General features: G+C 33.1%; 4 protein-coding genes and 1 long non-coding RNA gene across 8 annotated transcripts; 4 read left to right on the top strand and 1 right to left on the bottom strand.

Moving 5' to 3' along the window:
- Positions 1 to 25,845: 25,845 nt before the first annotated feature.
- LOC115718707 (uncharacterized) lies at positions 25,846 to 26,313 on the top strand. The gene is made up of 2 exons (XR_004012009.2): positions 25,846 to 26,109; positions 26,201 to 26,313. It is a non-coding gene; the product is annotated as an uncharacterized LOC115718707 (long non-coding RNA).
- Positions 26,314 to 31,948: 5,635 nt separating this feature from the next.
- On the top strand, positions 31,949 to 35,564 carry LOC115711948 (uncharacterized). 3 transcript variants are annotated; one of them, XM_030640145.2, is made up of 8 exons: positions 31,949 to 32,285; positions 32,785 to 33,082; positions 34,081 to 34,152; positions 34,240 to 34,307; positions 34,443 to 34,596; positions 34,694 to 34,774; positions 34,892 to 34,987; positions 35,139 to 35,564. In XM_030640145.2, the coding sequence occupies exons 2-8, from the start codon at positions 32,840 to 32,842 to the stop codon at positions 35,244 to 35,246; spliced, it is 822 nt and encodes a 273-aa protein (XP_030496005.2). In that variant the 5' UTR covers positions 31,949 to 32,285; positions 32,785 to 32,839; the 3' UTR covers positions 35,247 to 35,564. The 3 variants fall into 3 exon arrangements, with proteins under 3 accessions (XP_030496005.2, XP_030496006.2, XP_030496007.2); XM_030640146.2 differs by having other exon boundaries at positions 32,025 to 32,694; XM_030640147.2 differs by lacking the exon at positions 31,949 to 32,285 and adding an exon at positions 32,287 to 32,382.
- Positions 35,565 to 38,980: 3,416 nt separating this feature from the next.
- Positions 38,981 to 39,899, top strand: LOC115713420 (rhamnogalacturonan I rhamnosyltransferase 1-like). The gene is made up of 2 exons (XM_061113423.1): positions 38,981 to 39,312; positions 39,529 to 39,899. Exons 1-2 carry the CDS (start codon positions 39,239 to 39,241, stop codon positions 39,692 to 39,694), a joined length of 240 nt encoding a protein of 79 aa, XP_060969406.1. The 5' UTR covers positions 38,981 to 39,238; the 3' UTR covers positions 39,695 to 39,899.
- Positions 39,900 to 40,235: 336 nt separating this feature from the next.
- On the bottom strand, positions 40,236 to 45,692 carry LOC115713008 (sulfhydryl oxidase 2). Of its 2 annotated transcripts, XM_030641471.2 has the most exons (12): positions 45,145 to 45,692; positions 44,307 to 44,331; positions 44,131 to 44,223; positions 43,520 to 43,701; positions 42,910 to 42,979; positions 42,748 to 42,816; positions 42,585 to 42,658; positions 42,356 to 42,506; positions 42,041 to 42,081; positions 41,490 to 41,636; positions 40,976 to 41,410; positions 40,236 to 40,770 (listed from the first exon to the last, which is right to left on the bottom strand). In XM_030641471.2, exons 1-12 carry the CDS (start codon positions 45,360 to 45,362, stop codon positions 40,749 to 40,751), a joined length of 1,527 nt encoding a protein of 508 aa, XP_030497331.2. In that variant the 5' UTR covers positions 45,363 to 45,692; the 3' UTR covers positions 40,236 to 40,748. The 2 variants fall into 2 exon arrangements, with proteins under 2 accessions (XP_030497331.2, XP_060969405.1); XM_061113422.1 differs by having other exon boundaries at positions 40,236 to 41,410; positions 45,145 to 45,684.
- LOC133036863 (uncharacterized protein At3g17950-like) lies at positions 45,442 to 46,721 on the top strand. Its single transcript, XM_061113626.1, has 3 exons — positions 45,442 to 45,589; positions 46,052 to 46,146; positions 46,221 to 46,721. The coding sequence occupies exons 1-3, from the start codon at positions 45,442 to 45,444 to the stop codon at positions 46,719 to 46,721; spliced, it is 744 nt and encodes a 247-aa protein (XP_060969609.1).
- The last annotated feature ends 25,368 nt before the right edge of the window (positions 46,722 to 72,089 follow it).

Genomic DNA, 72,089 nt, shown 5'->3' with positions numbered 1-72,089 from the left:
ATTTAATTTAATTATTAATTAGACATGTAAAGTCCATTAATAAATAAATAAACCTAGAAACTCTTTTCTTTACAATTTCACCCCTGCTTAGTGAAAATTCATAAAATTAGACATAGTCTAACTTTAGAATTATAATTGATCAATCACGAATCAATTAATGAGTCTTACAAGCAGAATGTTCTCAACTAGAATGGGGACCATGGATCTATATGCTGAGCTTCCAATAAGTGAACCAAATTTACCAAGTAAATTCCTACTTATTAATTCTTTGTTGAATCCACTCTTAGAACTTAGAATTGCACTCTCAGACTTATATAGAGCATATTATATGTTTCACGATATCAATATGCTATCTCATTTAACCATTGTTATAATCTTATTGTGATTTAAAGATCCTCTATATAGATGATCTACATCGAGATGGGATTTCTTTACCGTTCTCACCCCTCAATGTATTTTGCCCCTTAAAACACTTAGCTACCTGTAAATGGTGTTTAGTGATCTAATAATTAGTCAGTTAAACAAGAGCTCATCCATTTACTTCTATTTGCTAAGCTCGAAGGGAATCATCACTTTACTTCTATACACCAGTAGAAGCTATAGATTCCATATTTATGTTCAGCACTCCCACTCAATCATACTATCATGTTTCCAAAATATACGTATCTCCCTGACCTAAAATTAGGCTTAACTAATAAATCAAAGAACATGAATAGCACTCCCGAGTTGAGCCTAAGCATATCAGGATTTAGATTCTTTTAATCTTAAGATCAACTACTGATATTGACTTGGAAAGATATGTATAACGGTAAGTTTGTAATATCTTAACTTAGTTGTAATATCGGTCCAGTCCAATGTATAGTCCATACATTTGAAACTAGTATACTTTACTAATGTCCTGGAAAGAACACAACACTTACTCCAAGTGTAAGTACACATCATCGCTAATTATCACATTAGTGTAAATCCAATAACACTGATGAAACAGGGACCAAGTCTTTTGATTCATATGATCACAATCACATTCCACTGTGTGGACGATACTGTAATTGTGAATAAACATATGATCTAGATTTAATTGATTTTGAGTGTAAATGTAACAAACATATTTAAAATATTAGCATGTAAAATTCATGCAAACATCAATCACTTCAAATTTCTTATATTGATAACTAATCAGATTGTAAAGAGTTTTATTTAGGGCATAAAATCCAACAAACTCCCACTTGCACTAATATAAAACAAACTGTGCAAATATGTCAATCTAATGTCTTGATCTTCAGATCAAGTGTAGTATATTTGAATCCACCCAAACTTCTGGAAACTAGTTCATAAATACTCTTATGAAACATCCTTTACTATATGGTTTACTCATCAAGGGATACTGAAATCTTTACTGTTTTAAAAGTACATCTGAATAAACAGAAGACATATGTCTCATATTTTAAAATATGTAATTGAGATAATACAGTGTAGACTTTTCTTCAGTGATATAACTTTCTGGTATTTTCGAATAGACAAAGTTATAATTCTTCTCTGGTAGAGCTTGAATTATTACTCAATAATTCCTCCACCCCCAAAGTAAGCACCATCTCAAAGATCTCGAAATGAGTTGGTGAGATACTAGGACAACTGATACACAGTTCCTTAATATCTAACATGTAGATCACTTTCATAAATCTTTCTTGAATATCATCTAATGTTCCCTATTTGATTACATCTCAGATAGCTCCCACTCAATAGCAGATGTCTGGTTAAATGATACTTTTAACCTCTGATTATTTGGAGAGTTACCTAGTTGTGACTTTTGTGTTAGTCTGAAACTTTAAGTTAAGACTAAGTCATCAACATAGCAGACCAGTATTTGAAGTGAAAAATACATGCCAGAGATAAAGTAATCAAAATTAAGATACCATAAAATTTTATGAGGATTAAGAATTCTTGGTTCAAGTCATTCGAATAGACTGAACTAGAGTTCTTTATCTTATTCTCATAATTCTGATAAGCTATTCCTATCCATGTGAATGGTTAGATTTGCTTTTCAGTAGTGTTCTTAAGTACCTATCACAAGTATCAACCTAATGAAGATGGGTATAGAACTTTAAAATTCTCCCACTCAATTAAGGTAGTGTGAAACTTTAACAAAGAACTTTCAAAGGTATCAAACTTTTACTTACAACAGTAAAATCGAAATGGAACATACAATCAAGATCAAGAATTTATATTGATAATAGCTGACTCATTATATTACTTCCATGTTTAAAGAAGATATGTGTTACATAGGGAATTGTGGAATAGACTCCACCCCTAAGAATATACATATAAGGTACTTGTGGATAACCTCCACCCCTAAGTATATAGAGATTATGATCCACCCCTAAGGGTTGTAAAGATCATTATACTCTAAGTGTGATAGAGCTGACTCATTATATTACTTCCATGTTTAAAGAAGATATGTGTTACATAGGGAATTGTGGAATAGACTCCACCCCTAAGAATATACATATAGGGTACTTGTGGATAACCTCCACCCCTAAGTATATAGAGATTATGATCCACCCCTAAGGGTTGTAAGGATCATTATACTCTAAGTGTGATAGAGCTGACTCATTATATTACTTTCATGTTTAAAGAAGATATGTGTTACATAGGGAATTGTGGAATAGACTCCACCCCTAAGAATATACATATAGGGTACTTGTGGATAACCTCCACCCCTAAGTATATAGAGATTATGATCCACCCCTAAGGGTTGTAAAGATCATTATACTCTAAGTGTGATAGAGTTTATGTGGAGTTGAATACTATCCAGAGTTCATTAGATATAAAAGATCGTTGAACTGCATAGTTTTCTTAACTTTTCTCCACCCCTATCAGATCAAAAGATCTTTTTATTAAACAAATTCTTAATAATTGTATTAGAATTAACAATTATTAATAAACATAGAATTAATTTCTAGTGTTTATTTAATATAACTCTATGAAGAGCTGTAAATATTATAGAATTTGCATCAATAATAAAAACACTTACACATACAAACATACAAATATAATGTGGTAATAATTGATGAAGATAAAATAAATGAAGCTCAGTCTCTCGAAAATCAAAGAAACTTTATTAATAATAAAAAAAATGTATTGCAAAAATATGAGAAAAACAGGGATAAATATCCCTAACTAAAATTTGAAATCCAAATTGTCTTCAAACTAAAACAATTAATTCAAAAAATAAATTGAAGAGCTTCATCTTCATCTCGACGATTTCACCCTTTGGCCCAGCTTTCTGATCCAACTCAATTGAGTTCAAGTAGCTTGGCATATAAGAAGAAGAAAACAAATAAACAAAGTTAGTCCAGAATCATAAATCTAATTGGATAATAATTAACTAAAACTCTTAAAGTTTATAAAGTGAAATACCTTGTTTCTTTGCAAGAAGTTTAGGACATTGGGGTTTCCAATGACCTTTTTCATTGCAGTAGAAACACTTTCCTTTAAGTGTAGCATCACCAGAAGGAGCAGCCTTTTTATTCTTCATGGCTTTTGTTCGCTTCTTGGTGTTCTTCCACTTCTTCTTCGATTTGGGCTTCGGCTGCAGGCAACATTTGCTTCAGGTTTCATCGTCCCATTACCATTCCCAGGATTGTGAGGTTTACTCCCTTTCTTCTTGGGTCCTCAAATCAAATTTTCATAAGTTTGAAGGTCATTGACTAATTCATGAAAGTCAATTTCCTTCTTGTTCATGACATAATTTGAAGTGTATGGTAGAAATGCTGGAGTCAGGCTATTCAAGATAAGACTTACTTGAGTAGCACTGTCCATTTCAGCACCATGATCCTGGGCTTCTTGGAAAAAACTTGACATGAGGAGAACATGGTCACGCACGTTTTGATAAGGTTCCATCCGTGCATTAATGTACTTCTTAGTCGCGTCAAAGCGTGACTGAAGTGATGCCTTACCGAATAGCTCATTTAACTTCGTCATAACTTCAGCATCCTTCTCGGTTTTAGAAAACCGAGTTTTGAGGGTGTCAACCATGCTAGAAAGCATAAAGTATAGAGCTTTGTCATTTGCTTTCTGCCAACGCTCATACTTTTCTTTCACAGCTTTGGAAGCATTGTCCCCAGGCACTTCAGGTGACGGCTCAGTTAAAACAAACAAGGCACTTTCTCCTATGAGAGCAATATTAATGTTCTCATTCCACTTATTAAAGTTAGATCCATTCAGCTTGTTTTCAGTCAACAGTGATAACATGGGATTCATTTTGATAATACAGGATACTACAAAATAATAGAAATCAACAAATAGAAATTAATAATGGTTTAACACAAAATCAATTCAAAATTTATAAGCACATAGCAAGTAGGAATGATATGAGAAAATACTTAAAAAATTCAATCCTAAATAATTTCCAAAGTTTTTCAATAAACTGATATCAGTGTCCCGTTTAGACGAGAGTCAAAGCTATCATCTATTGAATAGAGTTGTCAGCTCATCTAAAATGTTAAACATTCTAGCAACCTTTTATTCGACCAAGATTGGAATCCAGCGTTGTCCCGTTTAGGCGAGAGTCAAGGCTATTCTATCTCATGAGCTTCTCCCATTGTTTTGCAATTTGCAAGTCAAATATGGTCGCCACCATTAGGGTGATCTATACCATATAAAACACTTACAAACTACTTATCATACGAGATTAAACAGTGCAAAATTGCTAATGAACGTTCCTCCATTAGGGAGGATTACTCACTAAAAAAAACGCGGTGTAAGACCCACAATGGAGATCGAATATCTTAATAATAATAAAGATCATTCTTTAAAATGTATTTTCTTTATTATTCTAATAAATATACTCTCATTAAATTCAAAATTTAGAATTACAATTCAAAAATAAGAATTTAATATAATATTTATAAAATTATACTTAGATGGTGATTGAAATAAAATTAATTATTTCCATCTTAGTAATAATCTTAAATATAAATATTAAGGAAATTAATTTAAGTTGAATTAATTAGATTAATTAGCAACTTAAAAATTTCCTTGAGAATATATTTATTGAGTTCGAAAATTTAAAGTATAAAAAAAAAAACTTATACAAATTTCAAAAAAATAATAAAAAATAGAAAAGAAATACTTCAAGCAAAAAATATCACCTATCTAGATTTTCTTTTGACTAATTAATTCAATTTCTAATAATATATATATTTTAAATTAATCAATTAAATGAAAAAATCATTGATTGAAGTTGGCCCAAGAATTAATTAAAATAAATAATTAATTTACAACTCAATCTATTTTTCAAAAAAAATAAATTCGAAAAATATTGCATAAATAAAATGCAAATTTTCGAAATTGATTAAGAAAATAAAGAAAAAATATATATCGAAAATTATTTAAATTTAAGTTGAAAAATTAAATTTCAACCTAAAAATAATTTTCTATTTAATTAAGTGTCATGAAAAATAAATAAATATTTAAGTATCATGATGAAAATCAACTTAGATATTTAAATTTTTTCAAGTTAATTAAATGTATTAAATTCAAGAAATAAATAATTAAGTGTAGAGAATGCTTAATTATTTAATTTCTAGTTTAATACTAGGAAAAATATACTTAAAAAAAATTGTACCAAAATTAATTATTTAAATAATTAATTTCACAAAGTATAATATTTTCCTATTTAAATATTAGAAATAATAAGTAGTCTAGAAATTAATATCTAGAAAATATCTTATTTGACTAAGTATCTTTTCAACAAAAATTTGAAAAATATCTAATTTAAGTTATATAGAAAAAATCTAGAACTTAAATAATTTCAAATTTAGATTTAATTAAATATCAAAAATTAAGTTATAACCACTTAATTTGAAGATATCTTTTTAAGTTAATATTCGAAAAGATATTAACCTAAAAAATATCTAAAATATTCCATTTTAAGTTAATATTCGAAAAGATATTAACTTAAAAAATATCTTAAGAATCTTTAATAACTAATGCCTAGGATTCCTCAACTTGATTTAAAATTTAAATCAAATATTCAAATTTAAGTTAGATAAGAAAAATCAGTTGATACAACTAATTTATAACTTAAATAGGAATATTTAATTAAATAAGCTCCAGAAAGAATCTAGTTAGTTAAAATTCTATATTTAATTAAATACAAGAAAAATACAAATAGTTTGTCTAGAAATAATATCTAAAACTAAAAGTGTTTTTCTTAAAATTAACTTTAAAATATTAAAATGAAAATAAATTTTCATATATTTTAAAAGTTAATTATGTTGCTAATTCAATTTTATTAGGTCAAACTAATATAATTAACATAGTACAGTTATTCAAATCAGGCAAATGGGCCTTCACAATTGGGGTAGTTCATGTGAGGGGGTGCTGGGTTCAGTATGTCGTACCCACTTCTATGGCTCCCAACTCTCACACAAGGCCCAAAAGAGAGGAATTTAACCTTAAAATAAATAACTGTTATTAATTGAATAGGTCCAATAACTAAATGGACCTAAATAAAATCTATCATGGTGTGACATTTTATTTAGCAACAACCTATATGCATCTATATAATAAAATAAACACATAGGCTCACACAGGTACACATTTGGATGGATCCTATCATGTTGCTAGGTCATACACAGATGAAAGAAGATTGTAAAATTTACCTGTTACAAATTATTAACTTGACCAAGGGAGCCATCAGATCATTAGATCTGGCATAAAGTAACCATGGCTATTTGCAATTAAGTAATAATAGGTTTTGAAAACTTACACACAAGCTAAAACCACATACTCCTGCAACAAGGTTAGCTGGATAGTTGGAAGTAGGATTTATTTAATTTTAAATAAATAAATTTCGAAAAAATAAATAATTAAATAAATAAAAAAAATTAATTTTCGAAAAATAAAAAAATATATATTTATTTTCGAAAATAAAAAAAAAATTATTAATTTAAATTTCGAAACCATTTAAAAAATAACTATTTAAAATTAAACCTACAATTTTGAAAAATTAGGTTTCAATTAACTTAAATATCATTTCAAAATTTGCTAACTACTTTTAAAAATTAAATGTTATTTTATAAATAAAAATTAAAAAAAAATAGAAAAGATAAATTAAATATCTTTTTTAGATTTTAAATTTAATTTAAATAAATAAAATAACAAAATTTAAAAGTTAGCAAAATATCTTACATCTATTTAAAATTACATGATTATAGTTATCTTATTTTAAATTTAAATAAGGTCAAAATATTTTAAAAAAAATTTAATTTAAAAAGGTTTAATATCTGACCTTAAATTTAAAAATAAGATAAGATATAATCAAATTTAAAAATAAGATAGATAATTAAGCAAAAAGATAGATATTTATTATTTTTAAATTCAAATACACTAATATCTTGAATTAAATTTAAAAAATATTAAATTAATTCATAATGATAATTAGAATAGAATTAGGAATAGTAATAGTATAAATACAGAATTACACAAAAAATCGGAAGTTAATTCCATGAAAAAGCATGAAAAAACGAACAAAAACGAAAAAATTGTGAGCTGTACGGACAGTATACTGTCCATGGGCGCACTTAGCGCTGCGTGGGCGTGAAACGCAGGCGCAGGGGCTGCTTGCAGCCCCTCCGCGCGCGCACGTGGTGCAGCCACAAAACCCGATTTTTTCGAAACTTCAAAAAATCATAACTAATTCAAATTAAATCGAAATTGAGTTCTGTAAAAAAGTAACTTGCTTAATTTTTTCCATACTATCCAATAAAAATAATTCCAGAAACAGATATTCAATTATTTTACACGAAAATTCACAAACACCAATCAATCATCAAATAACACTCAATACAACATGATACCATCCAAAAACAAACAAACAATCGTTTTAAAGTCCAAATTTCATGCAAATAAATCAATTACCATGGATCTGATACCAGTTATTGGAATTTATTTTACCAGGATCTTAGATCTACTCACAAGTATATTGTTTAAACACCCTAAATATGAACTTTCTAAAACGATAAATTAAACACATATAAAGTTAAGAAAACCTTACATTGATGCAGCGGAATTAATGTCTCATTCCGCTCAGATCTCTAACCCTCGTATCCTTTCTGTAGCAGAGTATAATCAAGATCTGAGCCCGAATGTCCTTCTTCTTCAAGTTTGATCTTTCACAGTCTTCCAATCTATGATTGAGTTACTGCTTGCTGTGTGTGGGCACTTACTCTTTCACTAGGGCTCGAAATTGATGAAGGAAAAAGAGAAGAGTGATTTCGGCCAGGTATAGAAAGTGGGGAAGGCTCAGTTTTCCTGAAGAGAGAAATTTCTGTCAGATTACTAATGAAAGCATGTGAAAACTTGTGATTTGACTGAGCCATCACTTTCTATTTATAGGCAACTACTACGTTTAGGTTAGGAATTATTTAGCATTAAAATAATGAAAAAATCAATTTGAAAAACCTCAATTAGTGGCCGGCCATGGTGTTATAGTGGGCCCCACTTGATTTTGCAGTTTTATCAAATTTTACTTCTATTTTCTCAAAAACGCCAATTTTCTAATTCTAACCTTTTAAATGCCAAAACTAATTATTTAATAACTAAAATACATTATTAAATAATATTGTCATTTAATTTAATTATTAATTAGACATGTAAAGTCCATTAATAAATAAATAAACCTAGAAACTCTTTTCTTTACAATTTCACCCCTGCTTAGTGAAAATTCATAAAATTAGACATAGTCTAACTTTAGAATTATAATTGATCAATCACGAATCAATTAATGAGTCTTACAAGCAGAATGTTCTCAACTAGAATGGAGACTTTGGATCTATATGCTGAGCTTCCAATAAGTGAACCAAATTTACCAAGTAAATTCCTACTTATTAATTCTTCGTTGAATCCACTCTTAGAACTTAGAATTGCACTCTCAGACTTATATAGAGCATATTATATGTTTCACGATATCAATATGCTATCTCATTTAACCATTGTTATAATCTTATTGTGATTTAAAGATCCTCTATATAGATGATCTACATCGAGATGGGATTTCTTTACCGTTCTCACCCCTCAATGTATTTTGCCCCTTAAAACACTTAGCTACCTGTAAATGGTATTTAGTGATCTAATAATTAGTCAGTTAAACAAGAGCTCATCCATTTATTTCTATTTGCTAAGCTCGAAGGGAATCATCACTTTACTTCTATACACCAGTAGAAGCTATAGATTCCATATTTATGTTCAACACTCCCACTCAATCATACTATCATGTTCCCAAAATATACGTATCACCCTGACCTAAAAGTAGGCTTAACTAATAAATCAAAGAACATGAATAGCACTCCTGAGTTGAGCCTAAGCATATCAGGATTTAGATTCTTTTAATCTTAAGATCAACTACTGATATTGACTTGGAAAGATATGTATAACGGTAAGTTTGTAATATCTTAACTTAGTTGCAATATCGGTCCAGTCCAATGTATACTCCATACATTCGAAACTAGTATACTTTACTGATGTCCTGGAAAGAACATAACACTTACTCCAAGTGTAAGTACACATCATCGCTGATTATCACATTAGTGTAAATCCAATAACACTGATGAAACAGGGACCAAGTCTTTTGATTCATATGATCACAATCACATTCCACTGTGTTGACGATACTGTAATTGTGAATAAACATATGATCTGGATTTAATTGATTCTGTGTGTAAATGTAACAAACATATTTAAACCATTAGCATGTAAAATTCATGCAAACATCAATCACTTCAAATTTCTTATATTGATAAACTCAAATTCAATGTAATCCGTATTATTCAATATCAATAAAGAAACAGAATTATTTTTCATTCATTTGTGTAATTTTTGGTTCACATTATCAATTACTTGTTAATTTGATTTATAAATTCATCCAAACCCTTTTCACATTTATATTCTTGTTTATTGTGTCGTCATCACAGTGGAAAGTAATCAAGACTATGTGAATAAGGATTCCTAGATTTATCAAAACACTGGGTTTTACTGATATGACAATCTACAACATACTTTACTTGCATCTTGGATAAATGCTATGTTCTTTCCAAAGCATAGGTCAGAGTAAAGCTTGGGATGGATGCATGGAGTATGCATCGGAAGGGACCGATATTGAACTTTGATATAGATTTATTAAACTTACCGTAATATCTATTCAATTCAATATCACCTAGTTGATCCTAGATCAAAGGATCTTAATCCTGATATGATTAGGTTCAATCTCAAGAGTGTTATTCGTGTTCTTTGATTTGTTAGTTAAGCCTGTTGGAAATTATTTTACAAGGATCTTAGATCTACTCATAAGTATGTTGATTAACACCCTAAATATGAACTTCCAAAAGATTATGAAATAAACACATATAAAGTATGAGAAACCTTACATTGGGTGCAGCGGAATAATATGACTCCTTCCATTTAGATCTCTAACCCTTGTATCCTTTCTGCCGTAGAGTATTATCAAGATCTGAACCTGGATCTCTTTCTCTCCTTCTTTAGTGTTGAAACTCCTTCTTGTTGAAAGTCTTTCTTCACGATCTTCCTCACTATGATTGAGGTATCACTTGCTGTGTGTGGGCACTACTCTAATCACTAAGAGGTTCGAAATCTTAAGGAAGAAGAGAGAGAAGAAGGTGGCGGCTAGGTATAGAGAGAGAAGGCTCAGGTTTTTCTCTGAAGGAAAAAGTAGAAAGTTAAGTGTAAATTTCTTGAAGCCTTCACTATCTATTTATAGCATTCCACTAGGGTTAGGTTTGAATTATTTGGCATTAAAATAATGAAAATATCAGATGTAAAACCCTACAAAAGTGGCCGGCCCTAGGCAATGTGGAATTGGGCCTAACTTTTGCAATTTTGCTGTTTTATCTTTTCCACATCTCATTTTCTCAAAAACGCCAATTTTCTAATTCAACCATTTAAATGCCAATTCTACTATAAATAATTATTAAATAATATTGTCATTTATCATATTTATTAATTGAACCATACAAAGTATCATAATTAACAAATATGCCCCTAAAACTCTTTCTTTACAATTTTGCCCTTACTTAGTGAAAAATTCAAAAATAGACATAGTCTAATTTGAGAATTATAATTGATTAATCAAAACCAATTATATGAGTCTTACAAGCAATATTATCTCAACTAGTGGGGGGACCATGGGTCTATATAACCGAGCTTCCAATAAGCAGATTAAGAATTTATAACCTAAATTCACTAACTTATTAATTCTTCGTTGAATCCACGCATAGAACTTAGAATTGCACTCTCAGTATATGGAATGCTCTATATGTTCCACCATATAGACACATCATTAGTTATCCATTGTTATAATCCTAATTTGATCAATGATCCTCTATATGAATGATCTACACTGTAAAGGGATTAGATTACCGTTACACCCTACTATGTATTTTATCCTTAAAACACTTAACCCCGTATAAATGATATTTCAGCTTATGTGAAATGAGTACTCCACCATTTATTTTCGTTTGGTCAAGCTCGAAGGAGATCATCCTTAACTTACTATTCGCCAGATAGAAGCTATAGATTCCATGTTTATGTTAGCGCTCCCACTCAATTGTACTACCGTGTTCCCAAAATGTACGTATCACCCTGACCTAAAAGTAGGCTTAACTAACAAATCAAAGAACACGAATAGCCTCTTGAGATTGAGCCTAATCATAACAGGAGTAAGATCATTTGATGTAGGATCAACTAGGCGATATTGACTTGAATAGATATTACGGTAAGTTTGATAAATCTAAGTCAAAGTTCAATATCGGTCCCTTCCGATGCATACTCCATGCACCCAACCTGAGCTTTACTTTAACCAACGCTCTGGAAAGAACGTAGCATTTCTCTAAATGAAAGTAAACTCTGTTGTAGATTATCATATCAGTAAAACCCTATGTCTGATAAATCTAGGAAACTTTATTCACATAGTCATGTTTACTTTCCAATATGTTGACAACACAATAAACAGGATCAAGTATGTGAAAGGTTTTTAGATGAATTTATAAATCAAATAGACAAGCAATTGATAGGGTGAACCAAAATATACACAAATGAATGAAAAATACTTCTGTTTCTTTATTGATGTTGAATAAAACAGATCACATTGAAATGGAGTTTTATTTAGGGCATAAAACCCAACAAACTCCCACTTGCACTAATATAAAACTAATCAGTACATATCAATTAATCCTGAATTCTGACGGTGCTTTTCAAATGCAGTCACGGCCAAGACTTTGGTGAATGGATCAGCTAGGTTGTCTTCTGTGTCCACTTTCGCAACTAGTACATTCTCTCTTGCCACATATTCTCTGATGATGTGATAATTCCTTTCAATGTGTTTGCTTCTCTTGTGGCTTCGAGGTTCCTTACTGTTGGCTATTGCTCCATTATTATCACAAAGTAGGACCAGAGGCTTTTCCATTCCAAGCACGACACCGATACTGGTGAAGAACTTTCTTAGCCAGACAAGTTCTTTAGCAGCTTCTGCTGCAGCTATGTATTCGGCTTCCATCGTCGAGTCCGATATCGCAGTTTGTTTTGCACTTCTCCAAACCACTGCTCCACCGCCAAGAGTAAACACCATCCCAGATGTAGATTTCCTGTCTTCAAGACTTGCCTGGAAATCTGAATCAGTATAGCCTATGGGATTTAAAGCACCATCCTTGTAGACTAACACAAGATTCCTTGTACTCTTTAAGTATTTCAGAATATACTTAACTGCATTCCAATGTTCGTGTCATGGATTAGACTGATACCTGCTCACGATTCCAACTGCATAGCAGATGTCAGGTCTAGTGCATAACATTGCATACATTAGACTTCCTACTGCAGAGGCATAAGGAATTTTTGCCATGTCCTCTATCCCTTGAGGATCAGTAGGAGACTGTTCCTTAGATAGACGAATACCATATCTAGAAGGCATGTTTGCCCCATCGGTGTTGTTCATGGAGAATCTCTCTAAAACTTTGTCAATGTATGTTGTTTGAGAGAGAGCAAGAGATCTGTTCTTCCGGTTTCTGATAATCTGAATACCAAGAACATAGGCTGCTTCACCCAAATCTTTCATATCGAATTGAGTGTTGAGCCATTCCTTGATGTGAGTCATTTTCTTGATATTGTTTCCAATAATCAAAATGTCATCAACATAAAGGACCAGGAATACTACTACTTGGTCTTCCTTGAGTTGGTAAATACAAGGTTCATCTTTATTCTGAAGAAAGCAGTAGGTCTTGATGATTTCATCAAACCTTTTATTCCATGAGCGAGAAGCTTGCTTAAGTCCATAGATAGACCTATTTAATTTGCAAACTTTCTTTTCCTTCCCTGGAAGAACATAGCCTTCTGGTTGCTCCATATAGATGGTTTCTTCAAGTACCCCATTAAGGAAGGCAGTCTTGACATCCATTTGCCAGATTTCATAATCGAAAGTAGCAGCTATGGAGAGAAGAATTCGGATGGATTTGAGCATGGCAACAAGACTAAAAGTTTCCTCATAGTCCACGCCTTCTCTTTGGGTATAACCCTTGGCTACAAGTCTATCTTTAAAAGTTTCGACTTCGCCTCCAGCTCCTCTTTTCTTCTTGTAAACCCACTTGCATCCTATCGGATGATAGTCGTCAGGTGCGTCTACATATTCCCAGACTTTGTTCTTTTTCATAGAATCCATTTCTGAATCCATGCCGGCTGACAATCGTTTCCGTTGTGGACTAGCCATTGCCTGTTTATAGGTTAATGGATCGTCTTCAATACCGTCACCAACGACCATATTGATTTCACCATCCAAGCCATAACGAGCTTGTTTTGTTGAAACCCTCTCACTACAACGAGGAGCGGTGATCTTCTGGACAGGAACTTTGGTAGTAGTTTTCTCAGTTGGTTCGGCTAAGGGAGTGGGATTGTCCTCTTCTTGAGTGGAAGAGGACGGAACATTGGAAGGAGTTATATCTGAAAGCATTTCCTCTAAAACAACTTTACTTTTCGGTTTGTTGTCTTTAATATAGTTCTCTTCAAGAAAAGTAGCATTTGTAGAAACAAACAATTTGTTGTCCTTGTGACTATAAAATAGTCCACCCCTAGTCTCTTTAGAATTTCCGAAAAACATGCATACTTCGGTACGTGATTCAAGTTTGCCTTCTTTCTTTCTTAAGACATGAGCAGGGCACCCCCAAATTCTGTAGTGGCGTAAACTAGGTGTACGACCATTCCAAAGTTCGACGGGTGTCTTAGGGACTGCTTTAGTTGGAACAACATTTAAATTGTCATTAGCCATTTATATAGCATATCCCCAGAAGGACGTAGACAGAGTTGAATAACTCATTTTAGACCTAACCATTTCCAAAAGAGTGCGATTTCTTCTTTCTGCAACTCCATTTTATTGTGGAGTACCTGGGACAGTGTATTGGGATTCAATTCCAAGTTCAATTAAATGATCTTTGAACTGCATATCCACATTTTCTCCACCCCTATCAGTTCGCAAGATCTTTAATGATTTACCTAATTAGTTTTGAGCCAAAGCATGAAATTCTTGAAACTTTTCAAACGTTTCAGATTTCTTTTGCATTAGGTAAAGAAAACTATATCTAGAGTAATCGTCAATGAAAGTGACAAAATACTCATAACCACCTCGGGCTTTTACATTCAAAGGTCTGCAGACATCGGAATGCACTAACCCTAGGGGTTGTTTGGCACGCTCTCCCTTTGCAGAGAAAGAACGTTTAGTCATTTTTCCTTCCAGGCAGGACTCGCATACTGCAATTCACCTAAGACGATATTTTTTAATGGACCGTCTTTGGTTAGCCTATTGAGTCTATCAAAGCCTATATGACCTAAACGTAAATGCCATAGATATGTTTGATCATCATTATCAATATCTTTTCTTTTGAGGTTTCTAGGTCTAGCTACATTGAAAAGTTCACTATTTAGTGAGATTTGAGTATTCGGTCTCAAAACATAAAGCCCTTGTTCCATTGTAGCAACACATATTTGAAATCCATTACGAGAAATTGAACAATTTGTACTCGAAAAATTCAATATATAAGGTTGTGTTTGCAAACATGGGACACTAATCAAGTTTCTACTAAATTTTGGAATAAATAAAACATTTTCTAAAATTAAACATCTTTGTTTTCAGAAACCCTAGTTTTCCTCGTTTTTATGTTTTTTGGGGTATTGCCATGCTTTTTATCGATAGGGTAACTTTTAGTTCCTAGTTTAAGTCCCCGGGAAGTGATTTAGCGTATCACTTATAGTGTTGTGATTTTTATGGTTTAGGAGCCTGTAATCCGCCACGCAGATAGTTCCAGTCAGGTTGACCTAAGACACCCGAATTCGGAATCCGTAAGATTAGTATAACAGTATGCATATGTAGATTACATGTTTAGCGTGCATGTAGGAAGCCTGTTAGATTACATTAGATATGTATGTTGGCTTCGAACCATCCAACTGTGTCACGTCGGTACACAGCCGGAGTATGACCAAGAATGAGTATGACCGGCTCGACCGATTAGGCCGACACCGTATCACGCCGCATGTGCCGGAGTATGACCGCAGCCGCAGTATGACCAGTTCGACCGATCAGGCTGATACTTAGGTTGGTGGTTCCGTACTATTTGACGTATCACGTCGGTACAGGCTGGAGTATGACCAGCAGCCGGAGTATGACCGGTTCGACCGATCAGGCTGATACTGTAACACGTCGGTACAGGCTGGAGTATGACCGGAGAGTTAGTTATCTCCAAAAGGTGGATTAGGTCTATGCCGATCAGAATAGATGGTAGAGAGTTAAGTGCTGACTTGATAGAGATGAGCCTAGTAGAGTTCGATATTATTTTAGGAATGGATTTCCTATCTAAATATTCGGCGAGTATCGATTGCAAAAGGAAGATGGTGATCTTCCAACCGGAAAGTGAAGAACCATTCGTGTTCGTTGTCGTTGGTTCAGTTCGGGGATCTCGTGTCCCGGTGATTTCGGCCATGTCAGCTAGAGAATTATTGCATGGTGGATGCTTAGGGTTTCTGGCCATGGTAGTGGACACCACTCGGCCAGATACCATTCGGCCAGAGGACATCAAGGTGGTTCGGGAATTTTTAGATGTTTTTCCCGAAGAACTTCCAGAGTTACTACCTCAGCGGGAGATTGACTTCGTGATAGATTTGGCACCAGGGGTGGAACCAATTTCCAAAGCTCCATATAGAATGGCTCCAGCTGAACTTAAGGAATTAAAGATTCAGCTTCAAGGGTTGCTTGACATAGGGTTTATCCGGCCTAGTGTGTCACCCTAGGGAGCCCCGGTTTTGTTCGTCAAGAAGAAAGATGGAACTATGAGGATGTGCATCGATTACAGAGAATTGAACAAGTTGACAGTGAATAATAAATATCCATTACCTAGGATCGATGATTTGTTCGATCAGCTTTAGGGGAAGACGGTCTTTTCTAAGATTGATCTCCGTTCGGGTTATCATCAGTTGAGAATCTGAGAGGAGGACATTCCGAAGACGGCTTTCCGCACTAGGTATGGACATTATGAATTCCTGGTTATGTCGTTCGGACTAACCAATGCTCCTGCAGCATTCATGGACTTGATGAATAGAGTATTCAAGGATTTCCTCGATATCTGTGTGATTGTGTTTATCGACGACATCCTCGTGTACTCTCAATCAGAAGAGGAGCATGAATTACATCTTCAGATGGTACTGCAACGGCTTCGGGAACACAAGCTTTATGCCAAGTTCAAGAAATGCGAATTTTGGCTATCTCAGGTGTCCTTCCTAGGGCACATTGTGAGCAAAGATGGGATCAAGGTGGATCCCGGGAAGATCGAATCCGTCAGGGATTGGCCGAGACCGAAGACTGTGACAGAGATTAGAAGCTTCTTGGGTTTAGCTGGGTACTACCGTAGGTTCGTGGAAGGGTTCTCTAAATTTTCAATGCCCCTAACCGAACTTACAAAGAAGAATCAGCGGTTTGTCTGGTCAGACAAGTGCGAAGCTAGTTTTCAGGAGCTGAAGCAGAGGTTGATTACCGCTCCAGTGATAGCTTTACCTTCAGACAACGAGAAATTTGTTGTTTATTGTGATGCATCCAGACAAGGTTTGGGGTGTGTATTGATGCAAGCCGATCGGGTTATCGCTTATGCTTCCCGTCAGTTAAAGGATTATGAACAGCGATACCCGAATCATGATCTAGAGTTGGCCGCGGTGGTTTTTGCTTTGAAGATTTAAGAAAGGTGTGAAATCTATACCGACCATAAAAGTCTCAAGTATTTCTTTACTCAGAAAGATTTGAACATGAGACAGAGACGTTGGTTGGAATTAGTGAAAGATTACGACTGTGAGATCCTCTATCACTCTGGGAAGGCCAATGTAGTGGCCGATGCCCTGAGCAGAAAGGGTCTCGGGCAAGTAGCTAGTATGGTTCAAATCTCGCCTCAGTTAGCAGAGGATATGGTTAGATCCAGCATTGAGTTTGTGGTAGGTCAGCTTCACAACTTAACGCTGCAATCTGATCTGTTGGAAAGAATTAAAGCTGCTCAGATGACAGATCCAGAGTTAATGAAGATCAGAGATGAGGTTTTGGCTGGTCAAGCCAAGGACTTTTCAGTGTCAGACAACGGGATGCTTCTGTATAAAGCTAGGGTTTGCGTTCCGAATAATGTGGAACTCAGGAATGAGATCTTTGAGGAGGCTCATTCTACCCCGTATTCTCTGCATCCTGGCACCACTAAGATGTACCAAGATCTTAAAGCGTACTTCTGGTGGAGCAGTATGAAGAAGAATTTGGTAGAATTCGTATCGAGATGCCTCACTTGTCAGCAGATTAAGGCTGAACATCAGAGACCAGCAGGGTTGTTGCAGCCTCTAACCCTACCAGAATGGAAGTGGGAAGATATCACGATGGATTTTGTGGTCGGGTTACCTAGGACCACGGGTTTGTTTGATTCCATCTGGGTAGTGGTGGATCGATTTACGAAATCTGCTCATTTTCTGCCTGTTCGAATGACATTTACAGTGGATCAGTTGGCAGAATTGTATGTCAGAGAAATTGTAAGACTTCACGGGGTACTGAAGTCTATAGTTTTGGATAGGGATCCGAAATTCACCTCCAAATTTTGGCAGAGTTTGCAGCGAGCAATGGGTACAAAGCTAAAATTCAGTACAACATTCCATCCTCAGACAGATGGTCAGTCCGAAAGGACAATTCAGATATTGGAGGACATGTTGCGAGCCTGTGTTATGGATTTTGAAGGCTCATGGAATAAATATCTACCGTTGATAGAATTTTCTTACAACAACAGTTATCAGAGTAAGATAGGGATGGCTCCCTATGAACTGTTATACGGTAGGAAATGTAGATCTCCCATCCACTGGGATGAAACAGGGGAGAGGAAATACTTAGGTCCAGAGTCAGTGCAGCGGACCAATGAAACAATAGAGAAAATAAAAGCTAGAATGCTTGCCTCACAGAGTAGACATAAAAGTTATGAAGATCCGAAACGCAGAGATGTTGAGTTCCATGTAGGGGACCATGTGTTTTTACGGGTATCTCCAATGAAGGGGATCAAACGTTTCGGGATTAGAGGCAAGTTATGCCCTAGATTTACAGGACCTTTCGAGATTCTCGAGAAGATAGGTCAAGTGGCATACCGGTTAGCGTTGCCTCCAGCTTTATCAGCAGTTCACAACGTATTCCATGTCTCGACGTTGAGAAAATACGTTTCAGATCCTTCTCATATACTCAGTTATGAGAGCCTAGAACTGCAGCCAGATATGACTTAGGTTGACCTAAGCGCTCGGCCTAGTGCCTAGGTTGATACTTTTTTAACCTAGGCCGTTTCCAAGGAGTTTTTCTAGAAAGTCTTCTGGGCGTATTCTCTGTTTTCATCAAATATTAAGATACAAGTGTTTATGACAATCAAACAAAGCCATCTGGTGGCCATAAACTAGACCCAGAGCCTAGATTGACATCTGGTGTTGGGCCTATGTTGATATTTTTTTTCAACCAGGGCTGTTTCCAATCATTTTTCTAAAAAGTGTTATGGCTATTTTTTCTGCCATTATAAATAACAAAGATACATGTAAATGCGGGGAGAAAACGAGAATCTCGAAGGGCTATAAACTAAGCCTAGCACCCAGGTTTACTAGCACCCAGGTTTATCTGGTGTTGAGCCCATCGCCCAGATTGATAATCAACCTGGTATCCTAGTTTCTGTCACTCAAATACAAATTTTGCTCTGGAAATTCTCTCCGTCATTGTCAAAAATAGGGTAGGAGACCTCGTCGTCAATTTCAGAGACCTTGGAAGCATCAAACGACATCTCGAAAGCTTTAAAAAGAGTACCCATAGCCCAGCTTGACGTATGACCTAGTGCGTTGGGTTCTGCTTATGATTCCATCTTGAGCGTTCGTCTAGTTTTTCATAGTAAACGAGAGTTATGAACTCAGACAAGTCAAATTCAAAACTTCATATTTTCCCTTTTTGTGCAAAGTGAGTGGCAAATTAGGTAGTTTCGAGCCTCCCGATTCCACGAAACAGCAACATCTTCGAGAATTGGTGAACGGCTTCACCAAAACTAAAACTAAATGATGTCAAAATATACCTTAAGCATCAAAAATTACATCCTCAACACGTTTTTCCCTTGGCCCAGCATCTAGGTTGACGTCATATATCAACTTAGGCACTAGATGTCAACCTAGGACCTGGTATTAGAGCAACTTTTAGTAAATGGCCATAACTCACTCAATAATGATCCAATTAACAAAATTCAACTTATATTTTAAAGCTATTTCAATTCTCTATCAAGTCATGTATCACACTCTAATCACAATCCTGAAGATATCAAGTCCAAATTTCATCCTCAATGGAGTTATGAATATCAACTACAACTTACCCAAAACGGGTCCCACAGACACAATCCAAGCTCTAAAAATTGACGACTGACCTCTGGATTCAATTTCATCGTTATATCATCATCAATGGTCAAAAATATCTTAAATGTATTTTTTTTTTTCAAATTTTGTTATTATTTTAAGGACCTTCGTCCCTATAAAAAGAGAGCTCATCTAGCTCATTTTTCACATTCAAAAAAGTACTCATAAGGTCAGAGCATCTCTCTCTTGTTTCTCTCTCTAGAATTTAGAGCTTTTAGACTTAGCCAATTTTCTTGTAATCATTCTCCTGAGAATAAAAACTTGAAGTAGACATAGCTCCATTATTGTCGCAACACAGGGAGTCAACTACTTTAAATTCTTGTGTGTGCTCTCTATTGTTACTTATAACTTTCATCTCTTCTATACATACGAGTGAGTTGGCCAGTTTTCTACATAAATATTTTGGTACTTTTATTGAGAGCCATAACTCAAGAAGTCACTTACAAGATGGTTGCAACACGATCCACAAGTGTGGAAAGAAGCACAATTGTTGGCCAACACACTGGGGCCACACCAGCTATGGGACTGGTGACAAAACAACACCTACATCTCAGATGTTGAGTGGAGGTGTAACGTCCTACTTGCTTAGAAAACTACAGTAATTTTCTAATTATTGTGCACACCTTTGCTAACTAAAGAATTTCTCAAAAATCATGTTAGGTTTAAAGTTTTAACTAAACTTTAAACTAGATTTTGTAGGCTGAAGTGAATAATTGGATGAGATGAGAGCATCGTGTATCTTTTATAGTGCTTCAACAGGGCTTAGGGTTGAATTATATGAATTAAAAAAAATAAAATATTGGTCAAAAATCACCACTAATGGTCGACCACTTAAGGGACCATTCTCTAGTTACAATTTTGCCACTTTATTTCAACCAGTTATTCTTCTTTCAATAATATCATACCAATTTCAATCCTATAAATGCCAAAATTATTTATTTAATAATTATAGTTAATTATTAAATAAAATTTCTATTTATATTATTTATTAATTAGACCATAAAAGTCTCTTAATTAATAAATTAACCCTAAAACCTCTTTTCTTCATAATTAACCCTTACTTAGTGAAAATTCATAAATAAGACATAGTCTAATTTTATAATTATAATTGATTAATTAAAACCAATTAACTGAGTCTGCTAGTAGTACTATCTCAACTAGTGAGGGGACCATGGGCCTATATAACTGAGCTTCCAATAAGTAGATCTAGAATTTACCAAGAAAATTCCCTAACTTATTAATTCTACCTTGCGCCACTATAGATTTGGGATTGCACTCTCAATTATATAGAACACTCTATATGTACCAAGATATAGATACGTTATGATTATCCATTGTCACAATCCTAATAGTCAAAGATCCTCTATAGATTATCTACATCGAATAGGGACAAATTTATCATTCTACCCTTTAATGTATTTTATCTTTAAAACACTTAGCTACCTATAAATTATATTTCAGTAAACTAATATAATTACTGAAATGAGATCTCAATCACTTATCTCTATTCAGCCAAGCTCGAAGGAAATCATCGTTTCACTTCTAAATACTTATAGAAGCTATAGATTTCATATCTATATGATCAGCGCTCCCACTCAATTGAACTATCATGTTCCCAAGATGTAAGTATCCGCCAAAACTATTGGTTAGCTTTCATGAACTTGAAGAACATAAATAATACCGTTGAGTTAAACCTAACCATATCAGGATTAAGATCCATAGACCTAAGATCAATCAATGATATTGACTTAGAAAGACATAACGGTAACTTTATGATATCTTATCCAAGTTCAATATTGGTGCAATCCAATATACTCCATACATCCGATTATCCAAGGTGTAAGTATACCTTATCGTCGATTATCATGTCAGTCTAAATCTAGTGTACTGATAAATCATGAAACTTTTGAACATATAATCATGATTATATTCCACTGTGCTGACGACACTATAATCATGAATAAATATATATGTTCTGGATTTAATAGAATTTATACATTAAACATAATCATAAAATAAATCATGTGAACCATGCAACATAAAAAAAATTTCTGATCTTTTATTAATTAGTCAATCTGATTATATTGAAATAGGTTTTATTTAGGGCTTAAAACCCAATAATAAGACCAAACAAAAATAAGCATAAACTTAACAGATTCATCAAAAACAAAAAATTAAAAAAAAAAAAAAAAACCCTAAAAAATTTATGAAGTTATAAACAATGAATATCTGCAAAACTCAAACAATGAACACAAACACAAACTTAAGACAAAAATAAACTAAATAATACAGTGATCAGCCAACAAATTAGAAAAAAAAATGATACAGAACACATAACTAAAACACTAAAAACAAGCAAAAATCACCACCGATCATCCCGAAAACATCAAAAACAATCAAAGATATAAACAAAAATCAAAATAAAACACTCTAAGCTCTAAACTAAAAAAATTACCACAAAAACTTACAAGAAAATGTTCAAACACCTTAGTTCGACCCACAAAAATTGCTCTAGCAATCCAAAAACACGAACAAGCACCAATCCGAAGCAACAACAGTTATCGCACAAAAGGAAGAAAAAATTGGAGAAGCCGAAGAAGAAGAAGAAGAAGAAGAAGAAGAAGAAGAAGAAGAAGAAGAAGAAGACAAAGAAAACAAAATTCCTAATAGAAAGAGAAGAAACAAAGAAAACAAAAAGGGAAAAAATGACTGATTGATGGAATGGAGGTGAAAGTGGCAGTCATCTAATCGTAGTTAGGCATGCAAAAAGTAAGCTACTAATGTAGCTTAATATTAAAACAATATTAAAACAAAAGAAAAACAAAAAATAAAAAGAAAAGATAAAATATGGGATTTTGAAAATGTTTACAAAAATATGGCATAAAAAAAACTCTTATGATTGAAAATAAAACTAAAAACCCATACCACATAAGCTTTATTTATAAATGCCATGAAAAGTACAAACTAAAAAAAATCCCATATATTGTGTAATTTATTTAAAAATGTCATAAAAAAAGTAAAAACTAAAAAAAATCTCATATATTGTGTAATTTCTACTATCTATATATCTATTCTATATAAAGTGTGCCTATATAACTAAAATTCTTGGTTTATGAGAAATTTATGGGTAAAATAATAAAATATTATTTATATATATAATAAAACAAATCCTATTAATATTTGAATTGATATTTAGCATATTTCAACTCTATATATAATCACAACTATAACTCTAGAAATTAAAAATATATATATAAAATAATCGTCCATTTTATTTATATTATTTAGAATAATTCATTGTGGTTCAAGATCACAATGAACAGAAAAAGTGGCAAAAACACAAATGTAGTTCAAAATCATAGTAAACTAAGAAAGAATGAGAAGAAATTATTAAGCATTAAATATTCTCAGTAAACACACTCAAAGAATCGCATTGAGAGAGGAAAAAAAAGAATACCAATTGTGATATATATAAATAAATAAAAGCGAAGAATATTATATAATTATTTATATTCTATATAAAGTGTGCCTATATAACAGGAGAAATTCATGGGTGATTTTTTATTTATATTAAAAATAAAATGATTTATTAATAAAAATAAAATAGTTTATTAATTTTGAAAATACAATTTTAAAAATTAAAAAGTAAAAACCAAACCAAACAGATTTTTTAAAACTACCAACCAATCAAAAATTTTCGTGTGGACTCATCTTTTAAATTTTCAGAAACATAAAACTTTTTTGAGTTTTAAACTGATCAAGCCTTTGTATATATGTACAGTTTGATAATAGATATATATGGGGTGGATTTTTAAATAAATTTATTTTTGTAGGTGAAAAAAAATGACAAAATTAGTTGTAAATCACAAAGAGATAATTGAGGTTGAAAGGATGAGTAGGGAACCGAATATAGTTTATGATCGTAGATGTATATTTATATTAAAAATAAAATGATTTATTAATAAAAATAAAATAGTTTATGAGAAATTCATGGCTTAAAATATTTAATTTGATATCTTAATTATTAATAAACAATACCATAAATATACATCTACGATCATATAAGAATTTTATTCTAAAACTATACGATCATAGATTAAGTGGTCAAGGTCCAAAGAAAAATAATAATTTCTTAAAATCTGAAATCAAGACACGAAAAATAGAAACTAATTGAATAGGACTCTATTCAATTGAGGTGTCGACCATGCATGGTAAGTAAAAAGCTATATATTAAATTTTATGCCATGATACAATTAAAAATTAAATAAGAATTTACTACTATTTATATATATTATATATATATATATATTGCTAAAGATGCAAAAGTATTGCATTTATATATCCCACGATGTTTTAAAAATACTTTGAAAAGTTCATCTTGAATTAATTATTAATATGTAATAAAAAATATTAGTTATTATACTATTACTTCAAACAAAGGAAAGTTCTAGCGGTGCTTCTACTTTCTAATCATAAACCTCAATTTTGGCTTCTTTAACCAGTTGCCACACACAACTTACTTACTCTGAATTTATAACCATTTACAATTTTTTAACACTCAAAAAGTTACTGAGTTTGTTTTCTATAGCTCTACTTATTAAGGTAGAAAAATATTTTTAGATTGACTCCATTCTATTTATTAAATGAATTATTTTCAAGTTGACACATTAACTTAAAAATGACACAATAATGACCTACTACAAAGTATACACTTATATTCATTCTATTTATTGAGAATCAAAACTTCAATCTTCTTCACTAGATTAGCCAGAGACACATAATATTTAGACATAAACACAGGACACAATATTATAACTCAAACTCAGAAACACTTAGTCGAAACTTGAATGAATAATGCCACTCTTTTAAGTTTTAAGACTGTATATGACTAGGCAATTATGGTTATTGTATTATTATTCCTGCTACATAGTTGATCATTTTTAGATTTTTGATGTGAAATTTCGTATTGTGAGCTTTTTAGAGTTTCTTATAGACTTCAATGAGTAATAGATTTATATAATTATACCTGGAATAAATTTTCATAATGTTGTTTGGTGGATTCCTATTTTGTTATTAGGAAACATAATATTATTATTCATAATATTATTATTCGTTAGGTCTGTCACAATTATTATTAAGTGAGAATGAATCAATTTAAAAACCTTCTACTATATTGAAAGGTGAGATTGATTTTAATATGAGCTTAGTTATATTTAATTTTATTTTGTATATCTATTGTTTTATTTGAAAATAGGTGAATAAATGACTACACTATATACAACAATTAAGGACATCACTCCAACTACAGAAAGTTGGAAGAATAAAATGAGAGTGTTAAAAAAATTTGAAAAGCGGAATAAGAGTTCACCACTCAAATATCAAAAGCTTAATGTTAGCAGACAAAAAAGTATACAATCAGTTAATTTACTGTTGAAATTGTCAATACTGTACTAATAAATGCTATATTTTCTGAATTTTGCCTGTACTCGCGTTGCAACAAATTATTATTTCATAAATATTTTTTTTCCTTAAAAATGAACATAGGGTAATGATATTGAACCTAATAACTAATAATATTTTTTTTAATTTTTAATTGTATCACTTTTTAATAACGTAGAAAAAGACTAGCATAAAATTTAGTATACGTGCCTCGCACGTAACTTTTTACTAGTATATCTATTCTATATAAAGTGTGCCTATATAACTAAAATTCTTGGTTTATGAGAAATTTATGGGTGGCTTTTTATTTTTATTTAATAAAATATTATTTATATATAATAAAATAATAATAAAACCAATCTCATTAATATTTGAACTGATATTTAAGATTCTGATGTTTGTTTTCTTTAATCTTATACTTTTAACTAAATTTAAATGTCTCAAGTATATATATTATATAATGACATATATTTTACTCTCACTGATTAATCTTTTATTGTTCCCCATAAATATAATAGTGTGCATTCTTTTTTATTATTATTATAAATTGTTGTCGTTACATATTGAATTTGTATTTGACTTGACTAATCTCAGTGATAGTGTGGTAGTGGCTTTCTTGCAACAATGTACTTGAGGTCGATAGACGATCAATGTGTGAGTAAAGAGCGAGTACAAATAGTATAGGTATTCTTTCTTTTATCTTTATCTCTTCATCTCCTATCTCTTTGAATTATATTTGTATTTATAATTTTTATTAATTTATTGCAAATTTCAGTGATGATAACATTGGGTTCGAGATGCTTGAGGTTGTATTTTGTTGAAAATACAATAAAGAATAAGAAAAATTGTTACAAATGTTATAAAGAAGACATTTATTTAGTGAATCAATTATAATTTGTGTGGAAATCTCAAATTTTGAGTTATATATTTACTTTCTTTCCATGTATAGTTATTCTTTATTAATCTAATCCTTATATTTATAATGATTATATTTAGTACTATTCATGAAATCTCCATTCTCCCTAAGCAATACATAGTTTATTGGTTTTTATAATTTTGTGCTAATTTTATTTTATATTTTTTATGTGCCAATTATAAAGTGGTAATATATATATATATATATCTCATATTTTCTTAAGGTAGAGTTTATATTCAATTTCATATATTGGCTAATTGTTGGTACTATCCGGTTCTATTTTTTTCGTAATTTTTTGTCTTATTAAACTAATTATTATACTTTAAGTTACTCATTGAGTAAGGTAAAATAATTACCTTAACCTCTGAAATTTATACTTAGTTATGAAGATTTTGACAACAAAGCTCAATACAATTTAAGTAAAATCTTATTTACAAGTTTAGCAACAAAATTCAAAATGAAGAAAAAAAAAAGTTTGAGCATGAATTTAGTGAAGCTATGAAAATTCAAAACATATACTGCTAAGATATTTTTTGAAACAATAATAATCAATTCTTATTTTTCAAATTAAAACAATAATTCAATTAAAAAATTATGATAATAAAAAATTAAATTAAATTTAAATGTAAACTATACTTATGATATTTTTCAAAAAATATATAACTTTTATTTTTTCTCAAATTATCTTAAGAATTATTTTAGAATATGTATATATTTTCACATTATATATGTATGACTAAGTTTTTAAATTAATTAATATAGCATATTATTATTAATAAAATTAACTACGTTAAATAATAGGTATGGTTATATATGTAGAATATTATTAAAACAATTATTCTATAAATTTTAAAATAAATATCAATAATAATTATTATAATCTATAAAATTGATTGTTATATAATGAAATAAATAAAATAAATCTCATTAAATCTAAAAAAAATACAATTGGGTTTTTGCTTTATATATATTATATATATATTGCTAAATAATTTTTCTATTTGTTTTTTTGGCTCGATCAGGTTATAATTGTTTGCCTCCACATCTAAATCTGAATATATAAAATGTGGCTATATAAACGAATTCTTGGTTTATGAGAAATTATTGACTGACTTTTTTTTAAAAATATTATCTTTTTTTATATAAAATGTGGCTATGTAACAGAATTCTTGGTTTAATATTATTATTTATTTTTCTGTCAAAATATTAACAGAATATTCTAATACTTGATAGAATATTCTGATTAGAAAACGTTAATTATAATTGATTAATTTTAAATAAATAATCCTACCAAAATTTAATCTAACAAATTTCTCTAGCAAAAATCCCAGCCTCCAACATAACGTTTACCAGTTTATAACCTTAGTTATAATTTCTTAAGCTATATTTTATAATTTTAATTTTCATATTAAAATTTGAAAAATACTAATGAAGACAACATGCTACATGCTATTATACAAAAGTATTGTATTTATATATCCCACGATGTTTCAAAAATACTTTTGAAAGTTCATCTTGAATTAATTATTAATATGTAATAAAAGATATTAGTTATTATATTATTACTTCAAACAAAGGAAAGTTCTAGCGGTGCTTTTACTTTCTAATCATCTCTTGGTTTCTAATCATCTCTTGTTAAATTTAATTGTATCACTTTTTAATAACGTAGAAAAAAACTAACATAAAATTTAGTATACGTGCCTCGCACGTAACTTTTTGCTAGTATATATATATATATCTAAAGGAGAAGTATGAAGCGGTGACATGGCACTCTAGAATTTCTCTAATAGTCATATTTGCTCTCTCCTTAATTCTCTCATTTTTTTAATTTTTTATTAATTTTAAAATATTAATTCATTTTTTATTAATAAACGAAACTATATTTAAAAATTCTCCATGTAAACAAATATCTCATAATCTATATATCTATATAAAGGAGAAGTATGAAGCAGTGATGTAGCACCTTAAAATCACTTTAAATCTCACTATCTCTTCTCTCATTAATTCTCTCTTTTTCTTAATTTTTTATTCAATTAATAAATACTAATTATTAATTAATTAAGAAAAATCTATATATCTATATATGACATGTCACTCTAAGATTTTTTTTAATTATCATTATTTATTCTCTCGTTAATTTTTTTATTTTTTTTTTTATTTTTTTATTAACTTCATAAATAATATTCTATATTTATATAAAGAGAGTATGAAGCGGTATGTGACACCCTAAAATTCATTTTTTTTTATTAGCATCATAAATAATAATTCTAAAATTTATATAAAAATAATTATTTAATTAGCATTATTGAGTATTTAATTTTTTTTAGCTTTATTTAATATCACATTTTTAGCTTTTGATATTTTTTATTATTAAAAAAAAAAAAAAAGTTTCACACGTACTTACTTTTTTTTTTTTTGGTTTTTTAAAATATCACATATTTAGCTTTTGATTTTTAGTATTATTATTTTTTTTTCTTTTTTTTCAATTTTTTAAAATTAAGATATTTATCTAATAACTAACTTATAAATATATACATAAACATCATTTTAATTTGATAGTGTAGGTTTTTTTCTCCTCTCAGTTTTTCATTCTTATGCCATACCATATTAATCAACATCTCTAGGTAAAAGTTTTATTTATTCTTTTTTTTTTCGGTGCATCAATAGTTTACAATTTTTATGAGTACTTAATTTTTAACATTATTTTTTCTATGAATTTTGGAATTTTTATTTTTTCTTTATCAAATATCGAGAATATTTTTATTAATCATTTACTATTTCTTCTCCACTATGAGATAGATACATATATATATATATATATATTTATATAAAATTAATTGATAATAATAATACTCGAATAATTAAAATATCTAATGCAGGTAAAAAAGATGAGAGAAGAGAGTGCAACAAAATAGACGAAATGGAGATGGGGGATGAGAAATGAAGTATCATTAAAATGGGAGAAGAGAGTGCAACAAAATAGACGAGATGGAGATGGGGGATGAGAAAGGAAGTATCATCAAAATACTCGAATAGCGTTGTGAATGAGAGACTCTAATTTATCTCTACTCACAAAAACTCTTAAGTTCATTCAGTATAATTAAATTGTATATCAATTTAAATTATTATAATGCTTAAACTGTAGCTTTAATTTAAAACACTAAAACTCAAATATTAAAAACACAAACAATAAAATTTAAACTCAGAACTTAACACACACATCAAAATAAAAATTAAACCATAAATGAGGATTTATGTTATTTTTTAGCAATAAATTTAATATTTTAAGTATTTATGTCACAAATTTTTTAATAATAAAATTAAACTATCAATATAATTTTATTAAGTAATTATTATTAATTAAAATACACAATTTATTTTTTTATATATAATTTAAAATATTTTATATATCCGCCGCAAAGTGCGGGATGTTTTTCTAGTTTTTAATATATAATTTAATATGGCTTACAAATTAAAACAATTTCTTTAAGCTAATATTCTAAATTAAGCTAAATAAGTGATCTAATTAAATGAGTTCAATAAACATTTTATTTGGTATGGGCGTTGTAACGTGTAATACTCAATAGTAAACTTAATTATAGGGTTTATGGGGCTCTAATATTAAGGATTGGTCTCTAAGACTAATCTCAATTACTCCTTTCTTCCATTCCGTATGAACTTATAAAGAGAATATTAGTATATGAAAAACTATATCTAATATTATGTCTTTCATTTTATTAATTTATACAGAGTAACTTTGATAATGTTTAATATCTATGTGTATTTTGTTTAGATCTATTTCTAACACAGCGTACATAGCCAAGTCGTAAAGAGTAGGCGGCATGTATATAATTTTTTTAGGAATAATTATATAAGGTACAATTTTTTGTAAAATATTTTTACGTTTAATTTTTTATATTTTTATGATTTTCTAAAAAAATAACACGAAAACAACATAAAATTAATAAGAAAACTACATAAAAGTAACATGAAAATAACAACAAAAAATAACATACAAATAACAAAAAATTAATAACAAATTAACAAGATTACAACATAAAAAGATCGTATTTTCTGTAAATAAAATCAAAAAAATCGTAAAAATATTCAAAATTCTGCAAAATCGTATTTTTGTAATTTTTTTTTTTTTTTTTTTTTTTGGTTGTTTTGATGTTTTTGTGAAGGAGGTAGGTAGCTACAGTACGTGAGAGATTATGGGATGACGAAAGACATACTTTGTGTTTGTGTTATGTGTGTATGTACGTACACACACTACATGACTATAATATATATTTATATTTTAACACCTATACGTCATGGTTGAGATTACATTTTGGTAGAGTTGCCCAACCATACCAATATTGGATTTGATTCATTAATTGTTTATTTTATTTCATATTTTGTGATTTACTTTCAAATGAGAGTATATTATAGGGAAGCTATTCTAAGCACCAACTTGATTAATCAATAAATAATTTTTTCAGAACAAATAATGTCAATGTGGGTGAACCAAACACAAACACTTTAATTTCTTCAGAAAATTTTGGGTCATCAATGAGAAAGGCCCAAATAATTTTGGTATAAATGAAGTCAAATTTACCAACTTATACTGTATCTATACTATACATTAGGACACATATTCCTATAATTAAGGGTTTATTGGCCTCAAATTTAAAGATGAATTATTGAAGCCCAACATGACATGGATGGAAGTGACTTTCCACTATAATTATTAATCTTGTCGGATTTTATTAAGATCGATCGTGAATTTATGACAAGAATTATATTGCTAATGTATGTTGAAAAGGTTATTTTATTTTGCCCATTCCTTGAAATAAGGGAGTTAAATTTGACAGAGCAGAAATACATGAGATTGCTCCTCGTTTGGCATGCAATAATGAAATGTATAGGTGCCGTTTCATAACACTTTTGTTTTCTAATTTTTTAATCACAAAATAAAAGTAAAATTTTTGTTTTTAAAAAATTTTCTTTTGAAAAATAAAAATGCATTCTGTAACCACTTTTGTTTTTCAATTTTAAAAACAGAAAACAAAAGTGTGTTCTGTAAAGTTCATTTTCATTTTTATTTTTTGATTTTATTTACGTCAGGTCTAAGTCTGGGGTTGGATTTGGGTTCAAGTCAGAGGTCGGGTTCAGCATCAGGGCCGTGGGGGGATTTGGGTCCGGGTCTGATCAAAGTCCAAGATATTAATTAAGAAAAAAAAAACTGTTTAAAAAAATATTGAAAGTGATTTTTTTTGTTTTTAAAATTTTGATTCTCAATTAAAAAATTGAAAAAAGTAAAAATAGTTTTATAGAACATGTTTTTGAAAAATATTTTCACTTTTCCAATTTTAAAGACAAAAAACTAATTAAAAAAATTTAACAAACGACACCTAATTTACATAACATTATTTTTGTAGAGAATGAAAATAAAAACTCACTGCAAGACAAGATCACAAACCATAAAAATGGACGGTTTTTTATTTTATTTTTTTTCAATTTTATTTATTAAATGGAAAAAAGACAACGAAAGAGTAGGAATTGACATTTTTCGTGGTAGTTGTAAACTTACTTAGACGGGAAATCTAAAACGGTAAAAACGGTAAAGTGAAAGGAACAATAACGATTGCGGCCTTTTCGTAATATTTATCCTCTCTAACACTTTCCGTACAATCCATATAAAAATATTTATTTATGAACATCTTGAAATATAGACAGAGAGAGATATACATTCAAATCAATCTCAATTCTTTTTTTGTTTTGTGTATGTCATATGTTAATCATAGCTTGTGTTGAGAGCTAATACAATATTATTAATAGCTTGTGAATTGAGTTCCCATAAACAAGAGGACACTCAATCTCTTTGCTTTTCTCCACAACAGAGGGATTTCCCTTAAATACAAGACTTTTCTTGGCTTCAAGAATATACTAACCCCTTTCTGTAAGTCTCCTCTTCTTTCTTTATATATATTTTCCCTCTTTTAAATGACCTTTTTCTTATCTGGGTTCTGTTTTCTTTTGTTCCTTTTTTTATCTGGGTACTTTTCTTTTGCTGGTTCTTGATCCTTTTTATTCTTTTTCGTATGCCAAAATCAAATTGTCACGTTTGAGATATTTTCTTTATTGGGTTTCCTTCAAAATTTTATCTTTGGTATTTCCACTTTCAATCATAAACCTTTTTGTTGTTTCATAAAGGAGAAAATCTTCTTTCCTCTCCAAAATAGAAAATTAAATCTCCTTTAATACTATTTCATCCTTTTTATTAGTACCCTTTATTTATTTTAATTGGTTGACATATGACATGTACTTCATTATCATTAATACTTTCATGCACTTAAAATTATCATTAGGTAACTATCTTTCCCTTTTGTATTATTCCATATCAAATAGTTCTATCATATACAAAATGAATAATCAGCTATAGTATTTTGGCTCAACAGGTTTTGACAGCTGAATTAGAGAAAGGGAGTTTTGAGTTTATATTGGTGTGAAGATATGGGAGATCATTTTGTATTGTTGGTGGATCGATTACTCACTGAATCAACATTAGAAGCTGCAATTGAGAGCAGAAACCGATCAATCCAAGCAGCCAAGTCTGCGGCAACCGATGATTCCTCTAAGAAAGTGGACTTTGGAGACATATCATCTCCAAGAAAATTAGTAGAATGCAAAATATGCCATGATGAAGATAGAGATTCAAACATGGAGACACCCTGCTCTTGTTCTGGCAGCTTGAAGGTTTGTTAAGCTTTTTATATTTTATTTATATATTTACATAAATATACATGTGTGTTTGTGTTTATAATGTTTGGCTAGTTAATTTTATCATTTCTACATCTGGGTTCTTTTTCAAAATGTGATTATCATATATTTTTAATGAGTTTTAGAAAAACAATTTTGATTTGCCAGTTTTGTTGTGTAATCTTTTTCTTAATGAAAGAACCAGTCAGTCAACAAAAATCAAACAATGAATTAATGTAGAAAAAGGAAAAATGTACCTTCAATCATGACTAGAGCCTGTCAAACATGGCTGCAAATATTAATATAAGCTTAAGTTAATAAATTAATGGGAATTGAAAACTCTTCTGCTGTGGGACTACATAAATTATCCATGTCACTAGTTAATCGTCCTTTTATGAAATTTTCTAGTGTTTAATTTTCGCTACAGTTTCACTCGTGATTCTCCAAATGAGTTAAAAGCCGAAGTAAAGAAAACATATCATATGTCCATTGACCTATTAAAATCACTCTCTCACATCCCAAAATCAATTATTCAACTACTTTTCGCATCCAACAGCTTATTTATTACTCTTCTCACTGTTTGTTGGTCCAACCAATTACCAATTTTTCATTCTCTAAATAATGCATTCTTTGAATCTACTAGTAGTTTTCTCTAGATAGATATGGACACAGGACATTGAACCAAGACAATGGACCTTGGACCACAAACTCAAAAAATTTAACAGGGCTTTTGTGGATTGAAATAACACCACTTACATTACAATGGAAGTAAATTCAAATTCAATGCTATTTTACAGTCAACTTGGCGCATTGTAATCTATGCTGTAACGTTAATTTCTCAATTACCCAATTATCTGAAAACATAGAGTAGTTGAAAGCTTAATTCAACTGTCCATTTCATATAATATTTCTAATGATATTTAACTTTACAAGTAAAGAGTTGTATGTGTTTGCAATAATGCCTGAGACGTATATGTGTTCCTTGAATCATGCAGTACGCTCATAGGAGTTGTGTACAGAGATGGTGCAATGAAAAGGGTGACACAATCTGCGAGATATGCCATCAGGTGACCTGTTTTTGTAGATTTCAATTCTATTTTGCTTTAAAATAAAAATACATTATTGAGATTGAATTATATTTTATATGGTTTCAGCCTTTCAAGCCTGGTTACACAGTTCCTCCACCTTTGTTTCGATTTGGTCGTATTCCAATGCATTTCAGGTGAACAATTTGGAATAGTATCATATCACTTATTTTATGTTTGTTGTCGTTTGATATTCTCCACCAAAAAAGTTCCAACTTTTGGTTGTCGTTTTGTTATTCAACTTCACCAATGTGGATTGGATGGATTCACAGGGGAAACTGGGAGATTGCAAGAAGGGACATAAATAGTCCAAGGATCATAGCAATGGTTTCTTCTTCTGAAAGAAACTTTCTTGACCATGAGCTTGATGATGATTCTGCTTCCAGTACAAGAAGTCTCACATACTGCCGTGCAATGGCTGTCATTGTAAGTTAAATTGGTTAATGTACTGTGCCTAGAAGATAGATGACAAAATAATCTGGTGGTTTTGACAAAAACAGGTGTTGTTGTTTTGTTTTTGCAGTTCATGATACTTTTGATTCTAAGGCATACTCTTCCTTTAATAATCAAAGGAAAAAATGACTACTCATTCCCATTAATTATGGTAAAACTGATTTCAACTTCTCTTGTTTCTTTTCTTTCAAGCCAAAACAAATAGAGCACTAAATTGCATCAATGACTAGTGAATCCGTTTAAACCCTTTTGTTCTCAACTTGGGCAGTTGTTATTTCTAAGAACTATTGGGATTGTGCTGCCAATTTATGTCATGGTGAGGGCTGTGAGTGCCATCCATAACCGCCGACGTCGCAGCCAACAGGTAAAATAGTTCATTCATAAAAACTATTGCATATGAATCGAGTTTTAATACTACTATTGCTAGAACAACATGAATAAATCACTATGATAAGTTAATGTGAGACCTGGCATTGATGAATGAGTCATTTTGTTTTGGTGAATGAACAATTTAGGTCCATCCCATTGCTTCACCAGATACATCGTCTGATGGAGAAAATGAAGATTTAGAAATGCAGCCTCCGCCCCATCCCCCCTTTATCATTCAAGCCAACTCACTTTAGTAAAGACCAAAGAGAACTAAAACCAAAACAAAGAATTTCAAAAGAGCTGCTAATACAAAGATGTGTTTCATACATGTAAAAGATGGAGACCACTTTCTTATTTGACTCAGTCACATTTGTACAGTTAAGAAAGAATCACAGTACTGTAGTAGTAGTACATACAAAGATACTACCATTCCATTCAGGGCAAGATCAGTGATGGATATGTATAAATTAACTCTTTTCTTAGGTAAATAACTTAATTTGTAACTATGCCCACAAGTTCTTCTGTTTATACTTCATATAGATCTCCAGCGCAATTAAAATCTTAATTTTAAATGGTTTGAGCTTCTTCATTTCAAATTGTAATTCACCCGTTCCTCCTCCCCCATACCTGCTTAATGTTAAAGTTGTTTTGGGCTGTATGTTCTAAATCTCTTCTTAAATCCAATCTGAAAATGTGGTTTATTTTTAAACATGAACAAGAATTATGGCCTAACAAGCTTATTTTGAGTTAGTAAAGCAATTACATAGGGGAAGTAAATCCGATTGGGTGTTATAAAAGCTACGAGCAATTAAAGACCAGTTGACATAAGATTTTTATTATTCTTATTAGTCATTACAATCATATAACTCATTGAGTAATTTGCGGTTAAACTTATTCAACTATTATTTTAATTGCACTTAACCTTCCAACTTCAAATTTTGGTGATAAAATCTTCCAAACTGCTAAACTGATAGCAAATTTAAAGTATCATTCATTTATTTCAGATAGCTGCTCACATAGACTATCTACGTATACTATACGTGACACATTTATATTGGTCCACCAAATATAATTATTTCAAAATTATAAAAAAAAAAATATTTTCTAAATTTATTTTAAAATTAAAAAGAATAATTTAAATTTATAAAATTATTAATAAATAAATAAATAATATTTTTTAATTCTTTATTTTTTTCTCTCTCTCTCTCTGAGTCTTCTTCTTCCTTCCCAGATTTGAGAAGCCCAAATCTCTTCAAGCTCAAATCTCATTCTTTCCCGCCGGCAACTGGTCCAACAAAGACCAAACTCTCTTTCACACTCCCCCTCTCCCTCTACAACTACCTAGCAGCTTGGACCCAAATTTATAAGAAAAGAAAAGCTCGCCCCATTTCGACCCTTGTAGGTTCATCTTCTTCTTCATTTGTCCTTAGCATAGACCAGTCGCATGAACAACCAACACTAGTCACACTTCTTCTTCTTCTTCTTCTTCTTCTTCTTCTTCTTCGTTCATCGTCATCTCTAACTGCACGAGACCAGCTATCTTTCCTCTTTCGTTCATCTTCCCCAGCAGCACACGACCAGCAGCAACAGCCGCACGAGAATACCAACTGGAGCGCCCCAGTCGTTCGCTCCTCCTCTGGCCCGTCTTCAACTGTCCTCTCCTCCACCAGCTCTCAGCCCCAATCTTGAAAAAAATGGCAATAAGGACTTATGATTTGTTTTGCTTAAGCAGTCCATGTCAGAAGTTAAGTGAGATAAATAGAAACACATTAAATTTGCTAATAGTTTAGCAATTTGGAAGATTTTACCACCAAAATTTGAGGTTAAAAGGTTAAGTACAAGTAAAATAATTATTAGAAGATTTTAATCGCAAATTACTCTAACTCATTTTGTTTATGTTCTAAAAAAATGCTTAAATTGTGGTCAAGATTTGTATCATTCTAATAAAAGTGAAGTTTCAAATGGTTTTTGGTAACAAAACCAAGATACTAGAACGACCTAATCACTGAATTCAAAATGCAATAACTATATATATTTAGTTTTTTAGTTTTTTTTAATATCATAATTTTAAAATTAATAATATTCAATGTAGCGATAATCATTGAAATTTGAAAGCATAATAGTGATTTAAATAAAAATAAAAATTACTATTATACTTTATAATAGTAATTAAAAAAATTATTATTTATCCTAAATTTATCTTCGAAATTAATGAAAATGCTCATCTCGTTAAGCTATCAAAACATTCAAATTTAATTTAAAATAATATTTAAAATTTAACTAATTCTAAATGTAGGATGCTGACCCTTGGCAACATCTAATAATTTGTTATTTTTTTTATTTAAAGAAAAAAAATCACCCAATAATTTTTTCATAAACCAAAAATTCTGTTATATAGCCATATTTTATATAGAATAAATGTGGAGCCAAACAATTATAACCTGATCGAACCAAAAAAATAAATAGAAAAATTCTTTAGCAATATAAATATATATATAATATATAAATAGTGGTAAATTCTTATTTAGAATAAAATCCAACTAAAAGTATATTTAAAAAACCTAATCGTAGATGTACAACAACAAAAATCCAATTGTATTTTTTTGGATTTAATGGGATTTATTTTATTATATATAAATAAAAAGTTACATAAACCATTTTATTTTTAATATAAATAAAAGTCACCAATGAATTTCTCATAAACCAAGAATTCTGTTATATAGGCACACTTTATATAGAACTAGCAAAAAACTACGTGCGAGGCACGTATACTAAATTTTATGCTAGTTTTTTTCCTATGTTATTTGAAAGTGATACAATTAAAAATTAAAAAAAATATATTATTAGTTATTAGGTGAGATTATTATTATGTGTATAGGAAGAAATCACAAATTAATTAATCTTATAATTTTAACTTTAATCAGATAGGATTCCAGATATATGAACAATAAATAATCACGTAAAAATAAAAAATAATTATTTGAATAAAGAATTCAATATACACAGTTATATATATGAATCCCATTAATCAAAAATAGTTATTCAATATATGAACAATATTTTGTTACGCTATATGTTTCCCAATAAAGAAATCCACCTCCTCATAGTCAAAAATAAATAATACATGTAATACAGATCTTTGTAATAGAGTACCTAAAAGAAACAAAATTTCAGTTACCATAATCAGAAAAGGTTTAAGTGAACTAAATAATGACTAAGAATATCTAAATTACAAAATGAAAATAACATGTCTATATGAGTATGATTTTTTTGTTATATGAGCATGATTGATCTAAGAGAAAATAGATAAATCTATAAACATATAAATATACTTAATATCAATTTTGACAAAGAAACAATTCAATTATAAACAATTCTAAATATCAGCTTGACAATATCAACACACTAATTACTCATTAAATAACCATAGTGTATACATCATGATAATTTTATTTTATTTGATATCAAATGATAGAGATTATTGAGATTTTCAGCCATGGAAAATACACTATGATCAAAAAGTAATGCTCATTAATTGTATATTTCAAAGAAACCTAAATTTTCATGAATGTACCCAATAAGATATAAACAATAAAGTTGTAAATTAAAAAAAAAAGTAGCAAAATTTCAGTTAATATAAGAAATAGAACAAATTGAAGATTTATACCATACTGGAATTTGAACTTCTAGAGGCCATTAGCGAAGGGGCGAAACTCGTTAGATCCTCTAGTAGAACACTACCTTAATGGATCAGCGAACAATCAAAGCTTAAATGAGCCAGAGAATAGGAACCAACTTATTTACTAGAAAATGAACCACTTAACAAGCTCATTTTGATACATTCAGGATAATCTACGTATTCTACAACCTAATAATAAGTGTGTTTTTCGATTTTCTTGTGAATTGTGTAATAATACAATTTTAATATATGTGAGTATTGGACCATTTCGAGAATTTGGTACGTAGATCATAAGAAGCACTAACTAATTCACATTTGTGTGTGTGTACTGTATACATGTATGATTTGTAGGTAGTTCCGAGATTGCAAAAATATGGAGTAATTCATTTCACTAAAAGTGATTCAAGGCTTGCCAACAATGGGATTCCTTTAGAACTTCAAAAGCTTCGGTGTAGAGTAAATTACAGAGCTTTGAAATTTACCCCCAAAATAGAAGAGACTGGCAAGAAGATCGTAGAGTTTTTGAGAAGAAACGGCCCATTCGTAGTTCTTCACCTCAGATATGAAATGGATATGTTGGCCTTCTCAGGTTGCTCTGAAGGTTGCAACACTAATGAAATTGAAGAATTGACAAAACTCAGGTAATCATATATGTTTATATATCTTTACTTCAATACACATTATTTGTCTATTATCAAATCAATGTGTCATATTAATTAGTTCAAAATTTATCCGATAAAAATGATTAGTTTAGATTTGAGATAGATGTGATGCAAGTTGGATGACAAGATGAACTACATCTTTGCCCTTTTAGTACAGTGTAGTAGTTGTTGACCTACATAGTATATATATTGTAGATATGCGTATCCATGGTGGAAACAGAAAGAAATAGACTCTGTGAAGAAGCAAAAAATGGGTGAATGCCCATTAACTCCAGAGGAAACAACACTAACATTGAGAGCATTGGACATTGATCCTGCTATGCAAATCTACATTGCTGTTGGTAACATCTATGAAGTTTGAGATTCTATGGTTCAGAATTAAGTGCCCTTTGAACAAAGGTTTTGCACTATATCATTATGATTTCTAAGTGAAATAATGCAACGATCAAAATTTCTGCAAAAAGCAGAGTATATAAAAATGATTCAAAACCACTTGGAATGAGTCTATAACAAGACAATACAAGCTAAACTCTCTTCATTGTATAATAGTTGTATATAACATGAAAGTCTTAAGAAGTTGCATATCATTTTCTGTAGAAACTATGATGAATGCACACAATATTACACTATTGAATATGATTGTAGTAGTAGTCTATGATGATTTTTGAGTAAATGGGGGCAAACACTCGTATGGATTACTATAAAAAAATCTAGAATCCTATTTTTTTTTTTATTTAATGAGATTTATTTTATTTTTATTTTATTATATATAAATAAAAAGTGACCCATGAATTTCTCATAAATTATTTTATTTTTAATATAAATAAAAAGTCACCCATGAATTTCTCATAAAAGGCACACTTTATATGGAATAGATATAATATAATATAGAATATAATAAATATCACAAGATAACTTGGTTAAAAGTGGCACCAAATCTAAAATATTACCCTATTGTTTACTGTTGAACAATAGCTTATATTAGAATTGGGAAAATGAACTGCTAACCGAGCAAGGAACATGAAAATATACACCTGAAAGCTTATTCAAAATAACAGCAAGATAAAGGAAATTGGAGTAAACTGAATTAATTGCACTATTAATGGTTTCTCATTTCTTTTTGACTAAATCTGTGAAATCAACAACTAAACCTAGTGAAAAAAAAATGAAGAGAGAAACATAAACAAAAGGCGCCGCAGATCTATGGTGTGCTTCTCTCCCAAAATTTAATATGATTAAATCTGTACAATCCACATTGGATCTTTAAATAGTAAAATCTTGACTTGACCCCAAGACAAGCATCTGCTACGAGGCTGTATGTGGATTCCTACTCAGCCTCTCTGCAATGCAAAAATTTTCCCTTTATAACAGTCTTGGCTTCCATTTCTTCTTGGCTTGTAAACCTTTAAAAAATCCTAGTTCCAGTTTCTTCTTGGCCTGAAAGGAATGAAAAAGGAAAAGTCAGAAATATGAATAACTACTAGCAATATCTTCTCTCCCTCGCTCTCTCCCTACCCCTCTCTCTAGCTTCTTTCCAATTGTTTCCCCTATTTCTGAGTTCACTTCACCAATCCTATATGAAAGAGCACATTACCCTCCTAACTATCATATGTTCTTTAAAGAGTGTAGTTGATGAAAATACTTCCGACTCTTCTGCTGTGAACGCCAGTAGCAAGCAAGTGCTCCGAATGCACAGCTAGCAACAGCAATTGCCAATGCAGCCCCCACAGGTACCACGAGCGCATTTGTAGAGGCCACTAATTCTTCAACAGCCCCCTCAGCCCCATCATTCCCAAGAGCATCTTTATCTTTGTAAAGAGAAACAAGAGTCTTTCCGTAATAGTTAGTTAAGAATTTGAATACTTCTTCCTGATCCCAGTCAATTTCACTGTTCCTCTGGATATGAGAGCGATAACAAGAAGGGCAAAGCTGCTTTGGAGGCCATATCATCTTAGGAAATTTAGGATCGGCAGTTTTTAGAGATGCCTCTTCTTTGATCAGTCTTGTATTGACCTTATTGTGAGCATTCCATAACCAAAGGACCAAGTCACGGGTTTTCTTAAAGGGACTAGAAACACTGCAATTAGAATAAATCGAAGGTTAATGAGGAGACTTAAGTAATTTGAACATTTATTGTTATTTCCAGTTACATTTACCTCGAGCACATCTCATGAAAATGTTGGCGGCATTCCTCGCATACGAAAAAGTTATGAACAAAATCACGTATAGCAGTAAATGCAAACTGGCTCTCTTCGTCCTCAACTCTTACTGACAAAGAATGTATAAGAACCCACAATCCACAACTGTAAGAGAAGTGACATAAAAAAATATGAAAAACTTGTTGTATTAGCTCATTGAAGACAATCATGTTCTAGCAAGTATAGTCAAAGACCAGTGATGACAGAGAAAGGACAGAATTAGATGCATGTCTGTGTGTACAAAGAGAGAGGGAGGGAGGTGACAGCTTATTTGGCCACATTGGTCAGGTGATTTAGATAAATTGATGTGATGGGGTAGGCTGCGGACCAATAAAAATAAAATGAAGAGTCAACTAGAAAGAACAAATACGATGGAAATGATACACAAAATAAACAGTTGTGATTTGTGAGACAAAATTAAATCAAATACTAAAAAAAATATGCCACAAAAATTATTTTCTCTTTGCCCACGTATATATTGATGGATTGGAAAATAACTAAACCATTACCTAAAACCCCTGGTTTCATTCTTGCTGCCACGGCAGAACATCTGTATAGAGCACCAAAAGAAAAGCATCAAATTATGAAATTCGCATTTGATGTTACTTATAACGTGTAATCGGTGATAATTTTGTACCATTTTAAAAATATGATGATTTTAATAGAAGGAAACACTAAAATAAATGAAATTTTTTGGAGATTGAATCAAAATGCTTTAGCCAGCTATAAAATGCAGTTCAATAAGCCTTCCGTACAGTTGTACATCACATGATGAAATGAAACAAAAAGAGTAAACAGTGAGGTGCAGATTTCCAGGTACCAACCCAATATCCCCGAGGAACGTCTTTTCCACAAATCTGGAAACTACTCAATGGACCCTTTCCATCAATTTCTTCCTGTTTGTCAGCTAACAGTAGATCTGATGGGAACAAATCATCAAAGTTCACAAGAATCTCAGCACTTCCCTTACGACACCTGATACAGATAGTCTTAGAGTACCATACAAAGTAGTATTCTTGGTTAAGCGACAAATAAAGATGAAATAGTCATTACCTCTTAGAAGGGTGGTGAGCTACTAAAATTTGAAGAAATTTAATGAGTGAAGCTCTAGTATTTGATTTGATCATCTGTAGACATACAGACAGAGGATAGGTTATATCAGCAAACAATATAACCAACAGCCAAAGAGAAGCAAGAGGGAGGAAACAATTTCTACCTTGTGTTCTAAGATAATTTCAAAGGCAGTGGTTGTTGCCTCTTCAACATCATAGACCGCTCGAGCAATCTTTGACAAATCATTCATTGAAAGATTCATTACATCAAATTGATCAAATATTTCTAAAAATGTGGAAATTCAAACATGTGCTCTCTTTTGTACCTGTCCAGGGTCTGAGACATTTGATGGAAGATGGTCATTTACAAATTTCTCATCATCCAAGCTGAATGAGCTGTAAATTTATAGAGCATTAGAAATCATAATGATGACACTTTAAGTTGGCTGTTGTAGGTAAATTCATTTCCTGTGGTACTAAACTCTGATTCTGCTAGTTTAATGAATGTGTATGAAGAAATAATAATTCAAACCGTATATAGTTTACACATTGACATTTTAAATGCCTATTACCATGTCTAAGATGCCCAACTAAATATTTAAAATAATAGTCAAAGATGCAAGAAGAAACCAAGGAGATGAAAAAAATAATCAAGGGGGAAGAATTAAATACTTGTGCCTGTACATCCATCCAATCATTGATTTTAATATATTGTTCTCAGTTACATGAGTAAGCATAACATTTCAAGAAAATCAAGACTTTTGCAGCAAAAAAGGAAAATCAAGACTTCTCTTCTATCACATTTTAAAGAAGATAACTAACAAAAAAGACAAAGGTCAACCACCAATTCTGAATACACAGTATATCAATAATGAAAGCAAGGGGAAATGTCTAAAAGCTTAATTTAAAAAAGTGAAAAATATAGATACCTCTTACCTGCCTAATTGCTTGTTAATCCAACTAAGTAAACGATCAGCAGTACGCCCATCATCAATTATAAGTATTTCACTTTTCTCTTTCTTAGGTTCCCAACCACCACCAACAAATTTAGAAGGAGGTCCCCAGAATAGCATAGGATAATGACTAACAGAGAACCTATCACAGAGTTTAGTATTTATCTGTGCTGCCAAATAAGCAAATGAATGTTCTAATTATCAAGACATACTTTTAATAGATAGATGACAAATTATGCAAAATAGTAATTAACAATCATAAAACAAAACAGAAAAACTTCAGAAGGATGGGGAACAACAACAGATAAATACAAAATTGGTGACAAAGGAAAAATATAATCCTATAAGAGGATACATTGCAGACTCACACTTTTTCCAAAATAACCATATCTGCAATTTACTTGGATTTTATTGTAATAAGAATTTAAAGACATGAAATTATAATAAGGTTATCTTAATTAATTTGAGTTTTGCTAGTTCTCATAAACTGTTAAGAAAACAATTTAAGCGCTTTGGAAATAATGGACAAATGTTTTGGAAGTTCTTAAAAAGTGAATAACAGTACAAGGGAAAAAAAGAAAACATTATAAATACCTTAGATGCACAGTCTACCCTAGCCATCAATACCATCCCTGGATGAACGGCATCTGGTCCATTAAAAAGCCTTGCTACTTTTTCATAATGGGGCTGCAAAATTAATTTCAGTCAGCAACCAATGGTCATAACATTGATTCATCAACAATATCTAAACAAGATTTATGGATGTATACCTTATAATTTCTGCATGCAGGGCACCTACCAAGCAAGTAAGAAACAAGAAGATTAAACTTCACATTTTCAAATGATAACATTAAGTGCAAGAGAGAGTAGATGGGTATCCATAAAAAACGTCATGCAATAAAAGTGTTTTCTTTCATAGAAACAAAACAAAGAAATGATGTTGGGTCTATTGTATTTCCGGAATTTCTGATTGGAAATTCAAGAAAATGTTTTCCGCGCATAAGAGATAACATACCAACTAGATAATTACTGAAAGTCGTCGTCATATCAATCAACTCTTAAAATTGTTCACCAATTTAAGCTATTTTCCAGTCCAATATACTTTGATATTCAAATTAACCATCTTTTCCATAAAATCTTAACACTGAACTTAAAATTTACACACAAACAAAAGTGCCAACATGAACCAATCCCGTGGAATTCAATACCAATCTACCACTAGAACCAGTAATTGAAGCAAAGTTTCAATCACATACAGCAAGAAAGATGGAAACCTTAAAAGGGACAATCTACAAAAGGCCTTGAATACAAGTCTAAGAGAATGCAAATTATAATTCATTAAGTGAGACATCATTAAACAGGGTTAGCTAGCTCGAGATCACGGAGAAGCAGCTCTAAAGTAACCGAATATGGTCGAAGTTATCACAAATTCAAACTTTTTAATTAAAAATATGTATGGAGTTCCTCAATATAGATCCATAATGTGAGGCGAATCATGTTGTGATTCGTTGAAACACATACCCAAATATATAACACGTAAAATTTTTTGTATAAACAATAGATAATCAAAGAGGAAAACTTTCAATATGGAGAAAAAGAAAAGCTCACCAGTGAGCAAAAAATTCAACAATGGCATATGTTGCCGGGGTATCCTTAAGGACCAAATCAAAGTTGGTAAGATTCAAATCAAGGCCATAGTCACGAGGATCACCGTTTTCGGCATCGATTTCTCTGAGGATCGAACGCGATCCCGAAGAAGCTGATGACCACCCAAAGAAGCTCAGCAGAAAGAGACTCAAAAGCGTATTCCGAAGCAGAGAAGACATGGAACCCAGATCAGAATCAGAAGAACTTTTTTTATGAAAATGGTTTTTTTATTATTATTAATTTATGAGATTGAAGTAAATGGGTGTGCTACTACTGGAATGGTTGTTGCAGAGATTGGAAGTTAGAAGGAAGAAATGGGTTCCGATGGCGATGGGGTCTTGTTCTTCGAAAGGGTTCTTTTTTGTAAGATTTGATTTGAAAAGGGAACTTCTTATTGGAGTGGCCTGTACGAATCTAAACTCCCTGTTTTGTTATCTAATCTAAAGTAACCATTGTATTAGTATAATGTATTGTATAGGGTGTGTTCCTAAATCTAACAAACAAATAAATGTTTGGTAGGAGCGTAGGAGATTGAAACTTTGACAAAAAGAAATGAGAATATACTGTGGTTGTCGTAATCCATAAAAAAAAATAAAAATATTGGCTGCTAAACAACCTGAATTTTACTGTTTGTAACACTTAACCACAAAAACCGAATTTTAGGCGGCTAAACTACCTAAACCCTAGTTCCATTTTGCTCTACACACCTCCGTCCAAAGATCACAGTTAAGTGCCACGGTAGACTGTCCACGTGTACACACTTGTACACGTGGCAAATTTTTAGTGGTCCACGTAATATTAGTTTTAAAAAATAATTATAAATATTTAAAAAAATTAAAAAATCAGATTAAAAAAAATTATTTTTTTTTTTCTCTTTCTTCTTCTTCTGCCATTAATGATTTACTCCCACCACCTTCTTCCCCAACCAATTCCTCCATATCCTCTCGACACAGAGGTAAAAATGTCCTTCAACATTTTCTCATTTCTCATTCTTTTTTTTTTTTTCCTAATTTCTCTTCAATTTTGTGATTTCACAGTCTATAGGTTTGTTCTTCCACGATCGAAGCACAACTCTCGGAACCCTAATGGGAGTCAGTTTCCCAGCCATTACATTCCGAACTCCCTCCCAACGCCACCACGAAACTCCTTTATCAACTTCTGCCATAAACGGAGCAAGAACAATGAGTGGATCTCGAAGAAAGTTTAACAAATCCAATGCCACGTCATCGTCATCGTCATCATCGGTTGCGGAGAGACGAAGGCGGTGGTGGAGTCTTTCCAGAGATGAGAACGATGCGAAACCCATGGCTTCATTGGGAGATTTTTTGGAGAATGAAAGGAGATTTGGTGACGGAGCTTTTTACGGTGTGACGCCTGAGCTTGAAAGTGTTGTTATAGTTGACGATGATGATGATCGGAGGAGGAATGGAAGGTTGTTGTTTGCTGATGGGAGGGTTCTTCCGTCGACTCAGACGGAGATAAAGATTTCTTCGTCTTCTTCTCCGTCGTCTATGGCGGCGACTGGGTTCTGTCGATAGGAAGAAGAAGAAGAAAGAGAAAGAGAAAGAAAAAGAAAAAGAGAAAAAAAAAAAGGAAAAAAAAAAAGGAAAAAGAAAAAGTAAAAAAAAAAATTAAATTTTTTTTAATCTGATTTTTTAATTTTTTTTTTTAAATATTTATAATTATTTTTTAAAATTAATATTACGTGGACCACTAAAAATTTGCCACGTGTACAAGTGCGTACACGTGGTGTAATATCCCAGAAAATAAATAATATTTAAATGGACATATTTTATTAAATATGTAATTACTTGGAAAATGAAGTAGGATTATGATCTTACTTAGATGAATTTTTGAGAAATTATTTAAGTAAATATGTTATTTTGGGCCCGGTAATTGTGGAAATTTAGCTATGTGGTTAGCAATGTCACGACATTAAATGAAAGAATTATTTTGAGAATATCCCGGATTAAGTTAGAATTTTATTAGAATGTCGGAATGGGGAGTTAGTAAAATTACCAAAATGCCCCTAGGGTTTTCTTTTAAAAAAAGGTGTGAGAGGGGTAAATTAGGAATTCAAGAAAATATTTTTTTTAACTTTTCTTTTTATTCTTTGCTGCTGGCTTTTGTTGTAAAAGGAAGGAATTTTAAAAAAAAAAAAAAAAGAAAAGTTTTTTTTAAAAGGAAGGAGTTTCCTTCCAAGAGAAGCAATCTCTTTTTCTCCATCTTCTTCTCCTTTTTCCTTCGAGCAGCTGAACCAGCCTCAAGAGGGATTGGTTTGCTTCAGCCAACACCAATTTTCAGAGCTAAACTCCATCTCCAAGTTGACCTTGCACCCTAGGTAAGTTCACCCTTCTAGTCTTGGTGTTTTCTTAAGTTTTCAAGCTAGGTTTTGTTATTTTTTTGAAAATTTTCAAAGCTGTAGGTTTAGTGAGGGTGTAGGTTTGTTATCCAAGTTAAATATGGTTTGTTAATGCATGTTTGGATTGAATTCATGGCTGTTGGGATTGATTGGAGAGTGAGGAAGCTAAAAGAAACTTGATTTCTTCACTTGAGTATGTGATTTCAAGCTAGAGATTGAACCATTGTGTTTTGCAGCTTAGGTTATGTCATATGCATGTTAATAAACTGTTCTGGAAAGTTTGGATAGGTTTGGAAGGGTTTTGGATCGATTTTTGGTGAAAAGGAACTATTGTTCCTGGTCTGTTAAGCCTGGTCGACCGGATGGGTTCTGGTATACCAGAACCGGTCGACCGGTTGCCTGCAGGGGAGATTTTCTTCGGGTTTGTTCTATGTTCAGTTTTGACCCGGGGAGTTGTGTACTATCTGTTTTAAATTAAATATGGGATGCTTGACCTAAATTAGGGTTGTTGGGAGTTAGGTTGCGTTTGATTTCTAAATTAGGGTTTTAAATCCGGAATATTATGTTAAGGTATTTATTGTGTTTCAATTGTCGTGACATAGGACCGGGATTGCCTAGCTTGTTTTTCCACCCAGGTCGGCCATATTCTTGACTTCTGAATTAAGGTAAGAAAAGTGGTAAGCACCGTATGTGGTTAAAAATCAATGAATGAATGGAGGTGATTTTGATTATTAACATGACGTTGATTAAAGCTTATTAAGCCTAGGTTATTACCTAGGGTTGGAAACGGTTATTACCGTTATGAGTAATTACTCTTGAAACCGTGGTTAGGTTTCTTACTTATCGTTTGCGTTATCGGGCAACGATAGTGACATATTCAGCTCGTATGTAACGAGTGGTAAAAGTGGTACTTTATTAAGTACCAGGAATGTATGATGTTTAAGGAAATGCTTATTATTATCGAATAGTGAGTAAACGTATTGGCATGAGAATCAGTTGTTAATCTTTTTTCTTTCAATTATTGTTTTTGTCACTTTCTTGCTGAGTCTTTGTGACTCACTGGTGCTTTATGGTGCAGGTAAAGGAAAAGCTAAAATCGAACAACCATGAGTTATGGTCACAGCAGCAATGTACATACCAGCCGCAGGCAACCCAGTTTACAGGATGCTCTATTTTGATTGTATTTTGGAAAAAAAAAAGATATAAAGTTTATGTTGTAAAATACTTTGAAACCAGTTTGTAAATATTTTGGAAACAGGGGGACCCCATAAATCATGTTACTTATCTTTTGTTAAATAGTTTAAAGGATGAGTTTTTAACTATCAAAATTTTAATTACCCACACTTTTAGTATAATTACATCTTATATAATTATTGGTATTTTAAATAAAGTGCACACACGTGGCGTCCCTGTTGGACAGGGCGTTACAACATGGTATCAGAGCGCCAAGGTTTTTAGATCCTGAAGACTGGTTTGATATGTACATTGGCTGCAAGGACCTGATTGACTCATGGTTTAGTAAGTTTTAAGTTAAAAGATAGCTTGTTAATTTTCTGATTATCTGGTTATTTGAATTATGTCGATATCAGAATGTTGTGGGAAGGATTATAATATATGGAAATACTTATCAGTATTGTTATTACTTGGAATGTGATCGCAGGTGTATAGTTATGCACCCTAGGCGGACTGGTAGGGGTGCCCGCGAGCTAGCTGGGCTCGGGGCTGCTGGTGAAGGTGAGAACCCTTTACCACCACCTAATTGGGAACAGTTATATGCTGCTATGCAAGAAACTATTCGGCAGCAGGGTGAACAAATTAGAGAATTAAGAGAGCAGCGAGCACAGCCTGCTCTAAATCTGAATCCTGATCCTCCGGCACCTCTAGTAGTGCCACCGGATGCAGGAAATCGTTTGGAACCATTATATGAACGGTTCAGGAAGCAGAACCCGCCAGTGTTTGAGGGTGGTGCTGATCCACTCAAAGCAAAGCAATGGATGAGTATGATAACATCCATTTTTGATTTTATGCGAGTTGAAGATAATGACCGGGTCAGGTGTGCTACCTATATGTTACGAGATGATGCCCGTATTTGGTGGGAGATTGTATCTCAGGGCCATGATCTGAATAATATGACCTGGGAAACTTTTCGGGCCTTGTTTTTTGAAAAGTATTATAATGAGTCTATTAAGGCAGCAAAGGCAGAAGAGTTTATACGGTTAACTCAGGGTAGTATGACTGTGACAGAGTATGCTACTAAGTTCGATCGACTGGCAAAGTTTGCCTCAGATGAGGTGGCTACTGAAGCTGCTAGAAAAGCCAAGTTTATCCGGGGGCTGGATGAACACATCGCCCGGGATGTGATTGTTGCTTCTAAACAACCGGGGGTTGCCCGAACTTATGCTCAGATAGTTGAGTTGGCTTTAGTTTCTGAGGGTGCAGAGGCTCAGATACGAAAGAAAAATATTGCCAGAAGAGATTCATGGAAACAATCAGCAGGTGCTGGTTCGGGTAGGGGTACTGATCTTGGTGACCGCAGGAAAAGACCTAGTGAAACATCAGCAGCAGGCCCAAACAAAAGATTCCAGGGTAACCAAGGTTTCCGTCGTAGTGGGAATGAAAACTGGCGGACTTTTCCTGAATGTCCGAGGTGTAAAAGGCATCACCTGGGCGAGTGTCAGGCTAGGGCCTGTTTCCACTGTGGAATGGTGGGTCATATGAAGAGAAATTGTCCACAATTGCTACGGTTAGAGCAAAAGAAGGATGATACACCCGCTCCTGCTCGAGTATTTGCCTTGACTCAAGCTGAGGCTGATGCTGGTCCTTCTACTGTGACAGGTCAGCTTTCTGTTGCTGGTACTTTATTGACTGTATTAATTGATTCTGGTGCGACGCATTCTTATATTTCAAGTAGAATAATTGAGCAGCTGAATAAACCTAGTGATGTGCTTTCTAGAGGTTTTGGAACCTTGTTGCCTACTGGGGAGTTGGTTATCTCCAGCAGGTGGGTTCGATCCCTTCCAGTGTTTGTGGAAGGAAGAGAGTTATCAGTTGATCTGATAGAATTAAATCTGGAGGATTTTGATGTTATTTTGGGAATGGATTGGCTTGCTAAATACAACGCCACCATTGATTGTAAAAGAAAGATGGTAACTTTTCAGCCTGAGGGCGAGGACCCTTTTGTATTTGTGGGTAAGATGCAAGGATCTCGGATTCCCTTAATTTCAGCCCTTAAGGCAAGGGATTTGTTGTGTGAAGGGTGCATTGGTTTCTTAGCAAGTGTTGTGGATATTTCCAGGGAACCACTAGCGGGACCGGAGCATGTCCCAGTGGTTCGAGAATTTCTGGATGTATTCCCAGAAGAGTTACCAGGGTTGCCACCAAAACGTGAAATTGATTTTGAGATTGATTTAATACCAGGAGCTGAGCCTGTGTCGAAAGCTCCCTACAGGATGGCACCTGCAGAGCTGAAAGAGTTAAAAGTTCAATTACAGGGGATGATGGATTTGAAATTTACTAGACCTAGTACTTCACCTTGGGGTGCACCAGTTTTGTTTGTGAAAAAGAAAGATGGAACATTACGAATGTGTATAGATTATCGGGAGTTAAACAAATTGACAGTGAAGAACAAGTACCCTCTGCCAAGGATAGATGATTTGTTTGATCAGTTGCAGGGTAAAACTGTCTTTTCTAAAATTGATCTTCGATCTGGTTATCACCAACTGAGGATTCGAGAGGAGGATATTCCCAAGACAGCTTTTCGGACCCGGTATGGTCATTATGAATTCTTGGTAATGTCCTTCGGATTGACGAATGCCCCGACAGCATTTATGGACTTGATGAACCGAGTGTTCAGAGATTTTCTGGATGATTTTGTTATTGTCTTTATCGATGATATTCTAATTTATTCAGACTCGGAAGAGACTCACGAAAGACATCTTCGAATGGTATTACAACGTCTCAGGGAGCATAAGTTGTATGCCAAATTTAAGAAATGTGAATTTTGGTTACCTCAGGTGAGTTTCTTGGGGCATGTGGTGAGTAAAGATGGTATTTTAGTGGATCCAGTAAAGATTGAAGCAGTGCGTGACTGGCCTCGACCTAAGTCAGCAACTGAAGTTAGAAGTTTCCTGGGGTTAGCAGGGTATTACCGAAGATTTGTTGAGGGCTTTGCAAAGATTTCTACGCCTTTAACTGAGTTGACCCGAAAGAATTGTAAGTTTGTTTGGACTGACAAGTGTGAAGGTAGTTTTCAAGAATTGAAACAAAGGTTGATTACCGCTCCTGTGCTAACTTTACCAAAAGGTGATGAAAAGTTTGTGATTTATTGTGATGCGTCCAAACAAGGGTTAGGTTGTGTTCTTATGCAATCAGGGAAAGTGATTGCTTATGCATCCAGGCAATTGAAGGAGTATGAGCAACGATATCCTACCCATGATATTGAATTAGCAGCGGTTGTCTTTGCACTAAAAGTTTGGCGTCACTATCTGTACGGTGAGAAGTGTGAAATTTATACAGATCACAAAAGCCTCAAGTACTTTTTCACTCAGAAGGATTTAAATATGAGGCAACGACGATGGTTAGAACTGGTCAAAGATTATGACTGCGAGATTCTCTACCACCCTGGTAAAGCAAATGTGGTAGCGGATGCTCTAAGTCGGAAAGGACCAGGGCAAGTTTGTGAACTAAAGGAAATCTCAGCCAAGTTGGCTGAGGATATGACGAGAGCGGGAATTGAATTTGTAATTGGAAAACTTGCTAATATCACCATACAATCTAATCTATTGGAAAGAATTAGAGTAGCCCAACAAGGTGACCTTGAGCTACAGGGATATAAGGAGAAGTTAGAGGCTGGATTGGCAAGAGACTTTTCATGCTTATCTGATGGGTTGTTGCGATACAAAAACAGAATCTGTGTACCGGTTGACAAAGAAATCAGACAAGAGATTCTTGATGAATCTCATACTACACCGTACTCCTTACACCCGGGAACAACCAAGATGTATCATGATGTGAAAGCTTTATATTGGTGGCCGGGTATGAAGAGGGATATTGTTGAATATGTGTCAAAATGCTTAACCTGTCAACAAATTAAAGCGGAACACCAAAGGCCGGCAGGTTTGCTTCAGCCTCTAAAGATTCCTGAATGGAAATGGGAAGACATCACCATGGATTTTGTGGTGGGATTACCCAGAACAGTAGGGTATTATGATTCTATTTGGGTGATAGTGGATCGATATACGAAGTCTGCTCACTTTCTCCCGGTGAGGACAACGTATACAGTGGATCAATATGCTGATTTGTATATTAAGGAGATAGTTCGACTCCATGGTGCCCCAAAGTCGATAGTTTCAGATCGAGATCCAAAATTTACATCCAAGTTCTGGGGAAGTTTACAGCAAGCAATGGGTACTAAGTTGAAATTCAGTACAGCTTTTCATCCTCAAACCGATGGTCAATCTGAAAGAACTATTCAGATACTTGAGGATATGTTGAGGGCATGTATAATGGACTTTGAAGGTTCTTGGAACAAGTACCTACCTCTGATTGAATTTTCTTATAACAATAGTTATCAGAGTACCATTGGCATGGCTCCGTATGAGATGCTTTATGGAAGGAAATGTCGATCACCTATTCACTGGGATGAAGCTGGTGAGCGTAGGTACCTTGGACCTGAAGCTGTCCAAAGAACGAGCGAGGCTATTGAGAAGATTCGAGCTCGTATGCTTGCTTCCCAAAGTAGACAGAAAAGCTACGCAGATCCAAAGCGTAGAGATGTTGAATTCCAAGTTGGGGATTTTGTTTTTCTTCGGGTGTCCCCAATGAAGGGAATTCGAAGGTTCGGGAAGAAGGGAAAGTTGAGTCCCAGATTTATTGGTCCATTTGAGATTCTTGAGAAAGTAGGTCAGGTAGCTTATCGGTTGGCTCTACCTCCTGCCTTATCTGGGGTTCATAATGTGTTTCATGTCTCGATGCTTCGGAAATATGTATCTGATACAACTCATATATTAAGTTATGAAGACATTGAGCTTCAAACCGACCTGTCATATGAAGAACAACCAGTACAGATCTTAGACAGGAAAGAAAAGGTGTTACGAAACAAGACTATTTCACTAGTCAAAGTGTTGTGGCGGAACAGCAAAGTTGAAGAAGCGACTTGGGAATTAGAGTCGCAGATGCGGGAGTTGTATCCCGAGCTTTTCAGGTAAATTTCGAGGACGAAATTCCTATAAGTGGGGGATAGTTGTAATATCCCAGAAAATAAATAATATTTAAATAGACATATTTTATTAAATATGTAATTACTTGGAAAATGAAGTAGGATTATGATCTTACTTAGATGAATTTTTGAGAAATTATTTAAGTAAATATGTTATTTTGGGCCCGGTAATTGTGGAAATTTAGCTATGTGGTTAGCAATGTCACGACATTAAATGAAAGAATTATTTTGAGAATATCCCGGATTAAGTTAGAATTTTATTAGAATGTCGGAATGGGGAGTTAGTAAAATTACCAAAATGCCCCTAGGGTTTTCTTTTAAAAAAAGGTGTGAGAGGGGTAAATTAGGAATTCAAGAAAATATTTTTTTTAACTTTTCTTTTTATTCTTTGCTGCTGGCTTTTGTTGTAAAAGGAAGGAATTTTAAAAAAAAAAAAAAAGAAAAGTTTTTTTTAAAAGGAAGGAGTTTCCTTCCAAGAGAAGCAATCTCTTTTTCTCCATCTTCTTCTCCTTTTTCCTTCGAGCAGCTGAACCAGCCTCAAGAGGGATTGGTTTGCTTCAGCCAACACCAATTTTCAGAGCTAAACTCCATCTCCAAGTTGACCTTGCACCCTAGGTAAGTTCACCCTTCTAGTCTTGGTGTTTTCTTAAGTTTTCAAGCTAGGTTTTGTTATTTTTTTGAAAATTTTCAAAGCTGTAGGTTTAGTGAGGGTGTAGGTTTGTTATCCAAGTTAAATATGGTTTGTTAATGCATGTTTGGATTGAATTCATGGCTGTTGGGATTGATTGGAGAGTGAGGAAGCTAAAAGAAACTTGATTTCTTCACTTGAGTATGTGATTTCAAGCTAGAGATTGAACCATTGTGTTTTGCAGCTTAGGTTATGTCATATGCATGTTAATAAACTGTTCTGGAAAGTTTGGATAGGTTTGGGAGGGTTTTGGATCGATTTTTGGTGAAAAGGAACTATTGTTCCTGGTCTGCCAGAACCGGTCGACCGGATGGGTTCTGGTATACCAGAACCGGTCGACCGGTTGCCTGCAGGGGAGATTTTCTTCGGGTTTGTTCTATGTTCAGTTTTGACCCGGGGAGTTGTGTACTATCTGTTTTAAATTAAATATGGGATGCTTGACCTAAATTAGGGTTGTTGGGAGTTAGGTTGCGTTTGATTTCTAAATTAGGGTTTTAAATCCGGAATATTATGTTAAGGTATTTATTGTGTTTCAATTGTCGTGACATAGGACCGGGATTGCCTAGCTTGTTTTTCCACCCAGGTCGGCCATATTCTTGACTTCTGAATTAAGGTAAGAAAAGTGGTAAGCACCGTATGTGGTTAAAAATCAATGAATGAATGGAGGTGATTTTGATTATTAACATGACGTTGATTAAAGCTTATTAAGCCTAGGTTATTACCTAGGGTTGGAAACGGTTATTACCGTTATGAGTAATTACTCTTGAAACCGTGGTTAGGTTTCTTACTTATCGTTTGCGTTATCGGGCAACGATAGTGACATATTCAGCTCGTATGTAACGAGTGGTAAAAGTGGTACTTTATTAAGTACCAGGAATGTATGATGTTTAAGGAAATGCTTATTATTATCGAATAGTGAGTAAACGTATTGGCATGAGAATCAGTTGTTAATCTTTTTTCTTTCAATTATTGTTTTTGTCACTTTCTTGCTGAGTCTTTGTGACTCACTGGTGCTTTATGGTGCAGGTAAAGGAAAAGCTAAAATCGAACAACCATGAGTTATGGTCACAGCAGCAATGTACATACCAGCCGCAGGCAACCCAGTTTACAGGATGCTCTATTTTGATTGTATTTTGGAAAAAAAAAATATAAAGTTTATGTTGTAAAATACTTTGAAACCAGTTTGTAAATATTTTGGAAACAGGGGGACCCCATAAATCATGTTACTTATCTTTTGTTAAATAGTTTAAAGGATGAGTTTTTAACTATCAAAATTTTAATTACCCACACTTTTAGTATAATTACATCTTATATAATTATTGGTATTTTAAATAAAGTGCACACACGTGGCGTCCCTGTTGGACAGGGCGTTACACGTGGACAGTCCACCGTGGCACTTAACTGTGATTTTTGGACGGAGGTGTGCAGAGCAAAACGGAACCAGGGTTTAGGTAGTTTAGCCGCCAAAAATTTGGTTTTTGTGGTTAAGTGTTACAGACCGTAAAGTTCAGGTAGTTTAGCCGCTAATATCCCAAAAAAAAAATACTGTAGTTGTCGTTTGCTATACATGGTGTTTAAAACTAAAATATTTAAGAGTTAAAAGAAATAGTAAATAGCAAAAAATTGGAAGAAATTTTTTTTTACGTAGATCATGTATTAATTAATCTTAGTTCACGAGTCAGTCTATTAGCCTCAAAGGGCAATATTGATAAATTTACAGCAGTTTGCAGGAAACTCTAACTCTTTCTCCTTAATTTTTGTAGGAAAGTTACGACTAACAGTGCAAAAATAAATCAATAAAACTTTAACATTTAGACAATTAGCAAAAACACGATTAACAATTCAAGAATAATAATCGGATGAAAAACAGATGCAAACAGAGTATTAAAAACTAGAAACAATAAATGTAGAACATAAAGAAATCAACATCAAGATATATACTGGTTCAAGTCCGATAGATCGATGTGATCTATGGCTCTACTCCAGTTCTAGAGCACCACCAAATCTCCTTAATTGATTGAGCAAGAACAGGTACATTACAGTCAAGACAAATTCCTTGTTGAGTTCTCTCAAAGTGTTTCAATCCTCACACTCTTACATAAGAATTTCTTCATCTATAGAAGATTCTTCATACAAAACCCAAACACAATCTCTCTTTCTTCTCAGTACCTCTCTCTCTACCTCTCAATCTCTTACTCTCTCTAACTCTCAATCTCAATCTAAATCACTTGACCTTTTTTTCTCCTCCAAAATGATTAAGTGTGGATGGTATTTATAGCCTTAGGATCAAGATCCTAAAGTCAGTGGCTACAAGAAACGAAGTTGTTAAGTTAGTTAGACAATAACTAACTTAACCAACTCTCCTATGAGTGAGATCTCCACGTCGGCATTAGTCTTAGTATGCCCGAGAATATATACGAGCTTCCGGGATCACGGACCAAAGGCACTCGTTGAAGAGGCTTTCGAATATGATAGAGCCAGTTGGAATCGACTATCTAGAACTGCCTTCTAAGAAAAATAACTAGCTGTCCGAAACTCCTTTCCAAAGGAGGGCTATCTATCCTAAAGACTGAACTCGGAGTGGACATGATAGTCATCTAGGAACTCTCTTCCAGACTCAACTATCATTCCACAAGACTTCTTCCAAGATGGACAAGTTAGTGTTGGGATTTTATGCCCTAAATAAAACCCATTTCAATCTAATCTGATTTGTTATCAATGAAATATTAGAAGTCATTTATGTTTACATGTAGTTTTCATGTTTGTGGTTTAATATGTACAAAATATGTTAAGTCCAGAACATAGTCATTTACAATTATAGTGATGTCAACACAGTAGAATGTGATTGTGCTTATATGCTTCAAAAGACATAGTCCCTATTTCATCAGTGCATTGGATTTACACTGATGTGATAATCAGCGATGAAGTGTACTTACACTTTGCATAAGTGTTATCTTCTTTCCAGAACATTGGCAAAGTATACTAGTTTCAAATGTATGGAGTATACATTGGACTGGGACCGATATCGATCTTGGTAAAGATATTATAATCTTACTGTTGTATCTTTCTGAGTCAATATCGCTAGTTGATCTTAGATCAAAAGATCTTAATCCTTACATGCTTAGGTTCAATCTCAGGAGTGTTATTCATGTTCTTTGATTTGTTAGTTAAGCCTACTTTCGGGTCAGGGTGATACGTACATTTTGGGAACATGGTAGTATGATTGAGTGGGAGCGCTAAACATAGATATGGAATCTATAGCTTCTATCAGGACATAGAAGTGAAATAATGATTTCCTTCGAGCTTGGCTTAATAGAAGTAAATGGAAGAGCTCTTATTTCAGCGATCATATTTCACTGAAATATCATTTACAGGAAGCTAAGTGTTTTAAGGATAAAATACATTGAGGAGTGAAACGGTAAATTTATTCCTACTCGGTGTAAATCATTTATAGAAGATCTTTGATTATTGAGATTAGAACGATGGTTAAATGCTGATAGCGTATCTATATCGTGGAACATATAGAGCGTTCTATATGACTGAGAGTGCAATTTCAAGTTCTATGAGTGGATGCAACAAGGAATTAATAAGTTAGGGAATTTACTTGGTTAGTTCTAGTTCGGCTTATTGGAAGCTCGGTTGTATAGGCCTATGGTCCCCATACTAGTTGAGACCATACTGCTTGTAAGACTCACATAATTGATTTTTAATTTATCAATTATAATTCTAAAATTAGACTATGTCTAGTTTATGAATTTTCACTAAGCAAGGGCTAATTTGTGAAGAAAAGAGATTCTAGGTTTTGTTTATTAATTGAAAGACTTTATTATGTCTCATTAATAAATATATTAAATGGTAATTTTATTTGATAATTAATTTTAATTATTAAATAATTAATTTTGGCATTTAAATGGTTAGAATTGGAAAAGTGGAATTTTTGAGAAAATAAGGGAAAATTGTCAAAATTGGAAAAATACCCAAGTGGGGCCCACTAACCAGGGACGGCCACTTAAAGGGATTTTCCACTTACTATTTTCATTATTTTAATGCCTAATAATTTCTAACTTATACCTAGTGGTTACCTATAAATAGATAGTGATGGCTCACACTTAAATGATGATGAAATTTCTTGCCTTCAGGAAAAATTGAGCCATCTATTCTATACCCATAGCCGAACCACCTTTCCTCTCTTTTCTTCTTCAAATTTTCATTCCCTTGAGTGATAGAGTGAGTGCCCACACACATCAAGTGGTATCTCAATCATAGTGTGGAAGACTGTGAAGAATCCAGAATCAAGAGAAGGACATTCGGGCTCAGATCATGGTGATACTCTGCGACACAGACAGGATACAAGGGTTAGAGATCTGAGCGGAAGGAGACATAATATTCCGCTGCACCCAATATAAGGTTTTCTGAAACTTTATATGTGTTTAATTGCATTGTTTTAGAAATTCATATTAGGATGTTAATGAAACATACTTGTTAGTAAATCTAGATCCTGGTAAAACATATTCCAACAGTTAGCTGTCCGAGAACAACATTCAGGAGACACCTAGCCTTCCAGGAACAATATTGGAGACATTTTTATTTGGAGGAACTATACCACAAATTCTACCTTACTTCAAATTAAAAGAATGACGATGATGAAGAAAGAATGCAGCCATCATGGTTAGTGTTCCATGAATCTTAGTATACTAACTTATGAGATTGATCAAGTTCAAGCAATGTTTAAACTTGTTTACTGTCAAGACCTTAGTCCCAACGTCAGTAGGATTATCTTATATTATGACTTTCTCTAAATCAACCATCCTTCCTCTATCTTCTCTCTAATCCAGTAGAGTCTTATATTTATATGCTTGCTCTTTTCATGATAAACCGGGTTCTTACAAAGATGGATGGACGACTGGCTATCTGAAAGCACAGTCACTCCCCATTTGATTTGATTCAACTCAAAAAGAACTCCCCAAAGCCATAAAGCTTCCTTGAATGCTTCCCTAGTTGCCATAAATTATGCTTTCATGGTGGACAAAGCAACCATGAACTGTAAATGGATTTTCCAGCTTATACAGTTCCAGATTTTTAGGAAAATGTAGGAAGTGATTGATTTTCTGGTATCTCTATGTGAGGCATAGCCCGCGTCCACGAACTATTTCAATTCTAATTCTCCTTTAGATTTTTCATATGTTAGACCATAATCCCAAGTGCCCTTCAAATATCTCAATAACCATTTAAAGGCATTCCAATGTTTAATGCTTGAATTGGACATAAATTGGCTTAGGATGCTTAGAGTGTGAGCTATATCCGGTCTCGTGCTCACCATCACGTACATTAAACATCCTAGAACCACAGCATAGGGTACATCCTTCATTTCTTCTTTCTCTTTCGTATTGTTAGGACACTATTCCTTTGACAAAAGAAACTAACCCTCTAAAGGAATGGATGTACTCTTTGCATCTTCCATGTTGAACTTTTGAATAACTTTCTTGATGTACCCAGATTGCTTTAAGCTTATAGTCTCTTCCTTTCAGTTCCGTGAGACTTTGATACCAAGTATCTTTTGAACTGGTCCAAGCTCTTTCATCTCAAATTCTCTTTTGAGTTTGGCTTTGATATTTTTTATCGCAGACTTATCTTTGCTTAGACTATTTATCTTCACTACATCTCAAAATCAATTTATATTTATAAACATGAAAAGAAAGAATCAGATTTCTTGTTCCTGTTTTTGGTTGTGAATTTGGGTGTTATTGGGTTTATAAATCTGAGGATTGAAATGGCAAGTTTTTTCTGAAATTTAGCAGCTGTTGTAGGAGTTAGTAGTAGCAGCAGCAATTTACAGAGTGGTGCCAGTAGCAGATGAAGAGCAAGAAGTAAAGAAGTTAGACACTAACGAAGCAAGAGTGAGAAAAGAAGAGGCAGGCAAAGCTAAAGCTAAGGAGTGAGAAAGAGTACATTGCTTAACTACAAGAAAAGAAAAAGACTTTTCCCACCCAAAACCCCAAAAACGAGACCACTTTGGAAGAACCAAATCCTGAATAAAAAATTATTAAAAAGGATTAGGAATCTAGATTTCTAGAGGAATCAACAGCACCACCACCAAATAAGACCTATCCCACAAATTTACATCACAAAGAGAAAATACAGCATTTACTTAATAAGTTTACTGGTAATAAGGTCGCAAATGTTCAACATTCTGATGGTTCTTTATTAGCGAGCCATTAAGCCGAGCCAACTTATAAACCCCGATTCCAAGTATTGCTTCGATAACATAAGGACTCTCTCAGTTTGGGTTAAACACTTCAGCAGATGCATCTCTCGTGTTTGCAAATACTCTTCTTAACACCAAATCCCCAACATTAAAGAGCCTTTTCTTCACTCTTTTATTAAAGTATCTCGTAATTCAATGTTGATACGCTGCATTAGTGGTTTGCGACTCAGTACGTTTTTCTTCAAGTAGATCCAAGGACAATTTAAGGAGTTCTTAGTTTTCCTCTTGATTATAGAAATCTCATTTGTGGGTCGTAATATTAACTTCTACTGGTAGCATTGCTTCTGAGCCAAATGCCAGCGAGAATGGAGTATGCCTTATTACCGTTTTCTCTATCGTTCTGTGAGCCCAAAGTACTTGTGGTAGTTCATCTACCCATCTCCCTTTAGCGGCATCTAACTTCTTCCTAATAGTATCCTTCAAGGTTTTATTAACAATTTCTACTTGCCCATTTTCTTGGGGCCTTAAAACTGACGAGAAGCTCTTAATAATTTTATTCCTTACGCAGAACTCAATGAACAATTCACCATCAAATTGGGTGCTATTGTCAGATACTATTTTAATGGGTATTTCAAATCTACAAATTATGTTCTTGACGACAAAATCAAGAACTTTCTAGCAAGTTATGGAAACTAGAGGTTCAGCCTCTGTCCAGTTTGTGAAGAAGTCAATTGCCACTACTGCGTACTTTGCTCCTCCTCACCCTGTGGGTAATGCCTCAATCAAATCGATTCCCCATATTGCAAATGGGTACGGCGAGGTCATCATTCTTAGTTCTGTAGATGGTACACGAGGTATATGTGAAAATCTCTAATATTTATTGCACCTTTTGACAAATTCATGTGTCTCTTTATTTATTGTTGGCCAATAGTATCCTTGTCGGATTATCTTCTTTGACAAGCTTTGACAACCTGCATGGTCTCCACAAAAGCCATCGTGAATCTCTTTGATTATCTCGCTTGCTTTTGTGGGGAGCACACACCGTAGGAGAGGCATTGAATAACCCCTCCTATACAATTTACGTTCTACTATTGTGTAGCGAGGTATTGAATATAAGAGTTTTTGTGTCTCGTTTTTGTCTGATGGAAGTTGTCCATTGAGTAGATAGTTAACTATGGGCATCATCCATGTAAGAGAGGCATTAATCATCTCAAATTCTTCCTTTTCACATATACTTGGTTCGCTTAACACTTCCACCGGTACCAAATTTAAGTTATCAAGTTCATTTTGCGAGGCTAGTTTCGCCAAGGCGTCGGCATTTGAGTTATGTTCTCTTGGGATTTGCTCAATTTTAAAGTAATGAAACTATTCTAAGTTCTTCCGAACCTTCTCCAAATATTTCACCATTTTTAAACCCTTCGCCTGGTATTCGCCTAGAACTTGATTCACAATTAATTGTGAGTCACTGTAGTACATAAGATTCTTAACTTTTAAAACTTCAGCTATTTTTAAACCAGCTATCAAAGCTTCATACTCGACCTCGTTGTTTGAGGTGTCAAATTGAAATCTTAGGGCGTAGTGAAACTTAAAGTTATCTGGCAAGATTAGTATCACCCCTGCACCCGAGCCATTTTCATTAGATGCTCCATCCACGTATAACTTCCAAGTTTCTGCGTCTTGTTGGACAAGTGGATTTTCATCTTGAACTATCCCTTCTATTCGGAAATCTGCCAAAGCCTGGCCCTTGTCTGATGTTCTTGGATGATAGGTTATGTCGAAGTGTCCTAGCTCAATAGACCATTTTATTAACCTTCCAGAAGCGTCTGGTTTTGACAAAACTTGTCTTAGTGGTTGATCGGTTAACACCTTTATGGGACGTGCTTGGAAGTAGGGCCTTAGTTTGCGAGATGCATGGATTACGTATAGGGCAAGTTTTTCAAGAGGGGGATATCTCGACTCTGCCCCTAGTAACCTTTCACTTACATAGTAAACTGGTTGTTGGTTCCTTCCCTCTTCTCACACTAACGTTGCATTGATCACATTCTCCGAGACAGCCAAGTAGAGGAATAAAGTCTCTCCAGTTACCGGTTTAGCCAAAACTGGAGGCGTTGATAGATGTTTCCTTATATTTGGAAGGCTTCCTCGCACTCGTCTGTCCATTCAAACTTTTTGTTGCCTTGCAACACATTGAAGAATGGTAAGAACTTGTTGATTTCGAGATAAATCTATTTAGAGCTACCATTCTTCCTGTTAAGGCCTGGACTTCCTTCGGCTTTGTGGGTGATGGCATTTCTATCAAAGCCTTAATTTTTTCAATATTCGCTTCAATGCCCCTCGCGTTAACTATGAATCCCAGAAACTTTCCCAAGGAGACTCCAAAGGAACACTTCTTTGGGTTGAATTTCATGTTGTACTTTTTAAGTATTTCAAAGCACTCCGCGAGGTCTTTTGTATGACTTTCACTTTTTACCTACTTTACCAACATATCATCGACATAGACTTCCATGTTCCTCCCTATTTGCTTTTCAAATATTTCATTTACTAGTCGCTGATACGTTGCCCCAATATTCTTCAAACTTAAAGGCATGACTTTATAATAATAAACTCCCATGTTGGTTATGAAACTTGTACGCTCTTGATCAAGGACATGCATCTTGATCTGGTTATATTCAGAATATGCATCCATGAATGTCATTAGCTCGTGTCCATCAGTTGCATCCACCAACTGGTCGATCCTTGGTAATGGAAAACAATCCTTTGGACACGCTTTGTTTAAATCTAAAAAGTCGATACAAGTTCTCCAAGTACCATTTGGTTTTAGGACAAGAACAGGATTAGATATCGACGAGGGGTAGAACACCTCGCGTATAAAGTCATTAGTCAGTAACTTGTCCACTTCTTCTTTGAGTGCCCCTTGTCTTTCAGAATCCAAGGGTTGCCTTTTTTGTCTCTTAGTTGGGTAATTAGGGTCGATATTTAAGTGATGGCAAATAACTTTAGGGTCAATCCCTATCATATCTGAATGGCTCCCAGGCAAATTGATCCTGGTTTGCCTTCAGAAAATTTATTAGCTGCTTTTTTAGTTTTTCATCCAGATTTTTCCCAATAAACACACACTTAGTGGGGTTTTCTGGATCTAAAACAACTTCTTCCAATTTCTCGATTGGTTTCAACTGGTTCTTTTTGTCTTGAATTCGAGGATGTAAATCCTCGTCCTGTTTCTTGCCTTCCTCTGTTATGACTACCATTAACTGATGACTGACTTTTCTATTTTTTTGTTCTATACGATAGTATTCACAAGCCAGTAGTTGGTCACCTCGCACAACACCTACACATGTCGGTGTCTAAAATTTTAAAGATAGGTGTTTAATTGAACCAACTGCCCCTAGTCCAATCAGTGCAGGGCGACCCAACAGTATGTTGTAGGCCGACAGTAGGTCAACAACTAGAAAATCTTGCATTAATGTTGTGGATAAAGGTGGCTCTCCTACGGTTAATGGAGTTCAATAATGCCTTGATTGGCGACACTATCGCCAGTAAATCCGCAAAAAATCACCATGCAAGGTTTTAACTTTTCATGTTGCAATCCCATTTTCCGCAGTGTATCCTTGTATAGTTGTTGGATATATTTTACCAGGATCTAGATTTACTAACAAGTATGTTTCATTAACATCCTAATATGAATTCTAAAACAATGAAATAAACACATATAAAGTTTAGTAAACCTTACATTGGGTGCAGCAGAATATAATGACTCCTTCCCTTCAGATCTCTAGCCCTTGATTCCTTTCTGTAGCAGAGCATCACCAAAATCTGAACCTGGATCTCTTTCTCTCTTTCCTTTGATGCTGATTCTCCTTCTTGTTGTTTGGAATCTCCTACAGTGTTACACACTATGATTGAGATACCACTTGATGTGTGTGGGAACTCACTCATTCACTCAAGTATTTCGAAATTTAGAGAAGGAAAGAAGAGAGAAGGTGGCGGCTAGAAATTTTTCTCTGAAGGAATGAGATGTATCTGTATTTTTTCTGAAGCCATCACTACCTATTTATAGGTAACCACCTAGGTTTAAGTTAGAATTATTTGACATTAAAATAATGAAAAATAAATGATAAATGCTTAGTGTGGCCAGCCGTAGGAAGTTGGATTGGGCCCACTTTGCAATTTTGCTGTTTTATCATTTCTGCATGTCATTTTCTCAAAAATGCCAATTTTCCAATTCAACCATTTAAATGCCAATTCTAATTATTTAATAACTAAAAATTAATTATTAAATAATATTGTCATTTAATATATTTATTAATTAGACATATAAAGTCTCTTAATTAATTAATAAATAAACCTATGCTGAGATGGTGGAAAAAGCACTGCGAGCTGAGGGCGCAGTTGGGTGTATGACGGAGTCAGTTAGGACTCCAGTGAGTGGCGGGGCTTCTACCCCTCCTGCATCAAGCTTCAGCAGGGGAGGTAGTGGTTCGGACATGGACCAGAAGAGGAAAACATCCGCTGCATCCGGTGGCTCGGGGCAAAACAAGAGGTTCCGGGGGAACCAGAGTAGAGGCAGTCGTCAGGGTGGTGCTGAGACCCAGTTTTCTTACCCAGAGTGCCCCAGTTGTAAAAGGCACCATCTGGGTGAGTGCAGGGGTCAAGGATGCTTTCAGTGTGGCATGCCCGGAAACTACAAGAGGAATTGTCCCCAGCTCAGAACAGAGGCACCAAGGGCTCCGGCGAGACCCACTCCAGCTAGGGTGTTCGCCATTACGCAGGCTGATGCAGAAGCCAGCCCCTCAGTTGTAACAGGTCAGCTCTCAGTTAATAACTCATTTTACTCAGCGCTGTTTGATTCTGGGGCCACACATTCTTATGTGGCAGCCAGAATCTTTAGTAAATTGGATAGACCGTGTGATAGTTATGAATCAGGGTTTGGAACCCTATTACCTGGCAGAGAATTAGTTATCTCCAAAAGGTGGATTAGGTCTATGCTGATCAGAATAGACGATAGGGAGTTAAGTGCTGACTTGATAGAAATGAGCCTAGTAGATTTCGATATTATTCTGGGAATGGATTTCCTATCTAAATACTCAGCCAGTATTGATTGCAAGAGGAAGATGGTGATCTTCCAACCGGAAAGTGAAGAATCATTTGTATTTGTTGGTTCAGTTCGGGGATCTCAGATTCTGGTGATTTCGGCCATGTCAGCTAGGCAGTTACTGCATGGCGGTTGTTTAGGGTTTCTGGCCGTGGTGATAGATACCACTCGGCCAGATACCACTCGGCCAGAGGACATCAAAGTGGTTCGGGAGTTTCTAGATGTTTTTCCCGAAGAACTTCCATGTTTACCACCTCAGCGGGAGATTGGTTTTATTATAGATTTGGCACCCGGAGTGGAACCGGTTTCCAAGGCTCCGTATAAAATGGCTCCAGCTAAGCTTAAAGAATTAAAGATTCAGCTTCAAGGGTTACTTGACATAGGGTTTATCCGACCTAGTGTGTCACCCTGGGGAGCTCTGATTTTATTCGTGAAGAAGAAAGATGGAACTATGAGAATGTGCATCGATTATCGGGAATTAAACAAGCTAACAGTGAAGAATATGTTGGAAATTATTTTACCAGGATCTAGATTTACTAACAAGTATGTTGGATTAACAACCTAATATTAATTCTAAAACAATGAAAATAAACACATATAAAGTTAGAAAACCTTACAGTGGGTGCAGCGGAATAATATGACTCCTTCCGTTCAGATCTCTAGCCCTTGATTCCTTTCTGTAGAAGAGCATCACCAAGATCTGAACCTGGATCTTCTTTTCTCCTTCTTTGATGCAGAAATTCCATAGTCTTACATACTATGATTGAGATACCACTTGATGTGTGTGGGCACTACTCATCTCACAAGGATTTCGAAATTTTTCTCTCTTTTTCTCTCTTAATTTCGTGGCTTATCATCCATGCAAGAGAAGAGAACAAGGTTGTTTTATATAGGGAAAATGGAGAGCACAACTTTCCAAATAAACAGTTTCCTCTTTTACTGTGTAATTGATTAACTGCCTTATTTAGTGTGATCCACCACTTTCCTATTATTGCTAGGCTTTGATTAGCAATTACATGGCAATTAAAAATTGAAAATAATAATTGGGAAACTCAAACCATGTGGCCGGCCATAGGGTGAAATGGGCCTCACTTGGATTTTGCAGTTTCCTCAATTTTATTTCTATTTCTCCAAAAATGCCATTTTTCCAATTCTAATCATTTAAATGCCAAAACTAATTATTTAATAACTAAAATAGATTATTAAATAATATTGTCATTTAAAATAATTATTAATTAGACATGCAAAGTCTCTCAATTAATAATTAAACCTAGAAACCCTTTTCTTTACGATTTCATCCTTAAACTGTGAGAATTCATAAAGTAGACATAGTCTAACTTTTAGAATTATAATTGATTAATTAAAATCAATTAACTGAGTCTTACAAGCAGTATGGTCTCAACTAGTATGGGGACCATAGGTCTATATAACCGAGCTTCCAATAAGTCGAACCGAATTTACCAAGTAAATTCCCTAACTTATTAATTCCTCATTGAATCCACACTTAGAACTTGGAATTGCACTCTCAGTCATATAGAACGCTCTATATGTTCCACGATATAGACACGTCATTAGTTATCCATTGTTATAACCCTAATGTGATCAATGATCCTCTATATAGATGATCTACATTGAAAAGGCACAACTGTTACCGCTACACCTTCAATGTATTTTATCCTTAAAACACTTAACCCTGTATAAATGATATTTCAGCTAAGTGAAATGAGATCTCCACCATTTATCTTCGTTTGGTTAAGCTCGAAGGAAATAATCCTTTACTTCTATTTGCCAAATAGAAGCTATAGATTCCATATTTATGTTAGCGCTCCCACTCAATTGCATTACCGTTTCCCAAAATGTACGTATTACCCTAACTAAGAAGAAGGCTTAATTAACAAATCAAAGAACACGAGTAACACTCTTGAGATTGAACCTAACCATATCAGGATTAAGATCATTTGATCTAGGATCAACAGGTGATATTAAATTGAATAGATATTACGGTAAGTTTTAATATATCTAATCAAAGTTCAATATCGGTCCCTTCCGATGTATACTCCATACATCCGATACTGGTAAACTTTGCCAATGTCCTGGAAAGGACATAACACTTTTCCAAGGTGTAAGAATACCTATCGCTGGTTATACCATGTCAGTCTAAATCCAGTGTTCTGACAAATCAGGGAATAAACTTTTGAACATATAATAAAGATTATATTCCACTGTGCTGACAACACTATAATCTTTAACCAACTCATATGTTCTGGACTTAAAAAGAATTCATACATTATAGACATATAATCATGAAATAAATCATGTGAACCATGCAACATAAAATGTTATATCTGATCTTTATTAATAAGTAAATCTGATTATATGAAATGAGTTTTATTTAGGGCATAAAACCCAACAAACTCCCACTTGCACTAATATAAAACAAAAAGTGCATTTCAAATAATCATTAACACCTTGATATACCAATCAAGTGTAATAGTAGTAAACTCCTCGTAATAGGATCTGACAGGTTGAATTAACAACAACCTCTTCTCCACCATTACTCTTCCTTAATCACAAAATCCTTGATAATGTGAAATTCCTCTCTATATGTCTACTCTCTTGGGATACTGGATTCTATACTTTTGGGAAAATACTCTTTGGTTATTCAGGAAGTAACCCTAGTAGTGAAGGCAAGTTGGAACGGTGCCACAAAAGTATAAAACTTTCCTCAGACTGAATAAGTATCTTTCCTGCAACTTTTAACATTCAGTCTCTCTCTAGTAGACTAAGAGATTTCAGATAGGTTTTTACACTTCTCCAAAATCGCTACTCCACCCCCAAAGTAATCACCATCTCATCAGTAGACTTTCTAGCACACATGCAAGTCTTGAAATCTGATGTGGTGTAGTCTAAGAGTTTCAAAAAAAACACCCTTATTGACTAACATATAGTTCCTCTTCTTAATCTTAAAATTTACTTGATTGTCTTCCAATGTTCTTCTCCTGGATTAATCTGATACTTACTCATTACTCCCACTCAACAGCAAGTGTCTGGTCTAAGGCATACAAAAGCATATTTAAGACCTCTCACTGTTGATTTAAGAATTCTTTCATGGCTTTATCTTTTCTGGAATAGTTGAAACTTTTCCTTAGATAAATAAAATCTACATCTAAGAAGTTGTGAAGCTTCTATAGATTTCCATTGGAAAGAAAATGCATCAGCATCTCATGCTTGCATTAGAGTAAGTAATTTCCAGGTATACCACAAGCCATAGGTTTAGATAAACTCAAACCTACAATACTAGGAACAGGAAGTTTTGTTAAGTCCATTGAATAGACTTATGAACGAAAATTTCCTTTCATGTCCTTGTAATAGAAAACTTTAGGTTACTTCATGTGAATGGATCAAACCATAGTTCTCTTGGCTTTCTTCTTGGTTTCTTATCTTGACAATCCATTACTTGTTTAAACTCACAGTGGATTTTAATCACTAGTGTCTTCCAAGTTATAAGAAGGCGAGTTCCTAGAAACTTTCCCACTACAACAAGGTGCCGTGAATTGTGTCTAAGAAAACTAAATGGTATTGACCTCTTCGGTTGTGTTAAGACAACAGAGGCAGTGGGATCATCTTGTAAAATGAGATGATAGAACACTTTTGGAATCAAGAAAAATATCTCCTTTATTTGCTACTTTATTTTCAGACTTAGTCATTTTCTTAGAAAAAATGGTATTTGTTTAAACAAACACTTTCTTATCTAATGACTATGGGATGCTCCACCCCTAATCACTTAGAATAGCTAACAAACATGCAAACCAGGGTTAGTCGTTCTAACTTTTCTTAAGATTTTGATTAGGTCATCCATGAATCTAGTAATGATTTACATTAAGTATACAACCATTGCATCATTATGAAATTTTATTACCATAGAAGGATTTAGGCAACGACTAGTAACTAATCATCAATATGCAACTCGAATTTCTGGGGAGGTAAGTTTGGATATGATTCAAAATCAAATTAATGATCTTTGAACTGCATATCTACTAACTTTTTCTCCACCCCTATCAGTTCGCAAGATCTTTAACCACTTACCATTGCTAGAAATTCATGAAATTTTTCAAACATTTCAAATTTCTTTTGCGTAAGGTAAAATCTAGAGTGATCGTTTTAAGAATACAACGAAAACTCATATCCACCCCTGAATGTATACCCATCTGCGAATGAGATGAAATTACTTTCAATGGATATAGGCATATTAACTCTTTACAGAGAATGATCTTGTCAAAATCACTATGAACAAGATACAAATGCCATAGATTTATAAAAAAAAATGTGGTTGTATCTTTTGATGACTTACTTTAGTTACATCAAAGAGTTCTTAGAATAGTACAAGTGGATTCTGGTCACAGAATACTAAACTCATACAGTTTAAATCCATTGAAAGAAAATGGTCATGAAACACTTGTGAAAGTGTAACTGTATAATTAGTAATTCTTTCTTGGACCACCACTACTAATCTAACTCTATGATTTGCCTATACAAGTAGGAGATATCTAAGATTGAGGATATATATCATTTTGGGATAGAATTCCGGGAATATAATCATATGCGTCATCTAATTTCTTAAGAGAAAATAAGACTTTATATGATTTATAGACCATTCATCCAATGATATGTCATTAAGCTGTTTCGAAATGAATAAGCTAAGAGGAATTAGGATAATTTCGTTTTAAATAAGAATCTAACGATGCTTCGATTAGCGAGAGTCAAAGTAATCTTATTTATACAATCTTCTTTTTTCATATTGTAAAACACTAGTCTAAGGTGTCATCAATTGATGAACATCTAGATGTTGCATATACAATATTTATCTTTCGAGATCTAACACTATTATGTTAGTCTAATGGTGAAAATCCATTAGGGATTTATCTCATTAGAAAAACAAATCAAGTTAGACCAACAATGAAGATTCGAAATTAAACTACAATTTAATAACAGAAAATAACATGGTTCAATACAAATTCATACACAATTCAGAAATTATGAAGCACGTAGCAAGTAGGAATGACAAGTGAAAATACTAAAACATACAATCCTAAATAATTTCCAAGGTTTTCAACAAAATGATATCAGTGTCCCGTTTAGGCGAGAGTCAAAGCTACCATTCATTGAATAGAGTTGTCAGCTCATCTAAAATGTCAAACATTCTAGCAACTTTTTATTCGATCAAGATGTGAATCCGCGTTGTCCCGTTTAGGCGAGAGTCAAGGCTATTCTATCTTATGAGCTTCCACCATTGTTTCATATTCTTGCAAGTCTTATACAGTCGCCACCATTAGGGTGAGCATAAACTATATAAAAAACTTACAAGATTACTTATCTTTCGAGATTAAACGGTGCTAACTTGCTAATGAACGTTCCTCCATTAGGGAGGATTACTCACTAAAACAATAGCTACGTAAAACCAACAATGGAGACCGAATATCCTTATAATAAAGCTCATTATTTAATGAAGGGTTGTATTTTCTTCTAATATTTATTTTAATCCATTTATTTTAAATATATATTTATTTAATTAAAATTTCCAATTTAGAATGAAAAATTCCAAATATAAATTTTAATTTAATATTTATAAATTATACTTAGATGGATATGAAATAACGTGAATTATTTCCATCTTAGTAATAATTTCCATACATATTCAGAAAATTATTCAATTTAAGTTGTTTCAAAATTAATTGAAATTAATTTACAACTTCAAATTTAATTTTCTATAAATATATATTGCATTTCGAAAATACTTTAAAATAAAATAAAATAAATCATGGAAAATTACTCTAATTTTATGTTGGCCCAAAATTAATAAAAATTAATTTTCAACAAAAAAATATAATTTCCCTATTTAATTAAATATCTAAGAAAAATTTCAAATATTTAAGTATCATGATTAAAAAATTAACTTAAAAATTAATTTTCTATTTAATTAAATAGACTAGAAAAATACTTCAAGCAAAACAGATAATATCTATCTAGACTTTCGTAGACTAATTAATCCAATTTCTAATTATAATATATTTTAGTTCATTTATTTTAATTAATCATTAAATGAAAAAATCAATGATCTAAGTTGGTCCAAAATTAAATAAATAATTTTCAACTTTAATCTATTTTTCAAATAAAATTCGAAATTTCTACATTAAAGAAATGTAATTTCGAAATTTTGGGAAATGATTAATAAAATAAAAATAAAATATATTTTGAAAATTATTAAGCTTTAAGTTATTCTGAAATAAGATTCCAAACTTAAAAATAATTTTCAACTTTAATTAAATATCATGAAAATAACAA

This window comes from Cannabis sativa, chromosome 4, assembly GCF_029168945.1.
Source record: "Cannabis sativa cultivar Pink pepper isolate KNU-18-1 chromosome 4, ASM2916894v1, whole genome shotgun sequence".
Classification (NCBI taxonomy): domain Eukaryota; kingdom Viridiplantae; phylum Streptophyta; class Magnoliopsida; order Rosales; family Cannabaceae; genus Cannabis; species Cannabis sativa.
The sequence above is the reverse complement of the archived record's forward strand: the minus strand, read 5'-3'. Positions and strand labels throughout refer to the sequence as shown.

What these genes read in the sequence shown, in the direction of transcription:
- LOC115711948 (XM_030640145.2), top strand. Translation starts at nt 32,840, where the DNA reads ATGGGAGATCATTTTGTATTGTTGGTGGATCGATTACTCACTGAATCA. An exon ending in CTTGTTCTGGCAGCTTGAAG is followed by an intron (nt 33,083 to 34,080) that starts GTTTGTTAAGCT and finishes TGAATCATGCAG; the next exon opens with TACGCTCATAGGAGTTGTGT. An exon ending in TCTGCGAGATATGCCATCAG is followed by an intron (nt 34,153 to 34,239) that starts GTGACCTGTTTT and finishes ATATGGTTTCAG; the next exon opens with CCTTTCAAGCCTGGTTACAC.
- LOC115713420 (XM_061113423.1), top strand. Translation starts at nt 39,239, where the DNA reads ATGGATATGTTGGCCTTCTCAGGTTGCTCTGAAGGTTGCAACACTAAT. An exon ending in GAAGAATTGACAAAACTCAG is followed by an intron (nt 39,313 to 39,528) that starts GTAATCATATAT and finishes TATATATTGTAG; the next exon opens with ATATGCGTATCCATGGTGGA.
- LOC115713008 (XM_061113422.1), bottom strand. Translation starts at nt 45,362, where the DNA reads ATGTCTTCTCTGCTTCGGAATACGCTTTTGAGTCTCTTTCTGCTGAGC. An exon ending in ATGTCTCAGACCCTGGACAG is followed by an intron (nt 42,817 to 42,909) that starts GTACAAAAGAGA and finishes GATTTGTCAAAG; the next exon opens with ATTGCTCGAGCGGTCTATGA. An exon ending in GCTCACCACCCTTCTAAGAG is followed by an intron (nt 42,507 to 42,584) that starts GTAATGACTATT and finishes TATCTGTATCAG; the next exon opens with GTGTCGTAAGGGAAGTGCTG.
- LOC133036863 (XM_061113626.1), top strand. Translation starts at nt 45,442, where the DNA reads ATGGGTGTGCTACTACTGGAATGGTTGTTGCAGAGATTGGAAGTTAGA. An exon ending in ACTTCTTATTGGAGTGGCCT is followed by an intron (nt 45,590 to 46,051) that starts GTACGAATCTAA and finishes ATTATTTTTTTT; the next exon opens with TTTCTCTTTCTTCTTCTTCT. An exon ending in CTCGACACAGAGGTAAAAAT is followed by an intron (nt 46,147 to 46,220) that starts GTCCTTCAACAT and finishes GTGATTTCACAG; the next exon opens with TCTATAGGTTTGTTCTTCCA.